Raw genomic sequence first — 72,089 nt, 5'->3', positions numbered from 1 at the left:
ATATGTTGGACTACAATATAATGAGAGAAATTTGTTTGATTTGAGACTATTTAATGTTTGACTGGTCGGTTAAATGTATTAATTTGTTATACCCACATAGCCTATTACACTGCAAAAATTTCTTTCGTACCCTACTAAAAAATACAGTAAATGAAAGGTAAATGAAAGCAGCTCAAACATATTTTAGTCTGGGACTGAGTAAGCCCTGTCCGGGAAACCACCACTAAAACCATTAAACTATAACACAAACTGAATATTATATACTTTTATTATATACTTTTTCAATTTTATGTGGAGTAAACAGTAATGCGCTAACATATTAAAGCTTTTCCTTCTCTTTATATCGGCATCACTCAGTAACTTGAGAAAACTCATGAAACTCTGGGTTGGTTTGTGAAGTAGAAAAGAAAAAAAATGTAAATGCACACTTATTTCTGAGCAATGCTCAGATCCAGCATGTCCTGTTCCTCTAGTGTGTGTAAAATATGTTAGAACAAGCTAGTGACCCCTATCCAGAGATCACGCCAGACGCTCTCTAATCTAAATGAAACAGACGAATTACATTAAATCTTTGAAATAGTGACTTAAGTAAAAAAAACAATAATAAATTTTACCTCTGACTGTGAACACTTTTGTCTGCTATAAGGCAGTTTCTGTCTGATCCACGTGCAGTAAACATCACTCGAGCCAAACCAACATTTTCTCCTCTGTGATCTGCTTGAACTCTATACAATAACTAAGCAATTTCGCTCGAGTAGGAGTGTGATATACGGCCTCGTGCCTCTGGCCTAATCACAGTCATGATGATATAGAGCTATATCACACAACTCCGAGAGCGATATTGCTTTTATACAACAGTTCGACAGCACACGTTTGAAAAAAGAAAACTAGAAAACAACAACGGAGTTATCTTAAAAGTCTCTTTGTTTGGGAACTACTTTCTGATTAATTTTTTTGTATTTGTACTTTTCGGCCAAGGTTTAAACATGATAAACGTCTTCAATCAGTGGATTATAAAATTATGTGATTATAAACAGGGTTGCCAGATCCGCAAAACAAAACCAGACTGATGGACATTCAAAATTAGTCAAAATAGGTTAAAATGAGGATAACATGTTGTTGTTTTTTGAAGTAATTTATATATTTATTGTGTTTCTATTAGGGATGCATAACGATTAAACGCGATTAATCTATAGCAGAATAAAAGTTTTTGTTTAGATCATATATGTGTGTACTGTGTATAATAACTTTGTATAGATAAATGCATACACATGCATGTATATATTTAAGAACTGTTTACATGTGTATATACATTTGTATATTTACTGGTACTGTATGTATAATCTATATTATATATAAATATTTCATATATAAATATATTTTTTCTTAAAATTATACATGCATGTGTGCATTATATATATAATTATACACAGTTCACACATATATATGATGTAAACAAAAACATTTATTCTGCTATAAATTAATCAATATTAATCGTTATGCATCCCTAGTTTCTTCTTTAAAAGCTGGGTGTTGAACTTCATTGGACTTTTTTTAGGCTAAACTATCAAATGTGACCACTTAACTAACCAATAAACTTCAGTCTTACTAAGTCTTTTTTGTGTGTTTGCAGTGATGTTTATTAACATGTATAAAATACTGATAAAACTATAAAACTGCACACTTACCTTTATAATGAGAGTCAAACAGGGCAGCAAAACGGTCCCCGGTTCGAGCCCCGGCTAAGTCAGGTGGCCTTTCTGTGTGGGGTTTGCATGTTCTTCCGGTGTCAGCGTGGGTTTACTCCGGGTATACCGGTCTCCACCTACAGGTTAGATGAATTGGAGATGCCAAATTGCATTTGTCTTCATCACATGACTGTATATAACACATTTTTTTTTACTTATTACAGTTTTTCTAAGTCTCTTTGGAGCATTCAAAACATTTTGTTCAACCTCTATATCATCAAGTCAGTTGTGCACAACATAAAAAGCAATTTCTCATTGTTTTGGACAAATTGCAAATGCTTTAATACAATCATGCAGATTATTAAACAATTGTCCAATATACAATTTCGCCATTAAAAATGGTAAAAAGGTGAATTCATCAGTTTACATCAGAAAATACTGACACTTATAATTGTGTAGGTACACTTGGTATATTGACAACATTTGACTAAACATTTTAACCCTCTTGTTCAAGAACAATGACACGCGTATTTGAATATTTTGATGGCACTAACATGTTCACTGACGTAAAAATTTACTTTTAAGAGATGACCTACAGTAAGGATTTTGAACAAGTTACAGGCTTTTGCAGGACATCCATAATGTTGTGCAGTACAGATTGTTCTGAGAAATGCACGCATACATTTTAAGCTCCAAAGCAACTGAGAAAAACTGTAATTAATGCACCATGAGCTAACATGAATAACTGTATTGACATTAACTAACATTAACAAGAACACATGCTGAAAAACTAAATTGTTGATTGTTTGTTCATGTTAGTTAATGGATTTATTAATGTTAATGTTAAAGTGTTACCAAATATTCCATAAAAACTTTACTTTGACATTAACGCGTGTGAATTTCAATGTTTATTCCTTGAAATGTAATAATTTTTACTAACCTTTTACAATAAAAGAGAAGAGTTGAGAGAGTTCAGAGTTTGGTTCTGCTCTTTGTTGACTGATGATGCGTCACGGTTGCTACGACAACTCAGCTCTCATCTAGAACTTAATGCAGAAACACTTAACATCAATATACAATATAAAAATACAACATAATTCACTATTTCACTGGTTTCATTGTCAAAAGGATAAAGTATATTTTTTTTAAATGGTTTTAAAATTTTTCCTGAAACTTTATAACACAATATTTTGATTATTTAATAGGACTTGAAAGGTGTGTCCCAAATCGCACACTTATGCACTATTCTAGCCTATTATCTAGTATAACAGTGTAAGTAGTGATCACACTAAAAATACTCAAAAATAAAGTGTACTTTAAGTATCTGGATGATGCACTCCAAGGGCTCTATCTTACACCCGGCGCAATGCAGCGCAATGCGCGACGCAAGTGTCTTTCGCTAGTTTCCACCCTAATTTTCACGTTTAGCGCCGCGTGGTTTAAATAGCAAATGCATTTGCGCCCCCTTTGCGCCCATGGGCGTTCTGGTCTGAAAAACGAGGTGTGTTCAGGCGCATTGTTGGCGCGTTGCTATTTTGAGGCAACTAAAATAGACTACGCCATTGACCAACAAAAACCTGGTCTAAAGTCTAAAGTCAATGGCGCAATGTGTTTTATGTTATTTAAAGAGCGCATTAGTAATAATGTGCGCCTATAAACGGGAGGACAACGCGGGTTTGCTTATCACAAAGTACATAAATGCGCAGCAGCACAAAAATGCTTTTAAATATGAAAGATTAAAGGATTGAATTTAAGAGATTATTACTGAGTTTTTTTGGACATATTTATAAATGAGGACTGATTATGAGACGTTAGAAGGCGCAAAGAGCTGCTTTACCTGCAGCCTGATAAGTAAATAAATGCTTTGCTTTAAACAAATGCATCTGTTTTTAAATGATTTTTTTTAATGCTACCTCACGGATTTATTGTATATGATGTACCTGTGGATATGGCGAGATGAGAAACATTTGTAAGTAATGCTTAAAAAAAAACTCTTTGCTAAAAAACCGCTGTCCAAAGTGCTGAAACGTGAGGAGAGCCGTTTGTAATTTCTTTATCTCCTGTTTGTTACAAATAAAGTATTTTTAGAGTACAAACCTTATCTTACATACTTGTAAATTATTTTTTGATGATATTGGATAGCAATACATTTAAAGCAATTACAAGCCTGCTTTTTACTTCCATGACTAAAAGAAAACGGGTTTTAAAGGTTTTAATAAAAAAATAACAATTTCAATACAAGTGAAAAACAACACAATTATTTAACATTAATCTTAAACTGGGGATCTTCTTCCTCCGCTTAGTTTTTCAGTTTACAAAGTCCGTCATCTAAATAGGGATTAGACATAGCGCCAGCGCAACTTGCTTTTAAAGGGAATGAGAGCTGTGACTCTCATTGGTTTACTGCACGTTACGCCCAAAATACTCCCATTACAATAGGACCTACCCTTTTCGACCATGCGCTCGACGCAAAAACGATTTTTCCCGTCGTTAAATTAGCAAAAGTGGATTCGGACACGCCCATTTAGACGTTGCGCTGTGCGCTTTAGACAATGCGCTTAGATCGTTAAAATAGGGCCCCAAGAGTGCAATGCTGAAAATTAATACAATCAACAGTCGTGGCTTCCCATACGGCAAAAAAATAAATTTCTCTGGCTAAAATATGTTTTAAATACATGCTAAATACATTTTGTAAAAAGCAAAGCTTAATTTAATATTGCTTTTATTTGAAAAATATTTAGTTTAAACCTTCATATATTTGCATATTTTTCAAAATGTATTTCAGGGCCAATTTTACAACCTGTACAGCAAAAAAAAAAGATTCCTGCCCAAAATATAAATGTTTTATATAAAATTATAAGTATATTTTTGCAGTTAAAATATAATTAATTTGAACATTTTCAAAACTTTTCTCCCATGCGATGTGAAAATAAATGCTTTAAAAATACATTTATTTTTAAATTACATTTCAAAATATACAAATAAAAATATAAATATATTCCAAAATATATTTCAGCAAATATATTTTTTGGGAATTTTTTTATATATGTTAAAATATTTTTTTGGCCGTATGGCGGGGCTGTCAGATGCAGTAAGAGTGATGTTTACCTGTGGAAGCAGTCTGACACTTACTAAAGTCATGTTGAACAAAATAAATAACAATGATATTACAAGAACAGTGTACAAACTGATCTTCATTGACTTGACTTGCAGTTTATACTACAGTATGAATTTGACGTCATTGCCCTCATAAACAAAACCATCAAGTGTTTCATTTGGGATGATACTACTCTTCAAAAATGTATACACTTGATGTGTGAGTACATAGTGTGTAGTTTAAGTGTATAGTGTGTAGTATGTCATTTGGGACAGAGCTTATGAATAGTTTTCACTACAGGATTTGAAAAGACGACCAAACATCATGGTTGTGGTCATTAGCGAGTCGTTTCCCATTGGGCCCATAGTCAGTGTCATTTTAAAATAGTTTTAGGAAATTTGTCCAAACTTGCCCTAAAGCCAGAATTGAAATGTTTTCATAACCCTATAAAAAGTAATTTATAATAAACGACCATTTTCAATTATCTAGGTACATTAGGTACATCTAGGTACATTATACATTGTATATTCTATTTTGAAACATATTTTAGGTTTAGCTAAGTGCCTTGTTTGCTTGTATAAGGATATTTTGTGTACGCAGCCACCCCTATAAAATCTCTGGCTCCTGCCTTGTTTACATTTCTGCAAGGAATTATTCTCATTATTTTGAAAACTCTTATTTTGTCAAAAATAGCTTCATCAAATGCATAACAATTATGCACTAAAACTATAATGTTAAAAGGACAGTTCACCCAAAAATGAAAATCTGTTATCATTTACTCACTCTTATGTTGTTACAAACCTGTATATATTTCCTTGTTCTTCTGATGAACACAAAGAAAGATATTTTGAGAAATGTTTGTAACCAAACTGATCTGAGGCCCCATTGACTTTCGTAGTATTATGTATTGGTATTTTTAAACCATTGTCTTTTGGGATTGGGGTTAGATTTGGGATTTGGGTTAGTATGTAGTTGTATGTATAGGTTTCCTATTTTTAAGCCATGCTCGCTTGAAGTTTGGGTTAGAATTGGAGTTAGGATGTCTGATATTTAACAGAAAGTTGTTCTAACTGCAATCCCAAGTGACAATAGTAAACAAAATTGGAAAAAAAGAAACCAATACATTAAATGACACAAAAAGATGTGCGGTATTAAATGAACGGGAAGGACTGGCATATCACATGCACGCAAATTTGAACTTGGTATATTGCATGACTTTTTAACAGCGTGCTATTTATTATAGATAATTCATGAAAATAGGTTGATATCAACAGTCACTTAATATTAATTAAGCATAAACGGGCCACAAATGATCGCATTTCATCTACTTTAAGGAGATTGTCTGAGAATTTTAAACTCTCTGGGGCGGTTTCCCCGACAGGGATTAGACTAGTCCTAGACTAAAATAAATGTCAGAGAGTCCAAACTGAAAACAACTTGCAGTGACATATCTTAAAATACATCAGTGCCCTTTGTTTTGACTTAAAATGCACACAAGTGATGTTTTTCGTAAGGCATGTTTGTTAAAACTAGTTATATTTCCTAATTAAACTAAGGCCTAGTCCTGGCTTAAGCTAATCTTTGTCTGGTAAACCACCCCTCTATGTTTTCTACACTGAAGATTCATAATTTTACAAATTATTTTACAGATTCATAATTGTACAGAATACACCCTATATCAAATCACTGTATTATTACTTATATTCATTTATGGGAAAATGCTAGCTTTATTTGTCAGTCCATGTTTATTTTGACCATGAATTGAACGAATGCAGCGTCATTTAATGGCGGGTATGCACAGGGATGAGGAGCATTTGAAATATAATTGCTAACAAAATAAATGACCATGAATTTCACTTCAGCACACTGTACCAGATCATGTTGTGATGAAGTTAGACCAGCTTGCTACACCAGCAAAACCAGCTAAAACCAGCCCACCTGCTTATGTTGGTTTTATGAGCTTTTTTCAGTAGGGATGTATGCTACAATACAAACAATAAACAATAAACCCTAACCATTAGTGTATTTTTCAGTGTTTTATTCATTAAATCTCGCTTCTGAGCTTCACTTATGTTCCTTTTATTGTGTCTGTACTGCCATCTAGTGACTCACGAAAATTGTTAAACAATGATTTTACGTTTAATTACTTAGAGAAAAGCAAATTTAGTATGAAATTTAACTTAATATTAATTTTTAATAGAAGAATTAAAATAATTCACTACAGTGTTGGTGAAAACGCACGGACTGCAGTTAAAATCACTTAATTTCTTCTTTTGCTGAAAATACAGCTCAATAAAAACTTGTTCCCTATCAAAAGCTTTACTCGATGCTGCGCTGCTAAGCGCTATGGGGGAAACGTCTTTATCGTTGACCAGCTGAATATAGTGTGCAAACACGTCAATGAAATTGACCCGGAGGTATATAGCCTCGGTTGATGACGACATCACAGCGTACCCCATGCGAGGCTATAAAATAGATGAGCAACAGCTGTGTCATCAGGTCTTTTTATTTTCAGACCAACTCTGAATGAGTGTGTGCTACACTGAAATGCAAATCTCTCTCTTACCTTTTGAACTTCACTTGAGATCTTTGTTAGGAGTTAGATTCCAACAAGATAGAGTGCAGACTTTCTCTCTTTCCGATTTTAAAGGAGTTTAAGTTAAAGGAAAATATGAGTAAGAAGAGTCACGAGCAGTCTAAGTCGTGTTTGTTTTCGCTTTATGGCGAAGGACGACACACACACTTAACTGTTTTGTGTGTTTGGGGGAGGAGCATGCGGTCATGGTTTTGTACAGTCTGATGAGTGCGAGCATTGTGAATCATTCACAATATAAATGATTCGTGCTCGCCGTGATTATTTCTGACCGCAACCTTAAATTAAGTTATATTTCTTCGCGTGATTCCGAAGCGCACTCCGGTGTTTCTTCGGGTTATGTGGGGGTAATTATAATAATGACGTTGATGATATCTCTCTCGGTTCTGCGGAGTTTCATAAACCAGCCTCCGAGCGTTTCTCGCGCGATGAAAGTCGGTCGAGGAGCTTCTCGAGGTGGTAACACGCGCCAGGTTGCAAATTGATTGGCCTCGCGAGCCAGAGAACCCCAAACAAAGCAAACTAGCGGATAGATTTCTATAGTGACAAAGGGAGAGGACGAAACATGAGCCTCTCTCTTTCTTTGAGGATCTCCATGGTGAATTAAATAAATCATGGGAAAGACCATACTCATTGCGTGCTTCATGCCCACGGCGTCAATTTACGACTATCGTGGGTACGAAGACGCGCGGATATACCGAAATGCCACAGGTGGAAGAGACGCACGCGAGTTATCTCTCGCCTGGCTCGGTATCCTCATTAAAGAAGCCTACCCTGCCCACGAAACCGTGTAAATAACTTCAGCTCTCGTGGGCAAAGCTTATCAAGCCGCAGGTCAGGCTGGTGCTGCGCTGCATACTATGGCAATATTACAGGCATACCAGACTGATCTGTTAAAGGATTTGAGTGCAGGCGAGACGATAGACAAAGAGACATTTGACGAGTTAAGTATGACTACAGATCTGTCTCTTCGTGTCATTAAATAAACGGCTCGCGCTATCGGCCGTACTATGTCTGCTCTGGTTAACACAGAGAGGCATTTATGGCTAAATCTGTCAGGCATAAATGAGAAGGATAAAACTTTTCTTTTAAATGCCCCTGTTTCCCCATTGGGTTTATTTGGTGACACGGTTGACTCCGTTGTCACGAAATTCACTGAAGTTAAAAGCATGAGGGAATATTCCACTCTTTACAGTAGGGCTCGCCGGGGGGCGGGGCATATCATGTTACATCAGATCGCTCCGTCCCGTTGCCTTTACGAAGCCTCTCCACCTCCGCCGCCTCTGGGCTTGCGGGGGGGGGGGGCGGTTTCCAGCATAATGTTAAAGGCCCTCTGTCTTCAATGTTAAAGGCCCCCCGTGCAGGGTTTTTTAGCATTCCCCTAAGAGGAAATAATAAAAATTAATACCATTATCAGAGAGTCTGGCAGCGTGGAAACTACTGCCAGCCGTTTCTGCTTGGGTAATAAGCACAGTACACTTAGGATACAGAATCCAGTTTATTCGTCGTCCTCCGCGCTTCAACGGCGTGATATTCACTTCCGTGAGACCGGAGCGAACACAAATACTGTTGCAAGAGATTCAATCTCTGTTGATGAAAGGGGCCATAGAACACGTTCCCCTCCCAGAGAGAGAGTCAGGTTATTACAGCAGAAACTTCCTGGTTCCCAAAAAGGATGGGGGGTTGCGTCCAATCTTAGATCTTCGAGCTTTAAACAAAGCAGTGAGAGCTCTCAAGTTCAAGATGCTAACGGTCAAGACGGTTGTGGCACAAATTCAACATTACGATTGGTTTGTCACAATCGACTTAAAGGACGCATATTTTCACATAGAAATATTGCCACAACACAGGAAGTTCCTGAAGTTCACTTTTGCAGGCGAAGCATACCAGTTTCGAGTTCTTCCATTCGGCCTAGCCTTATCACCCCGCACATACACAAAATGCATGGATGCAGCACTGGCTCCATTGAGACTCCGGGGCATCCGCATTTTAAATTACATGGATGATTGGCTAATACTAGCAAAATCGCGATAGGTGGCGCTCCAACACAAAAACATTGTGTTAGCACATCTACTTTTTCTAGGGTTGAGACTCAACGCCAAGAAAAGCGTTCTTTTTCATACCCAGAGAATGACTTATTTAGGGATAGTCTGGGATTCGATTACGATGCGGGCACATTTGTCTCCCGCACGAATCGAGGCCATTCAGCATACCCTGAGCAGAGTCAGGCTAGGCCAGGATCTCACTGTGAAATAATATCAGAGGATATTAGGGTTTATGGCATCAGCATCCACGGTGATTCCTTTGGGGCTGTTGCATATGACGCCGTTTCAGAGCCGGAGGGTTTCATCCAAGGGCCAACCCTCAAAGGCTGATTAAAGTGATGCGCCACAGGCTTCATACACTAACTATGTGGATAAGACCCCGGTTTGTTGCCTTGGGTCCCACGCTATGAGCGACTTGTCATCGCAAACTGCTAATGACAGACGCCTCCCTGACGGGCTGGGGTGCGACCTTAGATGGTCGTCCAGCTCAAGGGGAATGGGAGGGTCATCAGCTCGGTTGGCACATCAATTGCCTAGAGCTGACGGCTGTATTTCTGGCCCTGAAATATTTTCTCCGCCAAATGAGAAGCTGTCATGTCCTAGTGCGGATGGACAACACAGCGACAGTCTCATACTTAAGTCACCAGGGAGGTCGGCGCTCGCGCAATCTGAACAAGATAGCGAGGCAGATTTTTCTCTGGGCTCAGGACAAGTTCCTGTCACTCAGAACAGTGTACATCCCAGAAAACCTATATGTAGGAGCAGATTTACTGTCCAGGCAGACATTATCGACTGGGGATTGGAAACCCCACCCAGACATAGTGTCTCAGATATGGACCTGATTTTACAGAGAGAAAGTGGACCTCTTGGCCTCTTTTCAGATAGCGCAATGTCTCCTTTACTTCTCTCTGAGTTCCCCAGCCCCCCTGGGTCTGGACGCAATGGCGCACACATGGCCGGACAAACGCCTTTATGCGTTTCCTCCAGTGGCGCTGCTCCCGCAGGTTCTAGCCAGAGTTCGCCAGCAAGGCTCTTGCCTCTTTCTGATAGCACCGCGTTGGCTGAACAGAGTATGGTTTTTATAGGGATAATATCTCTCCTCAACGGCTCGCCATGGGCAAGTCTGGAGAGGAGGGGCGTTCTGTCTCATGATAATGCATCTCAGGCCCGACCTGTGGAATCTCCATGTTTGGCTCCTAAGGGTACCAACTGAGGGACACAGGTTTGTCGCCTGATGTTACTGACACTATTTTGAGTGCTAGGGTTCCTTCCACTAGAAAGAATTATGCCTTTAAATAGGGTGTCTTTGAAGCATGGTGCATGACACATAATGCAGATCCTGTTAACTGCCAGTTTGCTACAGTTCTGAGTTTTCTGCAGGAAAAGCTGTCAGCAGCTTATGCCCATCCACTCTCAGGTTTTATGTGGCCGCTTTTTCGGCTTGCCACGCTTTGGTGGACGGGGCGCCGCTCGGGAGGCATCCAACGATTTAGGCCTACAGCAAGAACTAAGATTCCTTCGTGGGACCTAGCTATAGTCCTTGAGGGTCTGGTTCAGACCTCCTTTTGAACCTCTAGAGTCAGCGTCTGATAGACTTCTGACACTAAAGATGGTTGTTCTAATGGCGTTAACTTCTTTAAAAAGAATTGGGGATATGCAGGCTCTGGCGATCTCGCCATCCTGTCTAGATTTTGCCCCAGGAATGGTGAAGTTGATTTTACATCCTTATCTTGATTACCTGCGTAAGATTCCCTTTTCGACTGCACATCCGGTCATTCTTAAGACTTTCTGCCCTCCGCCGTTCACCACGCCGGAGCAGGAGTTATACCACAGATTGTGTCCAGTCCGTGCTCTTCAGACTTATGTCCACCGCACTAGCCAGTGGCGTAAGTCAGAGCAGTTGTTTGTCTGTTTTGGGGGCCGCAACAGAGGTGCTGCAGCCACCAGGCAGTCCATATCACATTGGGTTAGGGATGCCATTGCTCTTGCCTTTGAGGCGCGCTGTCAAGTCTCGCCAGCAGGTCTGAGAGCTCACTCCACCAGGGGAGTAGCCTCTTCTACTGCTTTAGTAAAAGGGGCCTCCTTGCAGAGCGTTTGTGATGCGGCAGGCTGGTCCTCTCCGCATACATTCATAAGATTTTATAGCTTGGATGCTCATGTCACTCCAGGATCTTCTGTCCTCGAGTCAACATCTCAAGCTGATGTCTATGCCATTTGTCCATAAGAGGGGTATCCCCCACTGCTACTTTTAGTAAGGGGTGCCTCCTTACAGAGCGTTTGTGATGCGGCGGCCTGGTCCTCTCCGCATACATTCATAAGATTTTATAGCTTGGATGCTCATGTCACTCCAGGGTCTCATGTCCTCGAGTCAACATCTCAAGCTGATGTCTATGCCATTTGTCCATAAGAGGGGTATCCCCCACTGCTACTTTTAGTAAGGGGTGCCTCCTTACAGAGCGTTTGTGATGCGGCGGCCTGGTCCTCTCCGCATACATTCATAAGATTTTATAGCTTGGATGCTCATGTCACTCCAGGGTCTCATGTCCTCGAGTCAACATCTCAAGCTGCTGTCTAAACCATTTTTCCATAAAGGGGTATTCCCCACTGCTATTTATTAGGAAGGGGTGCCTTCTTATAGATGTTTGTGAGGCGGCAGGAGCATCCTTTCCGCACACATCCACTATTTTTTAGCTTGGTTGTTTATGTCTGAGATTTCTTTGCGGTCCTTGTGCACACACTTACACATCCGTAAGGGGTCCAGACATCTCCAAGCACGGCAGCGTGGGTATTGTCGTTCCCCATAGCGCTTAGCAGCGCAGCATCGAGTAAAGCTTTTGATAGGGAACGGAGGGGTTACTTGACTGTAACCTTGTTCCCTGAAAAAGCGGAACGAGATGCTGCGCTGTCTTGCCGTACAGTAGATGTCCCAGGACTGGTCTTCAAACAAAAGATCTGATGACACAGCTGTTGCTCATCTATTTTATAGCCTCGCATGGGGTACGCTGTGATGTCGTCATCAACCGAGGCTATATACCTCCGGGTCAATTTCATTGACGTGTTTGCACACTATATTCAGCTGGTCAACGATAAAGACGTTTCCCCCATAGCGCTTAGCAGCGCAGCATCTCGTTCCGCTTTTTCAGGGAACAAGGTTACAGTCAAGTAACCCCTCCGATTTATATGATTGCTTTGCCCTATTTCGTTACTTCTGTAAGCAATACTGCATTTAAAACGACCGCTATAAGCAAACATCATAAAACTTAAATAAAAGACAAATACCTTTTGGAGGAGAAATCCAGCAGCTGTCAGGAGGCGCGAACTTAAATGGGACGCATGAACAACTCATGCTGTTTTACACGCGATGACTTGAGCGTGCCCTTTATGATGTCACAATTATATCAAAGCGTCAGGGTGACCTTGACAACAGAAATGATTTGGTCAAGAGGTTAGAAACATTAACTCTTTACCAGCCACAGACTAGTTATCTGGTCAAAAAGAGGCAACGCTTCCCCGCCAGTAACATATATGCAGTAGGTGGCGCTGTTACCCATCTTATAAAACAGCAAATTATTTAAAGTCACAGGGTCATTACCTGTGTGAAGAGCCTATTTTAAGAAAATGTCTCACTACAGGATATTTATTTTCTCTTACACTTAAGAGTTTTGTAGCAATAGTATAGTTTATATGTTGGACTACAATATAATGAGAGAAGTTTGTTTGGTTTGAGACTATTTAATGTTTGACTGGTCGGTTAATGTTTTAATTTGTTTTACCTACATAGCCTATTACACTGCAAAAATGACTTTCTCAACAGACATTATGATATGTTTTAGTTACTTTGTGCAACTTTGTCCTTTGCTAGCTTTGTATGCAATTTTGATTGAAGGACTTAATGTTCGTTGTAATGTGCTCAATAAAAAAGATTAAACAGAAGATAATGCTTATTTGATGACGTCTAGTAGTAAAAATAATGAAAAGCACAGTGTCATGGTTCTGGTTAATCTAGTCTTATGGCAGGATCATGACAGGCCCATGTTTTGTGTGGGATCAAGTTGAGTCATGCGGGAAATCACATGGACACAGACAGTAAACAGACACATAGACATGGAAGTCGACACATACACGGATAGCATGTTGACTTAATTTTGGCACAAAAGGATCCCCATAGATTTGAAATAGGGTGTATTCTGTAAAATTATGAATCTGTAAAATAATTTGTAAAATTATGAATCTTTAGTGTAGAAACCATAGAGGGGTGGTTTACCAGACAAAGATTAGCTTAAGCCAGGACTAGGCCTTAGTTTAATTAGGAAATATAACTAACGGAAAAAATCACTTGTGTGCATTTTAAGTCAAAACAAAGAGCACTGATGTATTTTAAGATATGTCACTGCAAGTTGTTTTCAGTTTGGACTCTCTTACATTTATTTTAGTCTAGGACTAGTCTAATCCCTGTCGGGGAAACCGCCCCAGAGAGTTTAAATTCTCAGACAATCTCCTTAAAGAAGAAGAAATGCAATAATTTGTGGCCCGTTTATGCTTCATTTATATTAAGTGACTGTTGATATCAACCTATTTTCATGAATTATCTATAATAAATAGTACGCCGTTAAAAAGTCATGCAATATACCAAGTTCAAATTTGCGTGCATGTGATATGCCAGTCCTTCCCGTTCATTTAATACCGCACATCTTTTTGTGTCATTTCATGTATTGGTTTCTTTTTTTTCCAATTTTGTTTACTATTGTCACTTGGAATTGCAGTTAGAACAACTTTCTGTTAAATATCAGACATCCTAACTCCAATTCTAACCCAAACTTCAAGCGAGCATAGCTTAAAAATAGGAAACCTATACATACAACAACATACTAACCCAAATCCCAAATCTAACCCCAATCCCAAAAGACAATGGTTTAAAAATACCAATACATAATACTACGAAAGTCAATGGGGCCTCAGATCAGTTTGGTTACAAACATTTCTCAAAATATCTTTCTTTGTGTTCATCAGAAGAACAAGGAAATATATACAGGTTTGTAACAACATAAGAGTGAGTAAATGTTAACAGATTTTCATTTTTGGGTGAACTGTCCTTTTAACATTACAGTTTTAGTGCATAGTTGTTATGCATTTGATGAAGCTATTTTTGACAAAATAAGAGTTTTCAAAATAATGAGAATAATTCCTTGCAGAAATGTAAACAAGGCAGGAGCCAGAGATTTTATAGGGGTGGCTGCGTACACAAAATATCCTTATACAAGCAAACAAGGCACTTAGCTAAACCTAAAATATGTTTCAAAATAGAATATACAATGTATAATGTACCTAGATGTACCTAATGTACCTAGATAATTGAAAATGGTCGTTTATTATAAATTACTTTTTATAGGGTTATGAAAACATTTCAATTCTGGCTTTAGGGCAAGTTTGGACAAATTTCCTAAAACTATTTTAAAATGACACAGACTATGGGCCCAATGGGAAACGACTCGCTAATGACGCACAACCATGATGTTTGGTCGTCTTTTCAAATCCTGTAGTGAAAACTATTCATAAGCTCTGTCCCAAATGACATACTACACACTATACAGTTAAACTACACACTATGTACTCACACATCAAGTGTATACATTTTTGAAGAGTAGTATCGTCCCAAATGAAACACTTGATGGTTTTGTTCTAATCAGAAGTGTAAGTGTTTTCTAGATGAGGGCAATGACGTCAAATTCATACTGTAGTATATACTGCAAGTCAAGTCAATGAAGATCAATTTGTACACTGTTCTTATAATATCGTTATTTATTTTGTTCAACATGACTTTAGTAAGTGTCAGACTGCTTCCACAGGTAAACATCCCTCTTACTGCATCTGGCAGCAACGCCATATGGCCCAAAAAAATATTTTAACATATATAAAAAAATTTCCAAAAAATATATTTGCTGAAATATATTTTGGAATATATTTACAAAAATATATTTTCACCATTTTATATATATATATATATATATATATATATATATTTTTTGTATATTTTGAAATGTAATTTAAAAATAAATTTATCGCATGGGAGAAAAGTTTTGAAAATGTTAAAATTAATTATATTTTAACTGCAAAAATATACTTATAATTTTATATAAAACATTTATATTTTGGGCAGGAATCTTTTTTTTTTGCTGTATAGGTTGTAAAATTGGCCCTGAAATACATTTTGAAAAATATGCAAATATATGAAGGTTTAAACTAAATATTTTTCAAATAAATGCAATATTAAATTAAGCTTTGCTTTTTACAAAATGTATTTAGCATGTATTTAAAACATATTTTTAGCCAGAGAAATTAATTTTTTGCCATATGGGAACCCGCGACTGTTGATTGTATCATCCAGATACTTAAAGTACACTTTATTTTTGGGTATTTTTAGTGTGATCACTACTTACACTGTTATACTAGATAATAGGCTAGAATAGTGCATAAGTGTGCGATTTGGGACACACCTTTCAAGTCCTATTAAATAATCAAAATATTGTGTTATAAAGTTTCAGGAAAAATTTTAAAACCATTTAAAAAAATATACTTTATCCTTTTGACAATGAAACCAGTGATATAGTGAATTATGTTGTATTTTTATATTGTATATTGATGTTAAGTGTTTCTGCATTAAGTTCTAGATGAGAGCTGAGTTGCCGTGACAACCGTGACGCATCATCAGTAAACAAAAGAGCAGCACCAAACTCTCAACTCTCTCAACTCTTCTCTTTTATTGTAAAAGGTTAGTAAAAATTATTACATTTCAAGGAATAAACATTGTAATTCACACGCGTTAATGTCAAAGTAAAGTTTTTATGGAATATTTGGTAACACTTTAACATTAACATTAATAAATCCATTAACTAACATGAAGAAACAATCAACAATTTAGTTTTTCAGCATGTATTAATTCTTGTTAATGTTAGTTAATGTTAATACAGTTATTCATGTTAGTTCATGGTGCTTTAATTATAGTTTTTCTCAGTTGCTTTTGAGCTTAAAATGTATGCGTGCATTTCTCAGAACAATCTGTACTGCACAACATTATGGATGTCCTGCAAAAGCCTGTAACTTGTTCAAAATCTTTAGTTCATCTCTTAAAAGTAAATTTTTACATCAGTAAACATGTTAGTGCCTTCAAAATAGCATATCCGCGTGTCATTGTTCATGAACAAGACAGTCAAAATGTTTAGTCAAATGTTGTCAATATACCAAGTGTACCTACACAATTATAAGTGTCAGTATTTTCTGATGTAGTGATGAATTCACCTTTTTACCATTTTTAATGGCAAAATTGTATTAAAGCATTTGCAATTTGTCCAAAACAATGAGAAATTGATTTTATGTTGTGCACAACTGACTTGATGATATAGAGGTTGAACAAAATGTTTTGAAAATTAATTTCTAATCTGAGAAATGGTCCAAAGAGACTTGTAATAAGTAAAAAATGTGTTTTATACAGTCATGTGATGAAGACAAATGCAATTTGGCAACTCCAATTCATCTAACCTGCATGTTTTACCTGTAGGAGGAGACCGGTATACCCGGAGTAAACCCACGCTGACACCGGAAGAACATGCGAACCCCACACAGAAAGGCCACCTGACTTAGCCGCAGCCGGGGCTCGAACCGGGAACCTTCTTGCTGCCCTGTTTGACCTGTTTCTTGCTGCCTCATTATAAAGGTAAGTGTGCAGTTTTATAGTTTCATCAGTACACTGAAAAAAAATTATTCATTGAATTTAATATTTTTTTTTAAGGTAAGTGGTTGCAATCAATTTATTTAAGCTACATTTAAACAAAAGTTTTATATTTTATTTTACTTTACTAATCTTTTTTGTTTAAATGTAGCTTAAATAAATTGATCATTTTTTCAGTGTATTTTATACATGTTAAAAAACATCACTGCAAACACACAAAGAAGACTTAGTAAGACTGAAGTGTATTGGTTAGTTAAGTGGTCACATTTGACAGTTTAGGCAAAAAAAAGTCCAATGAAGTTCAACACTCAGCTCTTAAAGGAGAGAGTTACGACAGCAGGAGTTCAAAATGCTTGAGCGCCTCGTGATTCATGTTGACTTCAGATACTTCCAGAAAGTTGATAGCAGGCCATTCAAAAACACTGAATTAGAGGCAACATACTGATATTTTTGGATAGAAAAATGCATCGATGTACATTATTTATATGATACAGGGTTGGCAAAAATATACTAATAATTTTAGATTTTACAACATACTTGTACGTTTTATAAAACATTTATATTTTGGCCAGGAATTTTTTTTGCTGTATAGGTTGTAAAATTGCCCCTGAAATACATTTTATATATGAAGGTTTAAACTAAATATTTTTTTCAAATGAAAAGAATATTTAAATTAAGCTTTGCTTTTTACAAAATGTATTTAGCATGTATTTAAAACATATTTTTGGCCAGAGTAATGTATTTTTTTGACATATATAAGTTCTAGATGAGAGCTGAGTTGTCGTGACAACCGTGACGCATCATCAGTCAACAAAAGAGCAGCACCAAACTCTGAACTCTTTCAACTCTTCTCTTTTATTGTAAAAGGTTAGTAAAAATTATTACATTTCAAAGAAAAAACATTGTAATTCACACGCTTTAATGTCAAAGTAAAGTTTTTATCGAATATTTGGTAACACTTTAACAGTAACATTAATAAATCCATTAACTAACATGAAGAAACAATCAACAATATAGTTTTTCAGCATGTGTTCTTGTTAATGTTAGTTAATGTCAATACAGTTATTTATGTTAGTTCATGGTGCATTAATTACAGTTTTTCTCAGTTGCTTATATATATATATATATATATACATTTATTTTTAAAGCATTTATATTTATATTGCATGTGAGACAAGTTTTGAATATATTAAAATGAATTATGTTTTCAACTGCAAAATACCTATAAAAGTCAAAGTAAAGTTTTTCTTGAAAATTTGGCAACACTTTGCTGAAATACATTTTGGAATATATTTTCAAAAATATATTTTTCACCATTATATGTATATTTTTTGTACAGACTGTTTCAGCAGTAACAACATAAACAAGCCGCTGCACATAACTTCCGGTAAACTTCGCTAAGAATAAATAACAACAAAGTTCTTTAAACGTAGTTTATTTATATAACAAGCAAAAAAACAACTCATGGATTACTTAGGAAACCAAAACATTTGTTATTTTCGACAAGGCATTTGTTTAAGAGATCAGTTTAGCAACTAGTCAGACCTTAAAAAAAGAAACTGGAAGTAAGGTTCGGATTAGTTTGAAATGTGAATTAAAAACAAATGTATTTTTAAAGCATTTATATTTACATTGCATGGGGGAAAAGTTTTGAACATGTTAAAATTAATTATATTTTAACTGCAAAAATAGAATTATAATTTTATATTTTACACATACTTATACATTTTATAAAACATTTATATTTTGGCCAGGAATTTTTTTACTGTATTGCTTGTAAAATTATTGCCCCTGAAATACATTTTGAAAAATATATAAATATATGAAGGTTTAAACTAAATTAAATTAAGCGTTGCTTTTTACAAAATGTATTTAGCATGTATTAAAACATATTTTTGGCCAGAGAAATTCATTTTTTTTGCCATATGGGAATCTGTTGATTGTATTAATTTCCAACGTTGCACTCTTGGAGTGCATCATCCAGATACTTAAAGTACACTTTATTTTTGGGTATTTTTAGTTTGAATACCACTACTTACACTATTATACTAGAAAATGGCTAATAGTGCATAAGTGTGCGATTTGGGACACACCTTTCAAGTCCTATTGGATAATCAAAATATTGTGTTATAAAGTTTCAGGAAAAATGTTTAAAACCATTTAAAAAGAGAGACATCATCCTATTGAAAATTAAACCAGTGATATAGTGAATTATGTTGTATTTTTATATTGTATATTGATGTTGAGTGTTTCTGCATTAAGTTCTAGATCTAGATTCTAGTTCTAGAGCTGAGTTGTCGTGGCAACCGTGACGCATCATCAGTCAACAAAGAGCAGCACCAAACTCTCAACTCTTCTCTTTTATTGTAAAAGGTTTGTAAAAATTATTACATTTCAAAGAAAAAACATTGTAATTCACACGCTTTAATGTCAAAGTAAAGTTTTTATCGAATATTTTTGTAGCACTTTAACATTAACATTAATAAATCCATTAACTAACATAAACAAACAATCAACAATATAGTTTTTCAGCATGTATTAATTCTTGTTAATGTTAGTTAATGTCAATACAGTTATTCATGTTAGTTCATGGTGCTTTAATTACAGTTTTTCTCAGTTGCTTTGGAGCTTAAAATGTATGCCTGCATTTCTCAGAACAATCTGTACTGCACAACATTATGGATGTCCTGCAAAAGCCTGTAACTTGTTCAAAATCCTTAGTTCATCTCTTAAAAGTAAATGTTTACGTCAGTGAACATGTTAGTGTTATCAAAATAGCAAATCCGCGTGTCATTGTTAATTAACAAGAGAGTCAAAATGTTTAGTCAAATGTTGTCAATAAACCAAGTGTACCTACACAATTATAAGTGTCAGTATTTTCTGATGTAAACTGATGAAATCACATTTTTACCATTTTTAATGAAGAAATGGTATATTGGACAATTGTATAATAATCTGCATGATTGTATTAAAGCATTTGCAATTTGTCCAAAACAATGAGAAATTGCTTTTATGTTGTGCACAACTGACTTGATGATGTAGAGGTTGAACAAAATGTTTTGAAAATTAATTTCTAATCTGAGAAATGCTCCAAAGAGACTGAGAAAAACGAATAAGTAAAAAACGTAAACCCACGCTGACACCGAAAGAACATGCAAACCCCACACAGAAAGGCCACCTGACTTAGCCGGGGCTCGAACCGGGGACCTTTTTGCTGCCCTGTTTGACTCTCATTATAAAGGTAAGTGTGCAGTTTTATAGTTTTATCAGTATTTTATACATGTTAATAAACATCAATGCAAACACACAAAAAAGACTTAGTAAGACTGACGTTTATTCGTTAGTTAAGTGGTCACATTTGACAGTTTAGGCAAAAAAAAGTCCAATGAAGTTCAACACCCAGCTCTTAAAGAAGAAACTAGGGATGCATAACGATTAATCGTGATTAATCTATAGCAGAATAAAAGTTTTTGTTTACATCATATATATGTGTGAACTGTGTATAATTATATATATAATGCACACATGTATGTATAATGTCTGTATTTATATAATATAAATTATACATACGGTACCGGTAAATATACAAATGTATATACACATGTAAACAGTTCTTAACCTGTTAGCTAGCACTTCTATTTTTGAGCATTTTCTGAAAAACGACAACTCCAAACTAAAACATCTGCAGCTCTTAAACCCTATGGTCTATATTCATAATTCTGGTCTTGTTTGAAACTAGACACTTGACATATTGTTGCCTAATAGTCATAACAACTCAGAGTAGTAAAGAAACAGAGTAAAACAAGGTAAAATATACATTAAATGACTTCCGTTTTTCTTTAAATAACATTCACTTAGCAAAAAAGGTATGAAATGGTCATGTAAGATACCTAAGGACACCATATATGTGAACTGAATGTCTGACCATGCTGTGATTCAAATTTGAGAATGATACTCCAAAAAATGTTGTTTCTGTGAGCTTTTATTTCAAAAAAGTCCAGGCGTCCTTTCAGAAAAAGTGCACTTGGAAACTCCAAATATACACATGATAACAAAATGACATGATTATAAAAAGAAAATGAGTCAGGACTACATATTACATGATGTATATCAATTCAGAACTTCTCTGCCCACCAAAGAAGCACATAGAAAAAACTATTTCAGAAAAAAACATTTGCACATTATAACAAAATACTTGTTATTTTGAATGTGGTCGCTCATGAATGCACTCCAGAGTCCAGTCCTCCTCTTTGTCAGCTGAAGACCTGTTACAACACACACACACACACAAAGCAAGAGAGGATTTTAGTTTGAGTCAAAAGTTAGAGGCATACAACTATTTGTATGAGAAACTATGATGTAATATACATGAACATAATACATACATACACACATACACACACACACACACACACACACACACTACATGAATATATTTATTTATAATTACAAATGTCTTATGTTTGCCAAATAACCTATATTTCTCAGCTGGTAATACTTATATTTTCCACCACATATCTTCTTTTCTAGTTTTTAGTTTGTATATTCTGTGCATTGGATTCATATAGCTAAAAATATGATGCATTTATATGACATGTCATAGAAAAATGAAACCATGTAAATCTCGTATCTTAGTCATCTCCAATGTTACTTTATAATCAAAACAGCTAACAAGAAATAAGAAATGTAACGTTAAATAAATAATGAACAAAAGAATCCAAACTTACTTTATCCAAGCGAGCGCAGCTGAGCTCATGGTCCGGTGTTGTGTGAAATTCTGTCCCCGTGAAAAACTGTCCCAATGGGCGGGGCATACATGCATATTCATAGGTTCGCTCCGCTTTGGAACCAGCGATTGGATTGCAAATTCTTGTGTGTGTTTCCAGCTCTTTTTTGATATATTATTTCTATAAGGTAATAAAGCCAAATGATCATATGCCTTGTTTAGATGCACAATTGTTTACATTCTTCACATAATAGGCTAAAATGCTTTGCATGTGCGTTTTGTAAGAACACTTTTTCATGGCTATACAATATCATTTTGCTATTTAGCCTACGTTTATAATGCTAAACAGCAAACTAAAGCACGGAACGAGCACGTATTTCTCCTCATTGTTTTTTGTTGTTGCGATAGTTCATCTCTTGTTTTGTAGTGTATTTTGCTGCATTATTTGCATGCACTGCAATAAATCATATATGTAGCTAACTGCATGTTCAAATAAAGATTTTTATTATTATTATTATATTTATTTATTACATTTTTATATAATGTTTCCTGGTGTGGTTTTGCCTCTTGCCAGTTTTTAACCCAAGTTGGAATTTATAGAGCCTTAACGAAAAAGCCTTGTAATAATTGAAAATGACATTTCTTGTTTATTCAGATTTGCAAAAACATATTTTCTTACTGTTAAAGTAAAGACAAGAAACTCACTCACGAAGGCCGGATTAATCACATATCATGATAAAGTTAGTTATCTTTATTGACAGACTCGAAGTCGCACACACACAATAAACAAACATCCATAAGATATACAAGGCTCACACAACATACAAACATCCACAAACAACCACAATCAAACATAACATAAACTACACATAGCACAATGTGCTCACTGGTTAAAGCATACTCATATTTTCTTATACATTATACACATGTATGTGAACATTACTCTATTTACAGGATTGCTGTAAATAAAAATGGTCTAACATATTTGAAAAGCTATTTACCTAAATACAAGCCTTGCCTAATGCAAAATGTGGTTGTTTCCCTGTGTGCTAAGAGGCTAATTTGGACCAAGACAAAAAGGTAATTTTGATTTGAATCTAGGCCATAAAAAAGCTGTAGTCACTTGAAAACACACACAACACACATGAAGACTCAACTTTTCTTATTGTAATTATTGGACAAATACATTAAGAATTACATTCCATATATGTTCTTTGTTTATGCACAAACACAAGATGGTACAAAATCAACATAAACGATTAAAGTAACACAGATGTACTATCCAACTTTTGTACATAGGCTACTGCCAAAACTGGGTGCTGCAACCACTCCTCCTGTCTGAGCTGTCACCATCGAGTGTCCTCTCTAGACAAATCTGTATGTATTGCAATCTGTATGTATTGTAATATGGGCCAGATAAAAATGTGGCATAATCTGCACGTAAATCGACCCACACAGAGTATTTACATGTGATGTTTAATGCCTTACACTTGGGGAAAGTGTTAAAAGTGAGGTAAGTTAGGTGATGCAACCCATTCATATTTATACATGGTACTGGTAAGTCTGACATTACTTACTGAAAAATCCTTTCAGCCATTGAACCTCTGGAAGGGCAGTGCCATTTTAATGAAAAGGCTTTTTAAGAAATGCTGAATTCTTTAAATGGATATTTTATGTTAGCAATGAATTAGTGAAATAAACTCTTGTTACAATATGCATCTGTACTGCTGCTGGATCCAGGGGAGTATGATGTGCTGATTGGGTCAAATAATGAGAACAACCATTTGACACTCATGGTCAGTTTCTTTTCATTCTCATCTTCTCTTTATCACTCTGTTTAAAAACATGTCATTACCTCATTCGGGAAGAAAATTAAAATGTTGTTTTTATATTTTGGTCTCTCTTCCATTTTTGCCTTTTAGTAACACAGGAAAACACTCATAAACATATTTAAGCTGGTCTGAACAATGTTGGTCTGGCAATTAGGTAAATAACCTTTAAAAATTTTTTAGGCCATTTTTATTTACAGGAATCCTGCTTTAATAGAGTAATCATGCATCATGTCCTTTGAATGATTGCAATGCTCTTTTCGTTAAGGCTCTATAAAGTCCAACTCAAAAAGGAAACAAAATAACACCAGAGAACATTTACATTTTTTTATTTTTTATTTATAGATGCAGTTAGCCATATCCCTGCCGAAAAAAAACAATAGATACCATTACAGAAATTATAAGGGTTTCCATTACAAAACCATTACAAACCATAAAACTTTAAAAACCATTACAGATTGCGTAATGGTCTCTATTGTTTTTTCAGCAGGGATTTGAGTTTTATTGCAGTGCATGCAATAAATGCAGAAAATACACTACAAAACAAAACATTAACTATGGACAAGATACAACAAAAATAGGAGAAATATGTGCTCGATTCGTGCTGTAGTGTTAAGCATTATAAATGTAGCAAAACCGATATTGTTTAGCCATGAAAAAGTGTTCTTACAAAACGCACATACAAAGCATAATGTAAACAATTGTACATATGAACAAGGCATATGATCATTCGGCGTTATTACCTTATATAAATATAAAAATAGCTGGAAAACACACAAGAATTTGCAATCCAATCGCTGGTTCCAAAGCGGAGCGAACCTATGAATATGCATGTATGCCCCGCCCATTGGGACAGTTTTTCACGGGGACAGAATTTCACACAACACCGGTCCATCTCTCCTCGACGACGCGGTTTGTTTATATCCAGTCTTGCATTGTTGCTCCGCGGTTGTGCTCTTTATCAACTTCTCCAAACCACTCTCAACACAAAAAAGTCATCTGCATTCGACGATCCACGATGGAGATGATATTTCTAACATTTGGAGAGGTTCTCAGCGGCTCCGGAGAGCCTAGCCGGCTGCTATGCTACCCAAACAAACAAACGCGCACGGAGGGGGCGTGGGCATTTCTCTCAGTGCGCTTCTGTAGATTTGCGCAGAAGTAGACTTTCATGACGTAAGTTGAATCCTTGTAATCGTTTCATGATTGGTTAGTACCCATGCCAATCAAAGCTTTGCTGGCTATGCATTGGCTGGCTTTGTTTTGGCGTAACCCAGTCAAAAGCCTATGGTGAGCTGAAGGACATCTAGCTAGGCAAATCATTGCTCGCATGACATTTTGAGTTGTCAAACCTTTTCTGATTGGACAAAACAGAAAAATAGGGTGGGATATTTATCGGAACAGTCTAACGAAACAGGAAGAGATGGATTTTCACTGATAAAAATCGATATTTGATAGAAAATAAACATGATCGATCATACTTAGCGGACGCGCGGATGTAAACAAAGTAGGATATTGCTAGATTTTTCACTATTTTTCGTTGTTTTGGATTAAAACGTGGGATGCTTTTTGAAAAGTGGACCCTTACGTTGCGATGTACGTTGAAGTTTTTGGGAATTGTCAGAAATTATCAGAACCATATGGCAAGATATGTGAGTACCCACAACCATTTTTATATGCATTCTGTCTGCATTTCATTTAACCCTTTCCACACCAGTGTATTGATTGCAAAAATAAGCTTAGAACATGAATTTAGAGTGTTTAAACTTTCAAATAATGCAAAGTTTATGATTGTTGATTGAATATTTGATGTTAAACAAAGTACAAAAACACGTAAAAACGCCCCCTAGGGCCCGCCGCCGGGCCGGTGCGTGTTAAGAAGAAATATATACATGCATGTGTATGCATTTATCTAAACAAAGTTATTATACACAGTACACACACACACATATATGATCTAAACAAAAACGTTTTATTCTGCTATAGATTAATTGCGATTAATCGTTATGCATCCCTAATAGAAACACATTAAATATATAAATTACTTCAAAACCCAACATGTAATACTCATTTTAACCTGTTTGGACTAATTTTGAATGTCCATTAGTTTGGTTTGGTTTCGCAAATCTGGCAACCCTGTTTATAATCACATAATATTTATAATCCACTGATTGAAGACTTGTTTATCATGTTTAAACCTTGGCCGAAAAGTACAAATACATAAAAATTAATCAAAGTAATCAATACAACAAATTAAAATCACAAATGCAAATGTCTGGTTAACATGACCTCTGTCTGCAACGTCCATTGACACGAGGTAAAAAAATTTCTGTGGCGCAGAATGATGGCTAAATTTGAACCCACAGTAAGGGCTATACAGGCCATGTTTACATTAGAAAGCATCTGTGTTTTAAAAAGGCATTTTAAAATGATAATGATCCTCGTCTATACTGGCATTTCAAAAAATATCTTCGTCCACACTATACACAACCATAAACACATGAAACATGACCATTAACACACACTGGGCATGCGGATAAAAGGGTAAAATAACTTATTACTCTAATAATAGCTTACTGTACCTTTAGCGCATATTGGCAAACATTCATATCTGGATTATTTTGCCGGTAACAATACCAGACAATATTTTAAAACCTTCAAAAATGTGTTTGTGAAAGTCTTATATTGTTCTAGCACTCCCTACAACATTTGTATTTGTAACACATCAATAAGTTGCACTGGCTTTCTTTTAATGTTTTTATTTGTTTTTATTCACAAAACTTCTCAACAAAACATTGATTAAAATTAAGAGACAAATTATATGAAATGAAATTAAACTTAAATTAAACTTGAAAATTATGTCTGACCCTCTCTAATTCTCCCATCATGCTGACCTTCAATCCATTACAATGTGTTTAAAATTACAGTCTGTCTTTCGTAATAGGCTAATTGAATTAAAATAAAACATAAACAACATTACAACAATATTCAAACCCAACAATACTCAAACATAAATATAAAACAGACATTCTGTATTAGGATACATGTTAAAAACAATCTGATATAGCGTTTATAATAGTTGGGTGCACTAAGTTTATAAAAATCACTTTCACACCACAGACAAAATAAATAAATGAATGTATTTTAATGCATTTATATTCACATCGCATGGGAGAAAAGTTTTAAAAATGTTAAAATTAATTATATTTTAGTGTGATCACTACTTACACTATTATATTACAAAATGGCTTAGAATAGTGCATAAGTGTGCGATTTGGGACACACCTTTCAAGTCCTATTGGATAATCAAAATATTGTGCTGTAAAGTTTCCGGAAAATTTTTTAAAACTAGGGATGCACCGAAATGGAAATTCTTGGCCGAAACCGAAAACCGAAAAACCCAAACCAAAACACTGGAATAAATTATATGCCAATTATTAGTCCAAACGCATTTATGGCTATCACTGTGTACTAACTTTACTAGGGGTGTGTGACGGATCACAAAACTCACGGTTCAGATCACATTTTTGAGGCAGGGATTGGATTATTTTTCAGATCAGCAAAAAGGGGGTGGGGAAAATCTAATAGATAAAGATAAAGATAAAAAATAAATAATAATAATAAATGTAACACCGTAACACTGTACAAAGAATAATAATTGAATTTGTACTTAGAGTTCAAAGGATAAATTAGGTTCGTCTCTAGGAGGACAGAATGACACTGAGCCAAGTTATAAATGAAATTTAACAGCCGGCATTTTAATTGAAAATTCAGAATTTTTTTTAGAAATAACTATTCCCACAATTTAAACAGATACTCTTAATACCACAATTAAGAGTGGGAGAAAGTGCTTGATATTGAGCTCAAGATAGAATAAAGAGGAAATAAAAATAAAATAAAATGTCCCAAAGTCTCTTGTATCCTGTGTATATATACGGTCCTCAGATATCCATGTGTGTTGAAACAGTTCTCAAGTATCCATGTGTGTAAATATAGTTCTCAATGTGAATGTGTGTAAAGGCCTTTTTGTATATTTTTCTACCCGGGTAGTGTGTACAAAGTGTGTGAGATCACAGCTTAGCTGTTATATCCCGTAAATCCACAAGGGGGCGTGGGTTCACTCCACGTGTGTAGATCAAAAAGGGCTCTGGCTCGCCAATCAAAAGTAGGTCACGATGCAGAATCAAAATCCACTCATAAAACCCAATCTGCACAAAATAATGCAGATAACATTAAGCAGATCTTTTCATCTTAACATTTAAACACACATATTTACCTTAAGCAACATGAAATGCTCACCAGTACAAATATAAACGCAATGTATGACAATGTGAACACTTAAAACAGCTAAAAGTATACAAATATGTGACAATATTGTTATATAACAACTTACTTTCTCTCATTTCCATGTATATACTCATAAATGATGAAATCATTTAACCAACACAGACTTATTAGATTCGTTCACAAATTTAACTCTCTTAATATACATAAAAAATGCTTCTCAAACTTCATAGGTAACTCTAATTGGGTTTTAAAACACATATAGAGAAGGATTGATATTAGATTAACTAAAATAGTTAATAAACAACAAACTCACCAGAGTTCTCATAAAGAAACACGGTAAATCAACCGAAAAAATCTAATCTTTTATCAGATCTGGGATGCATTTCCAACCTCATGGATGCATGTCCAGCTGGCTTCTTCATCTGAACTAAACACAGCCCGTTCACTCAATACACTTTAGTCAACTGCCCTCTAGTGGGTGGGAATGGTACTGCACCAATTACATGAGTCTCTTTCAAAATGTACAAATCAAAAATGTTTCACAAATTAAATTACACATGAAAGTAGTGTTCAATTTAAAGGGGTTACATCCTCCCCTCCTGAACCTGCATGCGTCCTCGCATGTAGTCTATCTACATAATAATTGATTTATCAGGAGCAAACAACCTAAGCTCAGGAAAATCATTTGGTTCAAGGGCCTGAGAAAATGCTTTGTCTAACCCACTTAGTAGGGAATCCATGACTAGCACTAAGGGACTTCCTAATGACTTATAGTTTAATCTGTCAGGTGGTTCCCTATGTCTTGCAGAACGTCTAAGTTCTGGCACTTCTGGAACAGGTATATCATTGTTCTCATCCTCAGTGTCCACATTTACAGTTTCACAATTTTCTGGTCTATTTTCTGTTTCATCCTGTTTCTGTTCAACAGGTTCAGTACTATTTAGGATCAACTCTCCAGTAGACGCATCATCAGCATCCACAACTTTGGGATCCAGTTCCTCAACAGGTAAGTTTTCCGTATTTTCTTCATCAGCATCCACAACTTTCTGAACCAGTCTCTCAACAGGTAAGTTTTCCGTATTTGTTTCAAACAAATTGTTTTTTTCCAGGGTTTCCTCAGGTAAGTACACAACATTACTGTTTTCTGAAGGTTCAAAGGGCTTTGCATTAGGGTTCAGTGTGGTCAGACTGGAATCCTCATCTGTGGGGTTTTTGTAAGGTAATTCTCGAATAATAGTAATGGTAGGATATGGTGTGTCTGGTGTGGATTGAGGGAAATAATAATCTACATCTGCTACATCATGGTCTAGAACTGATTCTTGGACAGTTTCATCTGGAAAGTCAGATTCACTCATTTCAAATGTTTCTCCAGAACAAGGGATCCTTTCCTCACTCTTAGGTTTGTCAATTTCATCTGATGAATTTGAGGAAGTCAAAAATCCGCAGGGCAAAAGCAAATCTCGGTGAAGAGTTCTTTCAGGACCATTTGCAGAAAAAGGCTTTACTACATAAACAGGTGAATCATTTATCTGCTTGACCACATGATAGACTGTATTACTCCATTTGTCAGCAAGCTTATGTTTTCCTCTTATGCCCACATTTTTCACAAGGACACGGTCGCCTGCATGCAAGGTAGATTCTCTTACTTTCAGGTCATACCTCTCTTTGTTACGAAGGGCTGTTTTCTTACTGTGCTCAACAGCAACCTTGTAACTTTCCTGTAAACTTTCCTGCAGCTTCTTGATGTACTCATTGAAAGTAACTTTCTTTCCTCCTTCTGGTTGAATACCAAAAGCCACATCAATGGGAAAGCTTGGCTGTCTCCCAAACATTAACTGGTAAGGAGAGAAACCAATTGTGTCATTCTTGGTACAGTTATAGGCGTGTACCAGCGGTTGAACATGATCACGCCATCTCACTTTATCTTCCTCTTGAAGGGTTCCAAGCATTTGAAGCAGTGTGCGGTTGAACCGCTCTACGGGATTTCCACGCGGATGGTAAGGAGTAGTTTGCGTCTTCTTTATCCCTAACAAGAGACAAAGATCTTTTATTACAGCCGATTCAAAATCACGTCCTTGATCGCTGTGCAAACGTTCTGGGATCCCGTAGTGTACAAAGAAGTTATTCCACAGAGTTTTAGCCACGGTTTTGGCTTTTTGGTCAGATGTTGGGACTGCCACTGCATATTTAGTAAAATGGTCCGTGATAACGAGGATGTTCTTTGTACCACGGCCATCCGGTTCGAGAGAGAGATAGTCCATACAGACAAGTTCTAGAGGTCTGCTGGTCTCAATATTAACTAAAGGAAATGCTCTTTGGGCTTTGGCTTTTCTCTTGATGCACCTTTCACATGTATTGACTTTGTGTTCCACATCTAGAAACATCCTTGGCCAGTAAAAGCGGGTGCGGACCAGATCCAAAGTACGCTCTCCTCCCATATGACCTACTGAATCATGCAGGGCTTCCAGTGCAATTTCTCTGAACTTCTGTGGAAGGACAAGTTGATGGAACTGATTTCCTCGGTCAGTACGTTTCCTGTATAGTACTCCATCTATGAAGGTGTATTGGCCCATAACTCTGAGCATCAACTGCACTTCTCTGGGTTCTCTACGTCTGACGCGGTAAGAGAGTCGTTTGCAAGTTTTTAAAAGTTCAATCACTCTGCTTATCATAGGATCCTGTGACTGTTCAGCAATCCACTCTTGCGGTGACATCCTGGGGAGAGTGCTCGACCCAGGAAGTAAATCTGCCTGCACAAACTCAGTTGGAATGGCATCAGCATTCATGGCCAAACATTCCACAGCAGTAAGTATCGGATCTCCTTCTCCTTCCTCTCTTTCAAGCTCATGCAACTGATGTCTCCTGCCAATGGCTTTCACTGCTTCACTTGGAAATGAGGTTCCATTCCCTTCTCTCATAAACTGAGCAAGGAATTGAGAAACACGATCATCTTCAGCTTCACAACTGAAATCTGCATTTGATTGAGGGTGTGGTCGACGGGACAGTCCATCGGCATCCAGGTTTTTCTTTCCTGCTCTATATTGAAGGCTGAAATTGAAATTTGATAAAGAAGCAAGCCAACGGTGTCCAGCAGCATCGAGCTTGGCTGATGTCAGTATATACGTCAGCGGGTTATTATCTGTCATGACAACAAACTCAACTCTATACAGGTAATCATAGAATTTTTCAGTTATGGCCCACTTTAAGGCTAAAAATTCCAGCTTGTGGGTGGGATAACGTTTCTCACAATTTGATAGCCCCCTGCTGGCAAATGCGATAACCCTCAGATGGCCTTCTTGCTCTTGATATAAGGCAGCTCCTAGGCCTTGCAGGCTGGCATCTGTGTGAAGGATGTACGGCAACTTAGGATTTGCAAACCCTAACACTGGAGCGCTGGTGAGCTTCTCAATTAAAGTCTGAAAAGAAACATCACACTCTGGTGTCCACCTGCTACCAAAAGGCTTCTTAAAGTCAATGTTGGAGGGAGATCTGGAATCTTTTTTCTTCCGGTGTGGACAATAACCAGCCGTAAGTGCATTTAGAGGCTTTGCAATCCTTGAGTAGTCCCGGACAAATCTCCGATAACACCCAGTGAATCCTAAGAATGATTTCAGTTCACGGATGTTTGTGGGTTTCGGCCAGGTAGTAAGTGCCGAGATTTTATCTGGGTCAGTCTCCACACCGTTTTCCGAAACAATGTGGCCAAGATACTTCACTGATTTCATGAAGAAATGACACTTATCAGGGGAAAGCTTAAGACCGAACTCTTTTAATCTGTTTAAGACTCTCATGAGGCGTTCTTCATGTTCCTCCAGACTGTTTGAGAAAACAATTAGATCGTCAAGAAAGACAAGAACTTCTTTCAGGTGCAGGCTGCCCACACATTTTTCCATGACACGTTGGAAAGTGCTGGGTGCATTTGTGACCCCTTGTGGCAATCTGTTAAATTCCCAGAAACCCATTGGTGTCACAACTGCTGTCTTATGTTTGTCCTCCTCTTCTACCTCGACTTGATAATACCCAGATTTCAAGTCCATAACTGAAAACCATTTAGATCCTGTTAAGGCGGAGAACGTCTCTTCAATGTTGGGCAGTGCATAGACATCCTTTATTGTTTGATTATTCAACTTCCGATAATCTATCTAGAGGCGGATGGACCCATTTTTCTTTTTCACCACAACTATGGGTGAGGCGAATGGACTTTCAGACTCCCGAATGATATTTGCATCTTTGAGTTCCTGTAAATGTAATCTTACAGCCTCATAATCAGAAGGATGGATAGGTCTCACCCGTTGTTTAAAAGGGGTTGGGTCAAAAAGGCGAATTTTGTGCTTAACTGCTGTGGTATGTCCATAATCAAGATCATTTGTTGCAAAGACGTCAGAAATGGAATGAAGCTTTTCTGTAATCCTGTTTTTCCACTCTTCAGAGAGAGGTGAGTTGGTGAAATCAAAAGAGATCTTATTATCATGGTTAGTGGAACACATGGCATTGCAGCTAACCACTGCAGAGGGAAGAAATTTTGACTCTTTCTCTTCCACAGGAGTCTCCTTCAGTGATGACAGAACAGATGGAACACAAAGCTCAGCTAAGCAGCACTTTCTTGGAAGTGTTATTTCGTGGGCAGTTTCGTTCTGAAGAAGAATAGGCACTTTAAATGACGTTCTTCTAGGACTCGTGAGGACATAACTGCAAAGAAGTAAGCCACTAGGAAGGTTGGAGTGAGCGCATGGCTCCACCACAAGGGATGCATTTGTGGCTGTAGACACGCCCCTCACGTATCCATCCAAAACCATCTTTTGACCAGCAGGTATTTTGATGCTCTGTCTCCCGTTCAGTTTGACTTGGCCCACTTTTCCATTTCGTTGTTCAATGGTGTGTCTGCGCAACAGGGTTTGGACTAAAGCGGAGTATGGAGGTAGTCCTTTAAGAACAGTATGGCCATTTCTGGTTGTGGCACAAGATCTGAACAAAATATCAAGAGTGTTAGTGCCGACAAGTACTGGGATTTCAAGATTGAATTTGTAATCAGGAATGACAAGGGCTAGTGTGGTGACAGTTTCAGCTTTTCCGGTGATATCTTCAGGAAAATGCATGTCAACTTCTATGTAGCCCAAATACGGCACGGTCTGCCCGCCAGCTCCCTCAACCTCAATAAGATTGTCTAAAGAAAGGATTGGACAGGATGATAAGTAAGTATCATAAAAAGACTTGGACACAGTTGTCACCTGTGACCCTGAATCAAGAAGGGAAATACAAGGCTTTCCTTCAATGATGATTTCAGCTGTACATTTGGGACCTATGATACTAGAAGTTAGCTCACTATCATTAGCTAAACCATTGGAAGGGTTTTGATTTTGTATAGCTTCTCTTTTCAATTCATTGGGACACTTTATTTGGCAAAGGGTCCCAGTATGTCCCATTACTGAAACCCGCTCTGGTGTAACGGCATGCCAGTTCTCTTTGTCCAATCATCCTGTTTAGCTTTTAGCTCTTTGTACTTTCTGTCTACAAGGGCTTTGTTTATGGAGCCTTCACAGAGTCTGGCTACATGGCCATCTTCTCCACATCTAAAGCAGAACCACGGCTTTGGCGGTTTACTTGTTACATGTTGCACATTTGTCTCAACTTTGGCTGGCATTTGCTTTGGACTTTTCACTAATTCAGGTTCATGTCTCTCGTTCTTTTTAGATTTTGAAGATTCTAACTGCAATTTTAAATCGGCCACCTGCCTTCTCAAGGCCTCAGTCTCAGACAGACAAGCTTGCAATAATCCAGAATCACCATAAGCAGAGACATTTGTAGCTAACTGGACATGACTGGCAGCTTTATGCTTCGAACTACCTATGTGTCTCTGCATCCTGTCAAGCTTTGCAGCTCTTCTGTCTTCTTCAGTTCTTAAAAGCAACAACAACTCAGCAAAGTCAGGTGGTGTTCTTGCCTTAGACTCAAGCTGAAGAGTAAGTATCAAAGAGTGATCCCAACACCCACGTTGGAACTGTTTTAGTAGGTGCCGATTTGCAGAGGACTCCTTTACTCCGCTCCGCCTGACAGCAGTGCTAAGAATGGTCTGTAATCTCTGTAAGTAGTCGGAAGCTTTTTCACCGGCATCCTGGTGAGTATTTAGGAACCTGGCAAAGATCTCATCGCCATCCTCTACCAGCCCGTAAGCAGAATCAAGGAGCTTTACATAATCTTTTGGAGGAGCAGTGGAACCCAATTGTTTGACTACATCTGAGGCTGGGGGTAAGAGACTTTCAAGGATCTTTCTCCGCTGAACATCTGGAGGCATAGAATCTTGTAGTAGAAGGTCAACATGGAGGCACCATGTATCAAAGTCAGCCTCACCGGGGGGTTTTGGAACCCTACCAGAAAAGGAACGCAGCCATTTTGAATGTGTTTGCACTGCAGAAGTGTCATTTTTAATGACATGTTCGACAACTATGCGTTGCACCTCAGGTGGGTTTAATTCATCTGTGGTAAGTACATTCAATGTACGCTTTTCACATGCGCATATACAGGGACGCAGCGCTGGACTGCGAGAAAAGACATGATTAAACTTTCGATTTAACATATTACAAGTTTTTTGGACATTCATTTGGAATCACTGTACTCATATTATCAATTTATCAGGCCATTAGTTATTCAGAATATAGACTATAAGCGCAGCGCGCTGCTGACCGCTCAGCTGTCAGTCAATCTTCTGTGCTTTAGATCGACCCTCACAAAGTTTCACATTAAATGATAAGATGTTTGTCCAAAAACAAAAGGCTAAACACTGAATACTACTTATATGGGACTGCAAGACATTTATAGTCAAATCTGTTTGGAAGGAAACTTACATTATTCCCGTGGAAGAGACGGACGTTGGTAATAAAAACTTGAGGCAGACGGTGAGACGGTTTCATATGTTTTCAGACAGCAGGATCGGGGTACCCGCGGGTGAACCGCATAGTATTTGATGTAACGGGTGTAATAATATTAACGTGTCATTTGCGTTGTACATGCAGGTTGGGACTCAATAAGCAAGAGTAGGCTAAACTGCAGGTCTAACATCCAAGACCAAAATTCGACTCGATTCCGATAGGTAGCAGTTTTTAAATGGCTTATTTGTGTTTAAGCTCTGTCTGAAGAACGTTAAAGGTTTATATTTAGCTGCGCGATTTGCGGTGTGACCGGGTCAGGCTCTTTATGTCAAACAGGCCGTGTGTGGAATGCTGGAATAAATTGCTGCTGATGTGGGATAACTGGTCAGGTGTTCTGTCAAATCACAGCGGTGCGGATTATCAAACAGGACTGTGCGTGACTTTGCAACAGCTCTGTAACGCTAAACATGAGCACGAACTTGCACACTACATTAAAACTACAATGAAAGATCCGTATGAAGCCATAAAACTTACGTATTTTTTAAGAAAATACAGTTTAGATTAAACATAGAAAAGCAATATGCTATAAATATAAGGAAATGTAAATGACAGCATGAAAATGATAAAAAAATACATGTTAGTTTACTGTAGCCTATATTCTACATTAAAAAAATAATGTACATTTATAATCATCATGGGCGCCCCCTGCCGCCACAGCTGGAAAAAATCCTAGAGGAAACACTGTAAAGTGATGATCAAATATGCTTGGAAGCATGCTGAACTCTTTCCCCGTCAGCGTTTTTTTTTTTTAAGTTGCCACCCAGTTTTAGTTTAATGCCTTACAGAAAAATTATATTCTTTAAATAAACATAAAATATCAAATGAAAGAACAGTCTAAAATCCCCAGAGTTTAATCAACTCTGCTGGTTGTACATATTGTCCCAATCTTACAGAGAGTTAAAAAGTAACCCTGAAGCAGAGTTAAAAGCTGCAATCTGTAACTTTATCCTCTCTATCACCATCTGTGTTTGAAACCTAAATTGCGTTTTACATCTAACTTGTAGAATTTTTTTCTTAACTTAGGTTTAGATGTTGGCTGTCATTTAAAGTCACCATTATTGTGATCAGTGGTTGTTTTAGTAGGACTTGACTCTTGGTTGCTAATTTTTCCAACTGCTATAACTATGTTTGTTTAAAACATGTTTTGTTATAGCAAAGAAAATACAACAGCACAATTCCATAGTGGTGTTAGTACATAAAGTCTAAACATCATCAGCATCTAGAAAACTTATGTGCAGGTGTAGTGTTTGCACACAGAAGTATCAGAGTATAAATCACAATGATGGTGAAAATAAAATGAAAAGCTTCATGCTGCAATTCATGCTGGGTATCAACAAATTACAAATCTTATCCAAAACTCCCAGAATGCACTGTGGCAGGAACAAATAATGAACATTTTAACCATTTTCTTTGTCACCCTTGTTGAGATTCATACTCTGATTCTTGATGTTTGTGTGTCTACATTGTAGTGCGGGTAATTTTGAAGTCCCTCAACATTGTTCAGAATGACAAACTGCCATGAGAGTGCTGGATATATACTACAGTCTCACATAATTAATGGAAAAGGATACTTCTGATAAGTGTGTAAACACTACACCTGCACATAAGTTTCTAGATGCTGACAATGTTAAGAATTTATGTACTAAACATTACTATGGAGTTGCAGTATTGTTTTTTCTTTGCTATAACATAACATGTTTTAAACACACAAAATTATAGCAGTTGGAAAAAACTAACAACTAAGAGTCTAGTCTTACTAAAACAACCACTGAGTACAATAATGGTGAGTTTAAATGAAACAGCAAACATCTAAACCTAAGTTAAGAAAATAACTCTACAAGCAGAGATGGGCATAAATACATGTAAATGTATTTCAAATACAAATACAAAATACTGTGTCAAAAAATGTATTTAAATACAAATACAAAATACTGTGAGGAAAAATGTATTTAAATACAAATACAGTATTTTGTATTTTGAAAATACAGAAAATACATGTGAAATTAGTGATTCAGTGTAAGTATCCCTATTAGGCTGAAATCTATCTGGGTCTATTTCTGAATGCCAAAAAGCATTTAGATGTGTGCAACTGCCGACATAAGGCCGACATGACACCTTCATAATCATAACATGACACGTGTCATGAACATGAAGAAGATTTTATGCACATTTATGACAACTGCCATTAAGTGTCATTTGCTCAACTATGTAATTTTTAATGCAAAGATGACATTGTTTGAGATATCTTTGTTATGACAACTTGACACATAAACCAATACAACACAACTTGTTATAAATCATAAACAATAATTATCAAACTTAACAAACTACCTAGCTTTGTGGGTTAACATTGCATTAAACTGTGATTTAAATGTCATTAAGTGTTAATACTATGTCAAATATTATTAATATTCGGTCAAATAAACATTATGAACTGAAGAATATTCATGACACTGTTATAAAACTATTTAACAGAGTATTAACACTTAATGACATTTTAATGATACATTCAATTTGTATCACTGGTACAAAGTCGTCAGTTATGTTGTCTTGGTTAATGTCAAGTTGTCATGACAAGTTATGATGTATGGGTTAATGTCAAGTTGTCATACAAAGACATCTAAAACAATGTCATCTTTGCAATAAAAATGACAAAATTCACACTTATGACACTTAATGACAGTTGTCATAAACGTCCATAAAATCTCCTTCATATTCATGACACGTGTCATGTCATGGTTATGAATGTGTCATGTCAGCCTTATGAACACCCATTCAAGTAAAAACTTTTTCATGTGTCGTCGACCCACAACCTAAACAGTTTATATGTGAAGAAATCCACGTATTTACTTCTCACAAGACGAGTGTTTGAAAAATTATTCGGCAATCTACTTTCTCTCATCGCTGCTTTTTGATGGTTTTGAGAACAATTACTCACGAGTCGCCCTTTGTCATTTCACAGAATAATACAACGGAGAGCACGTCAAGCATAAAAGTCTTGTAGGTTTACTGAGGAGGCTGCAGGTTCAGCAGGTTCAAGCCTTAGAGTAGAGCCATGTGAATTGCAAAAGTGTAAACAAGGCTTCAACTGCACAAAGCTAAAAAAAAATCAACAACTGTGTGCTGATTCCACCACTTGCCGCGTCACGTGTGAAAGGGCCTTTAAAGGAAACCCCACAGTTTTTCAAAATATTTCTATGTTCTTACCTCAACTTAGATGAATGAATACATGCCTATCTTTTTTCAATATGTGCACTTCATCTTTGCACAGCGTGTCATGAATGTGTTAGCATTTAGCCTAGTCCCATTTATTCCTTCAACATGATCTCACAAAGTTCCGTGGGATAGTCACAGATTTTTTTTGCTCATTTTTCCGTGGCATTCTCATGGATCTCCCCATATTTCCGTGGCCCTGCCACAGACTTTCTTTTCCGTGGCATTCTCATGGATTGGTTACTCAACTGTTTTTTCCTATTTTCAAACCATTGTCGCTTCGGTTTAGATTTGGTGTTTGCGTTAGTATGTCACTTTAAGTATATGTTTATACTATTTTTTCTGATGTATTCTTTTATATTTTCTAGACTTTAATCAATTGTCGCCTGGCATTGGGGTTAGAGTTGGGTTTGGGTAGGGATGTCATTTTATGTAAATCTAACCATATGGTAAGAAAATAGGACCAAACAGTTGAGTAACCAATCCGTGAGAATGCCACGGAAAAGAAAGTCTGTGGCAGGGCCACGGAAATATGCGGAGATCCGTGAGAATGCCACGGAAAAATTAGCAAAAAATTCTGTGACTATGCCACGGAAATTCGTGGGAAGAATTTAGAAGCCACCAAACACTTCCATGTTTTCCCCATTCAAAGACTGTTACATGAGTAGTTACATGAGTAAGTATGGTGGCACAAAATAAAACATGATTTTTAAGTGAATAAAAAATGAGAACTATATTGTATGGCGGAAGACCACTTAGTTTGCACAGCACTTCGACCTCTGACGCAGTAACATCATCACTACTGTGAAGATGTTACTGCGCGCTGAGGTCGAAATGTTGCAAACTAAGTGCTCTTCCTCCATGCATTGAAAATAGATAGTTATGTATTCATTTGTCTAAGTTGAGGTAAGAACATAGTAAACTATTGATGGTGGTTTTCCTTTAAGTCAAAAGTGTAGGCCAATTTGTCAGCGTTCCACATTCTGTCTCAGTCGTGCAACGTGCAAGTGTGAATTTGAATTTCCTTTCGCGACAGTTATAATAACACAAATCACATCACACCCAATAATTCAATCGCCCTTGCTTTTTCCTACTCCAACATTTCAATTATTGCCCACTAAAAGCTGCACAGATATATTTGCTTACCTGAACTCTGGTGTCTGGTCTGAACTTGTTGATGCATGAAAACAGCACCCTGACTGGTTGACTGGCTCAAAGTATTTTGAGTATTTTAAAAATACAAAAATACTCATCTTAAATGTATTTAAATACAAATTACATTTCATTTTTTTCAAAGGCTTTAAAATACAAAATACAAAATACTATTTTGTATTTCAAATACGTATTTTAAATACATGTATTTGAAATACTGCCCATCCCTGTCTACAAGTACTGTAAGACGTAAATGCAATTTTAGGTTTCAAACAGAGATGGTGATAGAGAGGATAAAATGACTGATTGCAGCTTTTAACTCAACTTCAGAGTTACTTTTAACTCTCTGTAAGATTGGGACAATATGTACAACCAGCAGATTTGATTTAACTCTGGGGATTTTGCTGTGTACATGTTTTTACCTGTAGGAAGAGACCGGTATACCTGGAGTAAACCCACGTTGAACATGCAAACCCCACACAGAAAGGCCACCTGACTTAGCCAGGGCTTGAACCGGGGACCTTTTTGCTGCCCTGTTTGACTCTCATTATAAAGGTAAGTGTGCAGTTTTATAGTTTTATCAGTATTTTATACATGTTAAAAAACATCACTGCAAACACACAAAGAAGACTTAGTAAGACTGAAGTTTATTGGTTAGTTAAGTGGTCACATTTGACAGTTTAGGCTAAAAAGTTTAATGAAGTTCAACACTCAGCTCTTAAAGGAGAGAGTTACGACAGCAGGAGTTCAAAATGCTTGAGCGCCTCGTGATTCATGTTGACTTCAGATACTTCCAGAAAGTTGATAGCAGGACATTCAAAAACACTGAATTAGAGGCAACAAACTTTAATTTTGGATAAAAAAAAATGCATGGATGTACATTATTTATATAACACACCGATATGTGTATGTACACAGCAAAACCCCTATTGTTAAATGAACACTCTACAGACAAGGCTAAGCTAAAGCCAGGACTAGGCCTTAGTTAAATTAAATTGTTAAAACATCTTTTATAAACATGCCTTAGAAAAAGATGCTACTGGTGTGTATCTTGAGACAAATTAATGGCACTGGCATATTTTAAGATCTATATGTGCACGTTATTTTCAGTTGAGATAAGTCAAACAAATGTCTTAATTTAGGACTGTCCTTAAAAGTAGGGATGTCCCGATCAGGTTTTTTTTGCCCTCGAGTCCAAGTACAAGTCATTTGATTTTGAGTATCTGCTGATACCGAGTCCCGATCCGATACTTCTATAATACATAAAAAAAGAATAAAGAAGAGCGAAAAAAACAGATCCAGGTTGCTCCTTATGTCATGCCGCACACGTTGCTGTTTCTGTTTGGAGTCAAAAGGGTATAACTCTGTGCCAGCACATAACTATAGATGTGTTAAAAAAATAATGAGAATATAGTATATGTTCAGGGGTTAAATTGGGGTTTGTTTTGTGGGGATGCTCTGTTAGGAGGGAGGAAAGCCACTGGTGTGTTTCAATGACATTTTGGACCTCTGATAGAATTTGATAACTTTCAGCTTTAAAGCTGTGCCACAGGTTGACCCAAACTTTAAAACCTGAACTTTAAATTATGCAAATCTATGAGTCTGACACCCTATATGCATTTGTTGCACATGTCATTATGCACAATTGATCAAACTTTGAAGGAAGTTATAAGAATCAACCTCCTTGACTAATTCTAGGCATAAGATAGACTACCCAAAACGACTCAATTAACAAGAAAAACAACATAGGCCTACTGTTTCAGCAATATATCTTATAAATTAGCCATAGAGATTCCCTAATCTGGTCAGCTGTTAGTTAAACAATCAGTATAGTTAGGTTGTAATTGATTTGTATAATCAAAATACATTATTTTATTAAACTATACAGTAAGTTGTATCCAGTTATCTAGTTAACATATTGTAATAAGATGATTGACACGGCTATACATACTTTAATACTTTGTTTCTAGACTTCTATTAAGTTTTTTCGATGTGTGCACCATTCTTACCTCTCTCTCTCTCTATCTATCATCTCTACAATGTATAATGTAATCCTCCTGCGCGAATGCGCGTTCTTGAGGTTCTGAGTGAGACACGGAGCTGCGTACTGATGTAGATTAACTGAGCACATAGTGACAAAAACTATCGATGCGTCGTTTAAATGAGCGGTAACCCCGGTTCCCTGAAATAACGGGAACAAAGCATTGCGTCAGTTAGCTGACGCTATGGGGGAAACTCCTGTTTACTCCGTGACTGAAGCCTATTGGTTAACGTCTGTACAAAGTACAGACCAATAACGTTTGAACCCGCGCGTGGGATGCAAACGTCCTTATATAAGCGCGGTTCAAGCGTCAGGAGCTCATTATTATTCGACTGAAGCGCGCAGCCGAATAACACTTGCTGCGTAGACGTTTGTAGCACGGCAAGTGACGCAATGCTTTGTTCCCATTATTTCAGGGAACCGGGGTTACGTGAGTAACCCAAGCGTTCCCTTCCAATACGGTTCACTTCGCATTGCGTGACGTAATCCCATCACGCCGTACATACACAACGTACAGAAGTGCCTTACCGGAGAGACACTGCGTGTGGCCCTATACCTGGCATATTCACAGCTTTAAAGCAAATGTGTAAGCACCATATAAAATGTTGATGCGCACACGGTGGGGTTTTAAACGCACCGGGGCACATAACATAGCACAAAACGGCGAGATACCGAGCGTGCCGCGAGTGTGCGAGATAAGTAAATTCAGAGTCACGTTGGTGAGCTCGCTGAGCGCACCGTGGTGTACACATAAAACGCATGAAGTTTCTCGTGCATGATTGAGCCGAGAGAACCTGCGCTCGTAGGGCAGGGACGTCTAAGCTGTACAATCTGACAACGTAGACGGCGAAGACCAGCCGGCCGTGTAGCAGATATCAAATATAGATACCCCTGTAGACCAAGTCCAAGAAGCAGCCAACTCGCACAGAGTGGGCTCTATATAGGACATAGATCATAGAGGGGCGTGAACCAGTGCGATGGTTTCAACGATCCATCTAAATAACCACTGTAAGCAACAGACATACGTAGTGAGTGATCTGCGAAGCTCACGAACGGCCGATCTGACTATAATATGCGGCAGAACGGTTCGTAGCGTGGGATTATACAGATACCACAATAGTGTGAACCCAGGTACGCCCTCGAGCGCATCGGGATGCATATAGGTAGTATTATAGTGCACAGATCGGTGAGCTTTCCAAGCGCGTCGTAAATGTGTATTGACTATAAATTGCACGGGCACAGGTGAACACTTGAATACATCGTGAATGCATATAGATGAATCAGAGTGTTATAATGCACAGGCCGGCAAGATTCTCAAGCGCACCGTCATGTGTTCTGATAATAAGTTGTGCGCACACGGGTGAACCCTTCAGTGCACCGTGAATGCATATAGATAAATCAGTGCACAGAACGCACTGTGAATGTGTACAGATATGATTGATGAACGTAACCGTGGGCACCCAAGGCACCGTGAACGTACACAGATGAACAACAATGTATGTATGTGTCACAGCCGTGTATACGGATGAGCTTTTCAGAGCGCATCTTTAGTGTATACCGAAATGTTATAGCGTGCATATGTGAGCTTCTCTAAGCGCACGGTGGACGCATATAATTAAAACCCATATCGTGCATACAGATGAGCTTACGCGGCGCACCTTTAATGCAACAAACCTCAGTAGTGCGCGAAGCAGGGATGTCGAAGCTGTAAACTGACAACGTGGACGGCGGGGACCAGCCGGCCGTGTCACAAATGTCAAATGAGAAACTTCTTCTAATACCATGCCCGAGGATCTAATCCATACATGGAGTAGACTTCATTGTCATGATCCATAAATAACCATAAATAACCTGTATTGACAGGTGCGCTAGTGAGTGATCTGTGACGCTGATGAACAGCTGATCGTCTGATGTACGTCAGACGTATCTGTCATACAGGACCTTGGACAGTTCCAGAGCGCTGCGTCTCGGGCACCGTCCGCATCTGAGAAATGACAGGCTTATGAATAAAGTGAATGGTCATTCATAAAAGCGTGGTTCGCTGTTATCACCGCCACATATATATACGTAGGGGGAGAAAACCGCCGTGCACGAGCCTCTGTAGTGAGGAGAAAAGTGTTCCACCCACAATTCGCGAGGGGTATATACTTTTCGCTGTCACTAGACAGAGTAGATCACACTTTGCATAAGGACGCCTCGCGAAAGGGGTCCTAGCAGCTCGTGTCAACGTGTCATAAGGCACATAATGTATGTCGTGTCCCACGGATGCAATCTCCGCACGCCCATCGTAACGGGTTAATACTGCATCTTGGTAGTTTAAGCACGAGATGCGTATCACTCCGAGTGAACATAGCTTATAAAGCGATGCAATGAGTTTATAAAAGGAGATGACTCGCCAGCTTGTACAGGGGGCGAGATCTCAGTCTGGTTCAATAAATAATGAAACCACCGTAGTTTGCCCGACTGCATTATCACAATAACACGGTCGAGAGTGCTGCAGTGCTAAAATCATCCCCTTAATGGACCGTATGTACAGTACAAGGTGATTGATATGAGACAAACGGGCGTTCCACGCGCCGAAGGCTGATTGCCGTCGTAAAGCGTGTTCAACCCACAGCAGATGCTGGCGATCTCGTAATGGTAGCACTTCATGCAGCCGTGTGTAACTTAAGCATAAGCTTCCCGGCCGTCAGCTCGGGGCGGGACCTTTGCTTAGTCAAACTTAAGTGGACTTATAAACAGAATGTCACGATATTCAGCTTTCTGAGGCTCGTTAGAGGGGTGTGTGAGCCCATCTAAAACGAGATGCCGCGAGTCTGACTGTGCGCGCGCTTTGAGCTTTGAAACTTATTGTGGCGGGTAGCAAGCTCACTTGAGGTTGATATTACCCTTAATATCTCCGAGTATTGGAGCGGAGCGGAGGTGTGAGCGTCTTCAGATCCGCTGATATAAATCAGCTATATGGCCGAAAAAGGTCATAAACCGCTTGGCTGCAAGCCTTTGAGTGGCCGTCCGGAGAGGGCGCGATTCAAACGCTTGGAGCCATGCAAAAGTCTGAGGCTGCCGTCTCTCTAGGAAGAGAGAATGACAGGCGTAAGACCGTGCTCGTTTGCGCTGTCAGCATCGTAGCGGAAAAACTGAGGTGGGCTGCGAGCGAATTTGGCAGAAAGGTGTTAGAGACACCGTACAGCCGTGGGGTGTCAATACACAGTATATGGCCAAACCGGGGTTTTTTCGGCAAGCGTCGATAGAATTATGGACAGCGGGCCGTGTGTGCGTATTACTGATTGCTTGTCAGTAAGGCGAAAATGTGTTTAGAGACACCGTACAGCCGTGGGGTGTCAATACACAGTATAGTAAGCACGGAAATTACTCTTTTTAGAGGAATTCAATACCGTTCGCCACTATAGTGAGGTCGCATAACCGACAGTATTACACAGTATGTTTTGGATAAACAGCACACAGAAAACATTTCAGGGCAGTCCAGCTGAGGCGTGACTTAGGCCCTCCTCCCCCAGACAGTTCGTTCTCTGTCGACGCAGCTGTGCTGCGAAGACCAGAGCTCAGCCGTTCAGGTGCACGAGCCTCAGTAGTGACGGTGACCCGAACGGCTCACGGAGCAGAGCAGTATGTCTAGGTGTTTTAATGTCAGACTGAACCCATCGCAGAGAGGAAGTCTGCCGTGAGGCCCGCGGTTTTGCCGTTTATTAAAAGGGCAGTTCACGAGTTCGCATTAACATGTAATCGATAGGGAATGAGATAAAGCATATTTGGCGTGCTGTCCGAGGAGAGGGCTCCGAGCTCGGAATTTTAGCCCGAACCCAGAGTACTCCCCTCTCTTTAACTGTGATGAATGAATCTAGATGAGAGTGAGGTGATGGGGTGGAGGAGGGATGCTGCAAAAAATCTGTCACGGGACAGAGGTGAGGGACTGCCATTTATAGGCACCTCTTTGCACTGATTGGTTGGATCACATGACCATGCTCCTCCCAAACTTAGTTAAATAAACTTCATTTCACGAGTTCGCATTAACATGTAATCGATAGGGAATGAGATAAAGCATATTTGGCGTGCTGTCCGAGGAGAGGGCTCCGAGCTCGGAATTTTAGCCCGAACCCAGAGTACTCCCCAAAAATGCCACAAATGACAGACAGCAGCCAGAAAAAACATCCCCAAAAAGTGTAAGCGTAAAGACCTATAGAAAGCGGTGGGAAAAACTAGTGGTTTGACCGGGAGGGCTCTCGCAGCATCCGACGGGGGCATTGTCTGAGATGCTCGCAGCATCGGACGGGAAAGCCCCTCCAGCAGTCAAACGGGGAGCGCATTTGCGAACTAGAACAAGATGCGGAATTAAACGAGTTAAGGCCAATTCACTGGAAGGCCGCTGCAGTGTCCAACGAGAGCTTTGGTTGAGATGCTAGCAGCATCGAACGAGACGTCTCCACATGCAGAGGGGAAATGCTGGTGAGGACGGTGAGAAATTTAATAAGCAAGACAAGCAAAATTCAAATTAGGCGTTTGACCGGGAAGACCCTCGCAGCATCTGACGGGGGCTTTGGCTGAGGTGCTCACGGCATCAGACGGGAAGTTCCTGCCAGCAGTCAAACGGGGATGCTTTACGATAATTTTTTGTTTTTTAAATAAGCAAAATTAAGCGTCCAACCGGGAGGACCCTCGCTGCATCCGAAGGGAGCTTGAGCGAAGATGCTCGCTGCATCGGATGGGTAGGTCCCGCCTGTATTAAAAAGGAAATGCTTGATATAAGGTTTAAAAAGCAAAAATTTTGGTGTTCGACCGGGAGAACCCTCGCAGCGTCCGAAGGGAGCTTTAACGGAGATACTCACAGCATCGAACGGGTAGGTCCCGCCTGCAGTCAAACAGGAAGGCTCTAGAATAGGGTTAAAAAGGCAAAAATTTGGTGTCCGACCAGGAGGACCCTCGCAGCATCCAGAGGGAGCTTTTGCGGAGATGCTCACAGCATTGGATGGGTAGGTCCTGTTGCAAATTCAACATGAAAATATAAAGGTAAGAAAATTATGAGTGATGGGGCTCGACCAGCGATTTGAAGGGGCGAAACTTAAATTGGTGAAAGAAAATCCCGCACTGCCTACAAACGGGGAGCCCATACAACGACGTGCACGGTAGAGTGCAACTGTGTGTGAAAAAAAAAATGCTGGGAAAAAATATATACGAATACTGTACATATATATACGCACGCAGATAAATATACATATAATTATTTATTCATTTTAATGAATGTGCAGGTGAAACAAATAAAACAAACTAGGCGTACACAAGATTTTCTGATATGCAAGTGGTTGAACCTAATGTAGAATTTGAATGATTCTGACATCCGGCAACTGAGGGCCTAAGTTTGTTGATTAGAGAGGCCGTTTGGAGCGGGAGTGGTTGGGGCACTGATGCTGAATGAATTATCTGAATGAAAATTTAATTGCTTGGATATCAGACTGGATTAAAACAAATCTTACCAAAATCTTGTAGCCAATTAAATTCGGTTGTCGATGAAAAGAGGATCAAAACAAGTTTCGACCAGGATCGTCTGTACTGCAGGTAATTTAGTAGCGAATTATATAATTGGATGGGGTTCGGTAAACTGAAAATAGAAAGTGCCCCTTCTTAAATTTGAAAGTCTTACTTTGTTTGAAGAAAAACGAGATTGTATCAAGGTTTTAGAACTTTTTAATCAGAAGTTGTAGGGTAGATGACTGGACTGAAATTTTAGATGACTGCAAATCCTGAACAGTGAAAAAAGCAAAAAACACAAAATGAACACTGCGTCCAGCGTGCGGGCAGTATGGATGGAGTGGTAGAGGGAGTGGTGACCGAGCCGAAAGGCGGAAAGGCACCTAGACATTAAGTCAATTGTAATGGGCGGCATGGAGTTTGGGCGAATGGGCTTATTTCTAAATATAGTTTTGATGACGGGTGAGAGTTTTAGAGTTGTTTATAGCTGATGAAGGTTTGCCGAAGATTAGATTATAAAAATTAATGCCACTTAATTAGCCTGAATGACTTAACTGTTGAATAAATGAGATGCCCAACAAAGAAAAATCCGGAAACGGAGCTGAAATGCCCATGGCATCGGAGAGGTAGACCCCATATGCAGTCGAAACAAGAGTGCATATATTAAAAGGCGTGAATTTTTTGGAGCAAAACTGGGCATCGAATTTAAGTGTTTGACAGGGAGGACCCTCGCAGCGTCTGCGGGAGCTTTAGCTGGAATGCTCACAGCACCAGACGGGTAGGTCCCACCTGCGGTCGAATGGGGCTCACCCAGCACTTTGAAGGGGCAAGACTAATAAACAGAAGAAAGAAACTTTGCATAGTTTCTGATTGGGGGAAATGTGCAGTAATGCAAATAGCAGAGCTTAAAAAGAAAACTATTGTTATTTAATGACAATATAATGAGGTTTAGACAAGCAGCAAATGCTGATAGAAATTTACGTGAAATAAGAGCTGATATGCAAGCGCTGAGCAATTAGAAAAAACACGATTGAATTGGCATGTGAACATGCGAATGTGATTGGTAACAGCGGGAATGCTCAGGTGTTGGAAACGAGCAAATTAATTAGTTCCAGGTGTGGATTTCCTTACACTTTAAAAAATCCAATTAATGAAATGTTGGACGGGCAAAATATATATATATAATAAGTTAAACCAATTTTCTTAGTTACTAAAAAATAATTAATTGGGCCAACAATTTGATTTTTACAGTGTAGAGAAAAAAAAAAGAGTTCATGGTTAAATGATTTACCGTTGAATAATACCTTTGGAGGATAGGGTAAATGTCTCTGAATATAAATCGAGGTATCAAGATTTTACCTGGTGACTTTGTAAAAACGGTTTTGTATGATGACTTACTAGGGATGGACTTGCATCCAGTTCTGATGCCGGCAGGCTAACTACCGGTGATGGAAAAAAATAAAAAAATACGATTTTGCTCCCTGGCACATGCGTGGCAGTTAAAGTTGATTCCGAAGACCATCGTAAAAGCATAGCGAGGGGGCGCAGTGTTTCGTTGACAAATTTAGAAAATTTGAGCGTTTTCAATTTTATTTAGAATGCTACCAGAGCAGCATGTAGGACAGAACAAAATTTAGGTGAGATTAGTTTACATTTAAAACAAAACTGGCTAAAGAGATTAAATACGACAACGCTATATGACCGAAATATAGCTTAAAACCCAGAAACCCGAAGGAGGTGGATGGGTCCCATGATTTGCACGCAGCGATGCCAAAATGCCAGGATCTTTAAAACTTTTTGAACTGTGAGGGAGATCTGCTGGAAAAGCATCGGGTGGTTAGATTGAGATTTTTCAGCGAATATGGGAATTGCATAGTTACATTAAATTAAACCGGAAACCCAACTTTTTTTGCGACTGATTTCCCCACAAGTTAAATAAACCGTGATGCGGAATTGAATGCGGTAGCCTATATTACGCCAGCGGGCGTTAAATGAATGCTGCGAATCAGGGTATATGACTAACGTCAACTTTCCCATGGTCTATACTTGCAGGTTTTTATTTTACGGGCTTGTTAAAAATAGGAAAAAACGCTTAAAGGAAGATTAAGAGATTACCTTGTGCGGCATGTGATTTAAACAGCTCGGGATCTGCAGAGGCAGATTGGAATAATATATTTCGAGTATGCAGGGATCCTGGGACAGAATTAAGCAATGATTAATGTCAGACATCATTTAAAAGGTAAAATCAGCGTCATAGCTCCACCATCAACTACAAAAGAACGAATCGACTGGCAGGTGACAAATATAGAGATAGATTTTGAAATAAATAACCCCCTAACGTGAAGGAAACATGCGGAGCGCGCTGCTGCGGGTGCTGAAAAACCCTGGTAAGCTGTATATCCATCAGGGTATGACGCGAATAAGGAACAGCTTTTAACGTCGGCGGCAAGGATGGAGCTAGTTAGTGCACTTCTTAGGGAACAAAACACCGTCCTGTAGAAGGACATACGAGCCGACACTTTAACGCTGGGCACGATAGAGGCACGGTGTCGGCAGTAAATGATCGTCTTAATAGCGGGAAAAACCATTAAAGTAAGTTCGTATTGGGGGTCTGTGACGAGAAAACGCAATATATTCTAAAATAGTGTGTAATAAGCGAGTTAGGTCCGTATGGTAGCGTATCACCAGCAGCTGGAGACGCTGCCTCTAGATAACTTACATAATGGCAAATGTGAGATCGCACGACTCGAAAAACTACGGAACTGACTGACAGATTTGATTTAAAAGTATGATTCGGGCCGGTGGTGATAGCGCAAAAGTCTGCCGTTGTGATGAAAGCGTGAGCGGTTGCTTATTAGGTTTGCAACTAGAGGAAAAAGCAGAGCAAATTATTTCTGTACAGTAGCTAAATCAATACAAAACGAAGGATGTAAGTACAATACTTTAAGAGTAACGTGGAAAGAAAAATCAACACGGTCTACATTGAGATCGAGAAGTCCGAGTTGCGGAGGAAAATATCGATAAAAAGGGGAAGCATATATTATATCGATTAAAAACCAATGACTTTTTTGGGTCCCTGTGTTAATAATCCGTGCGTTTCAAAACGATTGCATGGGGAGGTACTAAATGAATAAGGATCGGTGGTCTGCGGAGGCAATCTCCTGTTATATTTGGTGATATTTAGAACAGGTTGAACTAAAAACAGAGGAATGAGAGATGATAGGGTCAGGGCTTGAGCCGCTAGCGGAGGCAGCCTCACGCTAGGAAGCACCTGAAGATAACATCCTATGGACAAAAATACAGATGAGGAAAACGGATTGCGACGCTGGCGGATATAACAAATATTTGGTGAAATGGAAGCGGGAGCCACTGTATGCGGGCGAGGGAACTGATTGAAACCGGCGCTCTAGGACGCGGCCCGGACCTGCCGAGCGCCTGCCACCGGTGGTGAGAGGCATTAGAAAAAAAACCCGGTACTCGGCGGAGTAGGGTGGAAGGTGGAGGGCGCGAAATTTGGGCCCGGTTGCCTTGCTTGCTAGATGAGTACGAGAGGCTCAATGGGAAATGGTTAGTAGTCTGAAAGGAGACATTTAGTCATAGCGTTAAACCTGCGCGAAAGATATAGTTCAATAGTGATCGTTTCGAGGCTTTTATCAGTCCCTGTTTAATGATTCGGCTCGATTGGGCCGGATAGGAACCGAGGCGAAAAAATGGCGGACGTCTCGCTGGCAGGGGCGAGAGTAGGATTCGGCGTCCTGGTGTGAAGTGGAAAGTGTCGATTAATATCCCCAAATTTTCAGGTAGAAAGAAATTAATCCTTGCTGGATAAGTAGTGGCGGGCCGAGAAGCATGTCGTCGCACAACAACGCTCAAAACCGGATGTGACGACAAATGGGCGGGGCCAAATGCTGCAAAAAATCTGTCACGGGACAGAGGTGAGGGACTGCCATTTATAGGCACCTCTTTGCACTGATTGGTTGGATCACATGACCATGCTCCTCCCGAACTTAGTTAAATAAACTTCATAAAAAACGGGTATATAAGCATGTACCAATATTCAGCGCACTGATATAGGACGGGACTGAATAAAGGGAGGTATTCGGGCCTCAGTATATTAAACAAATTCGTTCTGCATCTGATTCCGTATAAACCAGAGAGAAATGACCGGGCAGACGAATAGTGGACTCTCCGAAGTGAGATAGACTCAGGCCGGTTAAGCTCTATAATAAGTGTTTTAGTGCTCCAATAGAGGCGTGTCCGCCTTATCGGGCAGACGAATGAGATCGCGCCGCTCCAGGGGGGAGGGGCATGAAGCTCCGTATAGACGAATAGTGAGCCGGTTAGCTCTTATAATGAGTGTTCTTTGTGCTCCAATAGCGGAGAATCCGCCCTATCGAGCAGACGAATGAGATCGCGCCGCTCCAGGAGGGGAGGGGCATGAAGCTCTGTAATCGTTGAACACTAGACAGCTGCATTTAGAGGCAGCGAGCCGTAAGACCGCGTGCTAACTACGCCTTTAAGAGACCTCACCACTGCGGGGAAAGGAGCGAGGGACTCTATGACAGGGAACAGGGCAGACCCGCCCGTGTTTGCTTGTCGTATGCATCTATCTGTTTCTACGGTTCCCCCGCTTGTTCATCTCAACAAGAGAGGAACGGCAGAGGGGAACAGCAACACAGACAGAACAGCCATGCGTAGTATGAACGGTATCACCCGATGCACTCGGGGGATTCATATATGTGCCAGAGATCTCGCCACTGAATGTGAGAGGAGGGAAGGGACTCTGTAAGCATGAACTCTGTAAGCATGAACGGTTGCGACGGGGGGGTCCGTGTGTGCTTGTCTATGCATCCATCTAGTCTCATGGCTCGCCGTGTGTTCATCCCGGCGAGAGAGGAACAGCAGGGGGAGCACGAAACATGGATAAGACAACCGAAGCATATAAGCGCGGTCCCGGCGTGGGATGTGCCAGACCGGTGACGCGCTCAGGGGAAATTCATAGCAGAGAGGCTCACTCAAGCCGCTGTGCTGGACGCTATTACAAGAGCGCCTGCTCTTTTAGCTTATAGCTTTATATTAAAAATATTGATCTTACCGGGCGTCCGCAGGGGAGACCTCGTCAGGCATGTGTCCGCTGCACAGGGCTTGTACCACGGCAAGCGAAGGCTATCTTCGGTTCTTGGCCGGAAAGCGGCAGGGGAAGGCGCTAGACCTGGATTCTGCTGTCTTCGGTTCTCAGCCGGAAAACGGCAGGGGAAGACGCTAGGCCTGGACTCCGCTGCAGGGCTTTTGTCGACGGCAAGGTAAGGCTTCTTCTTCTTCGGAGCAGCGAGAGGTTCGCGCTGAAGGAGAAATTAATGAGCTCCTGACGCTTGAACCGCGCTTATATAAGGACGTGTGCGTCCCGCGCGCGGGTTCAAACGTCATTGGTCTGTACTTTGTACAGACGTTAACCAATAGGCTTCAGTCACGGAGTAAACAGGAGTTTCCCCCATAGCGTCAGCTAACTGACGCAATGTGAAGTGAACCGTTTTGAAAGGGAACCCAGTTTTGTAGTATTTGAAGCCTATGAATGAAAACATGTCATTATTCTCGCGTCAGTTCACACGCACCAGCGGAGCGCGTACACTGGCACGAAGCAGAGCGAGACCTTCTGAATGTTAGCCCCGGACGGCCCTGGCCCAATTTAAACCCTGCATATGTATCCGAGTCCTGATCGGAAGTTAACGTGCAATTCCGATCGAGTCTGAAACCACGTGATCGGATCGGGACATTCCTACTTAAAAGGTACCCCGACCATGAAGACTTGTATGCTTTAATACTTTATATTTGCCTTCAACTACTAAAATTAATTGATAGAAACATCCAACATGTAATACTCATTTTAACCTATTTGTACTAATTTTGAATGTCCATCAGGCTGGTTTTGTTTCGCGGATCTGGCAACCCTGTTTATAATCACATAATTTTATAATCCACTGATTGAAGACTTGTTTATCATGTTTAAACCTTGGCCGTAAAGTGCAAATAAAAAAATAATCAAAGTAATCAATACAACAAATTAAAATCACAAATGCAAATGTCTGGTTAACACGACCTCTGCCTGCAACGTCCATTGACACGAGGTAAATTATCTTCTGTGGAGCAGAATGATGGCTAAATTTGAACCCACAGTAAGGGCTATACAGGCCATGTTTACATTAGAAAGCATCTGCTTTTTAAAAAGGCATTTTAAAATGATAATGATCCTCGTCTATACTGGCATTTCAAAAAATATCTTCGTCCACACTATACACGACCATAAACACATGAAACATGAGCATTAACACACACTGGGCATGCGCATAAAAGGGGAAAATAACTTATTACTCTAATAATAGCTTACTGTACCTTTAGCGCATATTGGCAAACATTCATATCTGGATTATTTTGCCGGTAACAATACCAGACAATATTTTGAAACCTTTAAAAATGTGTTTGTGAAAGTCTTATATTGTTCTAGCACCCCCCTACAACATTTGTATTTGTAACACATCAATAAGTAGCACGGGGTTTCTTTTAATGTTCTTATTTATTTATATTCACAAAACTTATCAACAAAAAATTTATTAAAATTAAGAGACAAATTATATGAAATGAAATTAGCAAACTAAACTTAAATTAAACTTGAAAATTATATGACCCTCTCTATTTCTCCCATCATGGTGACCTTCAATCCATTACAACGCGTTTAAAATTACAGTCTGTCTTTCGTAATAGGCTAATTGAATTGAAACAAAACATAAACAACATTACAACAATATTCAAATCCAACAATACTCAAACATAAATATAAAATAGACATTCTGTATTAGGATACATGTAAAAAAAACAATCTGATATAGCGTTTATAATTGTTGGGTGCACTAAGTTTATAAAAATCACTTTTACACCGCAGACAAAAAAAATAAATAAATGTATTTTTAAAGCATTTATATTCACATTGCATGGGAGAAAAGTTTTAAAAATGTTAAAATTAATTCTATTTTAACTGCAAAAATATACTTACATACACCTTTCAACACACCTTTCAAGTCCTATTGGATAATCAAAATATTGTGCTATAAAGTTTCAGGAAAAAACTAGGGATGCACTGTCCGAAATGAAAATTCTTGGCTGAAACCGAAAAAGAGGAAACCAAGGCCGAAAAACCGAAAGCGAAACACCGAAATAAATTATTAGTTATTAGTATAATTAGTATATTATTAGTATAATTATTATTCCAAATTTGTGGCTATCACTGTGTACTAACTTTACTAGGGGTGTGTGACGGATCACAAAACTCACGGTTCAGATCACAGTACAGTTTTTGAGGCACGGATTGGATTATTTTTCAGATCAGCAAAAAGGGGGTGGGGAAAATCTAATAAAAAATAAAGATATTGCAAACATTTAAAAAAAAAAGATCAAAGTTGCACATTAATAAGGGCTAACATTAGCATTAGGTACAGAAATCAAATTAAATGAGTCATAACACTGTCTTTGTATAAATTAAATATATTATTTTTAGAGCTACAGAAGTGATTTTCTCTTTGTCTTGGGTTGTTTGATTAACATTAATCTAGGGCTGGGTAATTTCTTCCATTGCGGTTATTGATGCTAATATTGCGATTGCGATTATACTAAATGGTATCATGAGTCAACTTTATGGGTTTTAAGGAAAATCCACACACAGTTTAGCTAAAATGTGTATTTGTAAAACTAGAAATGTTTTCGTATTGCCACGTGATGTAGCAACTGCTCAGTGTCAGTAATCCTAAATCCAAAATACCGCCATACAACAGACATCGTTTTTTTTAGCTACCAGATCACTGTCAACCTCCTCTGCATCCATCTTCGCTCTGGTATAAGTGACGACGCACACCACACACGTGCATGCCACACGTGCACTGCCTTTATTGTTCGTTTTTCTTTCTTTTTTTAAACAGCAAGGAAAATCATCAAACTGTTATCAGAAAGTTTGTGTTAACAAGTCCACACATTTATTTATTTAATATAATTGCAACATTTTGCTGTCATATAATTGCACAGGCTGACATCATGATTGCGATGCGATTAATTGTGCAGCACTACATTAATGACACAGACTTATTGAGGTACTGTCTCTTTAAGACCAAATAAGCAGAGACTGGTTTCTGACTGTAATCTATACTTACACTTAAGACATAAACAAATGTTTTTATTATAAAAAGAATACTGTGGAGATAATTTTGTTTGTGTGTCCTGTCAATAGAAAGATTTTATGTTCACTTGTTTGCGTCTCACTCGTGTGTGCACTATTGAGGGCACTTAAACGCGCGCGCACACAGAGATCGAGGGCGAATCCCAAACAGCGCAGCATAAAAACGTTACGTTGTTTATCATTGCTTTATTCGGCAAATGTATGTTAGTGGATTACAGTATGAGACACATTTGCGCGGCTCTCTCTTAAGTTTACACATCAAGAGTTCAGGTCCCGGTTCCCCGCTCACTCTTAGCGCGCTAAGAAGACTCAAAAAGATATATCTTACCAAAGTTGTTTATGTTCTTAAGTGTGTTCCCCGAAGTGTCTCTTAGGAAGCTTCTTAACATGTTGCCTCTAAGTTCGACATAACAATGGCGCTGTCCCAAGTGAAGGTGCTGAATTATTTGCGATCGATTGCTCAGGGATTTATTTTCCACTTTACGCGAAGGTGCATTACGGTGTTAAGAAAGACAACACGTTCTATACAAATGGACCATTACTCAAACTATTCCAGTAACATTTATTTTAACATAGTTTAAGTTATCCGTAAAATATAGACTATTAATTAAATTATCAAATTGTCAGTAATATAGACGAACCGGGTATCCCTATAATCATCCACTCTCCTTATCCCGTTGTGCCACTTGTGCCGCTTCTTGGTTTAACGACTTTTAAAAATTATTTCATACACTTTTATACTAATGGTAAGGTACTTTACAAAAAGAATTGATTGGCAAGCAGCTGCAGTTACTTCTGTTTAATGCGGTATTGCTTGTCATTAATGTTTTCAATAAAAAGCAACCTATCTACAATAAATAGAGAGAGTAAGATAGAAGATCCAGCAGCTCCATAATGAATTGTTTTGGGAGGCAATTTTTTTTTTAATTTAGCCATGTCAGGCAAAATGTCAAAAGGGTTTAAGTGTTGCCGAAAAAAAATTGTCATGGACTAAACGGTTACGAGGCCGGTGTTGTGTGGAAGTCTGTTCCCCCTATGTTTCCCTTTAGTGCAGTGTTTTTATAGGATTTTTATCACATTATATGTTTATTCTTTATATACATTGAAAGTTTTAATGGCTACTGAGATGTGTGTGTGTGTGTGTGTGTGTGTGTGTGTGTGTGTTTATGTAATGTATCTTGATTATTGTTGATTGTAAGTCAATTATTTTTACAGTATGAATCATATTATGTGTATAATATATATTTTTATGTATGCAAACATAACAGTTTTAAAACAAACAGTAGAGAAAAAAAGAACAAGACAGGCTATATGTTTAAAGACATAAAACTGTCAAATGTATGAAATACTTAATAAATTGTATAATAGAATACATGATATTATTTGTAGTATAACCAATTCAAATCTTTAATCTTTCTAAATAAATTATAAATGTAACGTGATGAAAACACTATAAGAAACACAGAGGGAACAAACTTCATTGGGGAACAAACACCGGCGCTGTCTTTGATTCATTAGTTCTGATACCAAATAAAGTCAACTGCATAAATATCCCTGTATCCATTGTAAACATATTTTATTATAAGTCTTAAAATGTCCATAACATAAAATCATTGTCAGCATACCATAGTTTGACTTGTACTGCGCTGCGCTGATTTCTAAAGACTGCGGCGATAGCGTTTTGCCCTCAAACAACGCTAAGAGAGAGAGCTTACGAACACTCTATAAACAAACGGTGCTATATAGCACCAAAAGTGGTTCTTTGCTCGTAATCATAGAAGAACCATTTTTAGTGCCATATAGCACCGGTGAAGCACCTGTATAGCACCTGTGTAGAACCATATAGGGGCCATATAGCACCACATATGGTTCTACATAGCACTATATGGTTCTACACGGGTGCTTCACCGGTGCTATATGGCACTAAAAACGGTTCTTCTATGATTATGGCAAAGAACCACTTTTGGTGCTATATAGCACCGTTTGTTTTTAGAGTGAATGGTCCAGACCAACCTTACGAAAGTGTGACTTACAGAAGATATACTTAGCGTACGAACGTTTTGGGAATTGTGCCATATAGTTAAGAGAGAGGTTAAGGAATAGGATAAGAACTGCTTAGCGATAAGAACGTTTCGGGGAACCAGGGGCCGGATTCACGAAACATTCTTAAGAAGAAAAATCTTCTGAACTGCCATTTTTATCTTAAATTCAAGCTTAAGAAAAAAGTTAAGAATATTTTATATTCTCAAAAAAGCTTCTTAAGAAAGTTCTTATTTTTTTCCATAAGTATGTTCTTAAGAATAAACTTAAGAAGAATTCCAATTCTCGAAAAATAAACTGTCTTAAATAACATCTTAAAGTTAGGATAACCTTACAGTAGTCTTAAATCTCAAAATGTAAGATGTTTTATGAGTTAATGTGATTGTTTTAAATGTGACAAGTTGTATTTTGTAGTCTGAAATGGCAATTTAATCAGTTTAATTCACATAGATTAGTTTAAAGAGGAATTCCACACTCATATAATGAAGTTTAATGGCTTAATATGTCATGAAACACAAATAAGTATTAGTGATAATATTAGCAAACATTTAACTTCCTCCGTAGTAGCCTAAATTTATTGTGAAATTACTTAACAGCTAAAACTCGCTCTAAGCGGGAGGCGAACCGGTAATCGCTCCATCATGTGAGTCGAGGGCTCCGAAACCGCGGGCACGCTTCACCCTCCGCGTCCGTCTCTTGACGCGTGAGCGCGGGAGACGAAGCCGTGGGCACGGAGAGTGAAGCACGCACACCCAGAGCGCTCGACCCGCATGACGAACCGATTGAGACATTATTAAATTATATTTACGCACCGCACCGCCTTAATGCAAGCTGACCTCTGTTAAAACAGCGAATAACATCCTGTTGATGCATCACTCGTTTGTATCGTGTTAATGATCGCAAGGTAGTCAAAAGATTAATGGATACGTGTATTGTTACCTCATTAGCAAGGTATCTTAATTCATTTAAAAGTGTGTCATTTTATTCTTAAGACACAAATTTAAGATATTCTTAAGAAAAAAATTGAGAACTTCTTAAGAAATGTTTGAGAATTGCACTTAGGAACATTCTTACGCACTTCTTATAATTTATCTTAAGAACTTTCTTATTTTTTGTCTTAAGAATGTTTTCGTGAATCCGGCCCCAGGCCCTGGTCTTTGAAGGGCATACTGTGATGATCACGTCTGGACCGGACACGTTCAATTTTATACATTGTATTTTTATATTGTATATTGATGTTGAGTGTTTCTGCATTAAGTTCTAGATGAGAGCTGAGTTGCCGTGACAACCGTGACGCATCATCAGTCAACAAAGAGCAGCACCAAACTCTCAACTCTCTCAACTCTTCTCTTTTATTGTAAAAGGTTAGTAAAAATTATTACATTTCAAAGAAAAAACATTGTAATTCACACGCTTTAATGTCAAAGTAAAGATTTTATCTAATATTTGGTAACACTTTAACATTAACATTAATAAATCCATTAACTAACATGAACAAACAATCAACAATATAGTTTTTCAGCATGTATTCATTCTTGTTAATGTTAGTTAATGTCAATACAGTTTTTCATGTTAGTTCATGGTGCATTAATTATATATATATAGTATATTTTGACATTTAATTTAAAAATAAATTTATTTTTAAAGCATTTATATTTATATTGCATGTGAGACAAGTTTTGAATATCTTAAAATTTACTATGTTTTCAACTGCAAAATACTTATAAAAGTAAAGTTTTTCTATATATTGTATATTTTGAAATGTAATTTAAAAATAAATGTATTTTAAAGCATTTATATTTACATCGCATGGGAGAAAAGTTTTAAAATGGTAAAATTTATTATATTTAAACTGCAAAAATATACTTATAATGTTATATTTTAAACATACTTATACATTTTATAAAACATTTATATTTTGGCCAGGAATCTTTATTTTTTTGCTGTATAGGTTGTAAAATTGGCCCTGAAATACATTTTGAAAAATATGTAAATATATGAAGGTTTAAACTAAATATTTTTCAAATAGATAAAATATTAAATGAAGCTTTGCTTTTTACAAAATGTATTTAGCATGTATTTAAAACATATTTTTGGCCAGAGAAATTTATTTTTAACAGCCGTGACTGTTGATTGTATTAATTTCCAGGGTTGCACTGTTGGGGCCCTATTTTAACGATCTGAAACGCAAGTGCGAAGCGCAAAGTGCAAGTGACTTTGTGGGCGGATCTTGGGCGATGTTGCTATTTTCCCGGCGGGAGAAATAACTCTTGCGCCAGGCACATATCAGTAAGGGGTTGGTCTGAAGTAGGTTCATTATTCATAGGTGTGGTTTGGGCGTAACGTCGAATAAACCAATCAGAACGTCATTCGACATTCCCTTTAAACGCAAGTGCGCAAGTTCCATGGCGGGTTGCTATTATTATGACGGATTTACCAGGCGCACGCCAGGAGCGGTTCACAGCTGAGGAGACCAACGTTCTTGTAAGAGCAGTCAAAGACAGAGAAGTTGCTTTGTATGGGGATGGGAGAAACCCGCCCAAATCAGCGTCAGTTAAACAGGCGTGGGAGGAAATATCCACAATTGTCTCATTAGCTGGCATCCCCAGGACGTTGGAGACGGGGGAATCCCAAGCTTGCCAGCATAAATCTGGCACACCGTGTAACGGGAGGTGGATCTGCCTCTACACAGGACCTGACGCCAGCAGAGGACATCGCTGCGTCCACCCTCACCGCTAAAAGCCAAGAAACGCAAGCAGTCCAACCCCAAAGTACACTTACAAATCAAGTTCACATACATTAAGGTTTCTTATGAAAACATTTTAAATATTATTTACATAAAATAAACGTAATACAGCCACACAACAAACTTATGAAAATATTTTAATCGTTATTTGCATGATAATTTTTTAACGTAGCCACACAAAATAAATTAAAACTATCACCACAATGCTCACCACAATGATTTCCCCTGTCTCATGTGTTAATATTTTTTTATTGTAACAATTTATGATTTGCAAAAATAACTGTTGCATCTGTGTAGATTAGATAAGCAAAGTGTGTGCGCGTTGTGCACGCTATACATTATGGTCAAGCATGCGCCCTTAAAATAGCATAATGAACAACGCGGCACTGACTTTAGACTATTTTTTTCTGGTCAGTAGCGCAATTGTTTTTTGAAACTGCAAAATAGCATTAGGGATGATTTGCGCCAGAACACGCCTCCTTTTTTGCACTGAACCGCCCAGGGAGCGCAAGTTCATTCCCTAGTTTGCCGACGTGCGTCTGTGGAGGGAAAAACCCGCTGTGCACCGGTGCAAAATACGAATGATACATGCAACACTGACAAAGTCAATTGCACTGGGTGCAAGATAGGGCCCTTGGAGTGCATCATCCAGATACTTAAAGTACACTTTATTTTTGGATATTTTTAGTGTGATCACTACTTACACTATTATACTAGAAAATGGCTTAGAATAGTGCATAAGTGTGTGATTTGGGACACACCTTTCAAGTCCTATTGGATAATCAAAATATTGTGTTATAAAGTTTCAGGAAAAATGTTTAAAACCATTTAAAAAGAGACTTCATCCTATTGACAATGAAACCAGTGATATAGTAAATTATGTTGTATTTTTATATTGTATATTGATGTTGAGTGTTTCTGCATTAAGTTCTAGATGAGAGCTGAGTTGCCGTGACAACCGTGACGCATCATCAGTCAACAAAGAGCAGCACCAAACTCTCAACTCTTTCAACTCTTCTCTTTTATTGTAAAAGGTTAGTAAAAATTATTACATTTCAAAGAAAAAACATTGTAATTCACACGCTTTAATGTCAAAGTAAAGTTTTTATCAAATATTTGGTAACACTTTAACATTAAAATTAATAAATCCATTAACTAACATGAAGAAACAATCAACAATCTAGTTTTTCAGCATGTATTAATTCTTGTTAATGTTAGTTAATGTCAATACAGTTATTCATGTTAGTTCATGGTGCATTTATTACAGTTTTTCTCAGTTGCTTTGGAGCTTAAAATGTATGCGTGCATTTCTCAGAACAATCTGTACTGCACAACATTATGGATGTCCTGCAAAAGCCTGTAACTTGTTCAAAATCCTTCATCTCTCAAAAGTAAATGTTAGTGCCATCAAAATATCAAATCCGCGTGTCATTGTTCATGAACAAGACAGTCAAAATGTTTAGTCAAATGTTGTCAATATACCAAGTGTACCTACACAATTATAAGTGTCAGTATTTTCTGATGTGCACTGTGATGAATTCACCTTTTTCCCATTTTTAATGGCTAAATTGTATATTGGACAATTGTATAATAATCTGCATGATTGTATTAAAGCATTTGCAATTTGTCCAAAACAATGAGAAATTGCTTTTATGTTGTGCACAACTGACTTGATGATGTAGAGGTTGAACAAAATGTTTTTAAAATTTATTTCTAATCTGAGAAATGCTCCAAAGAGACTGAGAAAAACTGTAATAAGTAAAAAATGTGTTATATACAGTCATGTGATAAAGACAAATGCTATTTGGCATCTCCAATTCATCTAACCTGCATGTTTTACCTGTAGGAGGAGACCAGTATACCCGGAGTAAACCCACGCTGACACCGGAAGAACATGCAAAACCCTCGAACCGGGGACTTTTTTGCTGCCCTGTTTGACTCTCATTATAAAGGTAAGTGTGCAGTTTTAAAGTTTTATCAGTATTTTATACATGTTAAAAAACATCACTGCAAACACACAAAGAAGACTTAGTAAGACTGAAGTTTATTGGTTAGTTAAGTGGTCACATTTGACAGTTTAGGCCAGGGGTCTTCAACTGCTTTTCTTCGGGGGCCAGATTTTAAAATTGTAAATATGACGCGGGCCAAACTTTTACCCCTATTTTTACTTTCGATATATTTTTTACTTTTACCATATATGTGCGTGTTGTCATTTTTGTTACTTTTGTTGTAGTACATTTGAAAAAAAAAAACATATTAAAAACATGCATTTTCAAAAAAAATTAAATTAAAAGCCTTTTAATTACTGAAAACTAATATTTTCTATATAAATATTTAAAAACAATTGCAGTTTAACATGTAAGAGCCAAATGTTAATAGTAAAACTGTAAAAGATCAACACTCCTAAACATATTTTGTTTATAACTGTTTAACTTTCATTAATTGTTACATGTCAAGTATTCACAACATATAGCCAGCCTTCTCCTAATGACTAAAATTGCACTACATGTTTTCTTTTTTAATATTTTATAGATATATAGGCTAAACAGCCTTTCCATTGTACATCATACAGATATAACTGTCGGGTGTTCGCCCTCTAGTGGCAGTCGTAATGAAAATGTAGTTTAATCGTAAATCTGTCATGGGAGAGAACCTTTAATATACTAATATATGTATAGTTAATAATTTACTTACCAGTAATTAAAGTATTCAAGTGTTACTGCTAAAGTAAAAAAAAAAAATTAATAATTTTAACTTTGCACACAGGTGCCACATGCGGTGTAGTCGCATAAGTTTATTTTCTTGAATGCATCCAAAGCTCGAATTGGATCAGATAATTACGCACCCACAGATGGTTGGCACCCCACACAGCCCCTTTCTGTGTTGTCTTGTACAGTGGTAAGGTAAAAGTAACCACGCTGAATTTAAATCAGACTATGGTCGTTTCTCAATAAGGCTGCAGCCTCCGGAGGTCGCATTTCCAGGCTGCATACGTCATTAAGTCTAATTTCAGAATTTTAACAATTATAAAGTTGACTATTATTCTTAGTTAATCGTAAATTGTTGTAATATGCTTATGATTTGTGAATGTAATGCTCAGTTAACTTAAACATGATGACGAATGCAGTCTGCATATGCGACATCCGGAGGCTGCAGCCTTCCAATTGAGAAACGGCCAAAAGTGACCGGCGGGCCGGATAAAGTTGATTGGCAGGCCGCACTTGGCCCGCGGGCCGCCAGTTGACTAGCCCTGGTTTAGGCTAAAAAAGGTCCAATGAAGTTCAACACCCAGCTTTTAAAGGAGAGAGTTACGACAGCAGGAGTTCAAAATTCTTGAGCGCCTCGTGATTCATGTTGACTTCAGATACTTCTAGAAAGTTGATAGCAGGACATTCAAAAACACTGAATTAGAGGCAACAAACTTTAATTTTTGGATCAAAAAAATGTATTGATGTACATTATTTATATAACACACCGATATGTGTATGTATGCAGCAAAACCCCCATTGTTAAATGAACACTCTACAGACAATAAGCTAAAGCCAGGACTAGGCCTTCAACATCCATTGACACAAGGTAAATTATTTTCTGTGGTGCAGAATGATGGCTAAATTTGAACCTACAGTAAGGGCTATACAGGCCATGTTTACATTAGAAAGCATCAGCGTTTTAAAAAGGCATTTTAAAATGATAATGATCCTCGTCTATACTGGCATTTCAAAAAATATCTTCGTCCACACTATACACGACCATAAACACATGAAACATGACCATTAACACACACTGGGCATGCGCATAAAAGGGTAAAATAACTTATTACTCTAATAATAGCTTACTGTACCTTTAGCGCATATTGGCAAAGATTCATACCTGGATTATTTTGCCGGTAACAATACCAAATAATATTTTGAAACCTTCAAAAATGTGTTTGTGAAAGTCTTATATTGTTCTAGCACCCCCCTACAACATTTGTATTTGTAACACATCAATAAGTTGCACAGGATTTCTTTTAATGTTTTTATTTATTTATTTTCACAAAACTTATCAACAAAACATTGATTAAAATTAAGAGACAAATTATATGAAACGAAATTTGCAAATAAACTTAAATTAAACTCAAATTATGTCTGACCCTCTCTATTTCTCCCATCATGCTGACCTTCAATCCATTACAACGCGTTTAAAATTACAGTCTGTCTTTCGTAATAGGCTAATTGAATTGAAACAAAACATAAACAACTTTACAACAATATTCAAACCCAACAATACTCAAACATAAATATAAAATAGACATTCTGTATTAGGATACATGTTAAAAACAATCTGATATAGCGTTTATAATAGTTGGGTGCACTAAGTTTATAAAAATCACTTTCACACCGCAGACAAAATAAATAAATAAATGTATTTTTAAAGCATTTATATTCACATCGCATGGGAGAAAAGTTTTGAAAATGTTCAAATTAATTATATTTTAACTGCAAAAATATACTTATAATGTTAAAATTTAAAAAACATTTCCATATGGGAAGCCGCGACTGTTGATTGTATTAATTTCCAGCGTTGCACTCTTGGAGTGCATCATCCAGATACTTAAAGTACACTTTATTTTTGGGTATTTTTTTTGTGTGATCACTACTTACACTATTATACTAGAAAATGGCTTAGAATATGCATAAGTGTGCGATTTGGGACACACCTTTCAAGTCCTGTTGAATAATCAAAATATTGTGTTATAAAGTTTCAGAAAAAATGTTTAAATCCAATAGGATTTAACAAAACCAGCCTGATGGACATTCAAAATTAGTCCAAATAGGTTAAAATGAGTATTACATGTTGGATTTTATGAAGTAATTTATATATTTAAAGCGTAACTAAACCCCTGGTCAGAGCCTGACTCCACCCACTGGCAATATTTGAAAAATGCAAGAAAAGTGGGCAGATCCCAACGGAGATAGAGGGGACGAACTAAGTGTGTGGTGAGATCGTAACAAGGGCGTGGTGAGCTTGAACCTGCTTTCGTCACGAGGCATTTTTTGGACCCAACATCCAATAGGAAAATTCAACTGCAGTAGCCATCGTTTAACCTGAAGAGGGCAGCACTCAGACGTTTTTACACCATATATTGTAGTAGGGCTGGGCGATATGGAGCGAAAATTGTATCTCGGTATATTTTGCTATATCTAGATAGCCGATATATATCTTGATGGCTTTGCATGGAAAATACCCTCCCAAAAAAACTACTGCAAAACAAATATGTCAAAATCCACAAGGTCTTTTTTTATTGAAGTGCAAGGAGGTAGTTCACGTAGGAACAAAGTGCTTCTGCAACATTTAAAAAAATATATACAAAAATTATACTTTAACTATAAAATAAGAAAATACATATTGTCTTCTTTTTATTAAAAAATAAAACAACTCAACTTAAGATATTATGTTTTGGTACCCTGCTGAAAAAAACCAGCAAGACCACCATATGTTGTGTTTTGGTGCTGGTTTGCTAGTGAACACCAGCTAAACCAGCATTAGCACCAGCATCCCATGCTGTTCATACCAGCATATGTTGTGTTTTGGTGCTGTCTGCTGACCACCAGCTAAACCAGCATAGACCAGCATAATTCCCATGCTGGTTTGATGCTGTTTTTTTCAGCAGGGTAGATGTTGACAATAGTATTTTTCAGTATTTTCAGTATCTGAAAACCCTCAGGAGATAAGGGTATTTATCCTGGAATAACAGGTTTTAGGCGTTTTAGGAGTAAATGGGTTAAATATGAGAGAAAACACTGTTGTTGTTACACAGAAAACTACAGAACATGTGCGCTTGCACACCGCATCATAGGGAGAGAGAAAGCTCTCACATCAAGAAAACGTGTGTGTGTGTCTGTGTGAAGCACTACTGCTTACCTTTGTTTAGTCATGATAAACTAGATCAGTCGTCTTCTCTGTCAGTAACATCCGTGACTGATGACATTTACGCGAAAAAGAAAGTATACGGAGAAACGGACATTAAAGCACTGCCAGCTTTTTACTGTCACCAGAGAGAGACGTGCGCTGTCGAAGCGCTTCACGCAACGAGAGAGAGAGAGAGAGAGAGAGGGGCGCGCTGAGCGCTCCCAACAATGAATTTAAGCCGTTTGTAAAATATACATGTAAACGGGAATCATGGAAGATCTACTCGTGGTGGCCAGTGTTGATTCCGCGACGGGCGCCGTCATGTTAAATGAGACAACACGCGAGGGGAAGGGGAACAAAAGCGAGGAGGCGGGGGCGAGCACAGCACACAGAGAAGGCAAAGAAGCAAAGTGTCGAAATCAGAATTTAAAGCAACACTATGTCGTTTTTTTACCTTTAAATAATGTCTCTAAAATTATTTCAGTGATAGAACAACTTTTAACTGGACACATTGTACTGTTGCTGCAACCTGAGCAGCCTCCTAGCTGCTACAAGCACACTCTGAAAGTGGTGGTGGAGGGTAGGAAACACAGCCCCGCCCCGCCCCTCCCCCTGCCTGCAGAAGAGTCTGATACCAGGCACTGTTGCGCTTTTCAACCCCATGGGGGAGCTGTAAGTCATTCTTACATGGAAACTACATAGTGTTGCTTTAATATAAACATTATATCGATATATACGATATGTGAAAATCCATTTCGAGTTTTAAAAATATATCGATATGCTTTGAATATCGATATATCACCCACCCCTATGTTGTAGTATTGAAACACTTTATATCCAAATGTCAAAAAACTTACTAAAATCAATGAACAGCACTAATAAAGCATCATTCTTACAGATCATTAACTAAAAAAGTTTAGGGTTTAGTTACTCTTTAATGTGTTTCTATCAATTAAGTTTAGTAGTTGAAGGCAAATATAAAGTATTAAAGCATACAAGTCTTCATAGTCGGGGTAACTTTTAAGGATAGTCCTAGATTAAGACATTTGTTTGAGTTATCTTAACTGAAAATAACGTGCACATATAGATCTTAAAAATATGCCAGTGCCATTGATTTGTCTCAAGATAAACACCAGTAGCATCTTTTTCTGAGGCATGTTTATAAAAGATGTTTTAACAACTTAATTTAACTAAGGCCTAAACTGTAAAAAAATTCAGTAGAAATTGCAGCTGGGTTGCCGGTAACTTACCGTAGATTTAAATTTATGATTTTTTCTGGCAACATTTTGTTCAAAGTTAAATGAACATTAAACATTTTGTTTTAAGTCTTTGTCTTTACAGAGTAAAACTAAAAAAACAGCATCAAGCAAAACATTCTGGGAAGCAAAATCTGAAACAAAAAACAGAAAAAGGTTGATGATGATTTCTGGTTCCCAGAATGCTTTGCATGAGGCTGTTATTGTATAGTTTTATGCTGTAAAGATAAAGACTTGTTAATATTTAAAATTTATTTAACTTTGAACAAACTCTTGCCAGTAAATAACATAAATGTAAATCTACGGTAAATTACCGGCAACCCAGCTGCAATAACATTGTAATTTCTGTGGATTTTTTTACAGTGTAGTCCTGGCTTTAGCTTAGCCTTGTCTGTAGCGTGTTAATTTAACAATGGGGGTTTTGCTGTGTACATACACATATCGATTAGTTATATAAATAATGTACATCGATGCATTTTTTTGATCCAAAAATTAAAGTTTGTTGCTTCTAATTCAGTGTTTTTGATTGTCCTGCTATCAACTTTCTGGAAGTATCTGAAGTCAACATGAATCACGAGGAGCTCAAGCATTTTAAACTCCTGCTGTCGTAACTCTCTCCTTTAAGAGCTGGGTGTTGAACTTCATTGGACTTGTTTTTAGCTTAAACTGTCAAATATGACCACTTAACTAACCAATAAACTTCAGTCTTACTAAGTCTTCTTTGTGTGTTTGCAGTGATGTTTATTAACATGTATAAAATACTGATAAAACTATAACTGCACACTTACCTTTATAATGAGAGTCAAACAGGGCAGCAAAAAGGTCCCCGGTTCGAGCTTCGGCTAAGTCAGGCGGCCTTTCTGTGTGGGGTTTGCATGTTCTTCCGGTGTCAGCGTGGGTTTACTCCGGGTATACCGGTCTGCTCCTACAGGTAAAAACATCCAGGTTAGATGAATTGGAGATGCCAAATTGCATTTGTCTTCATCACATGACTAGAACTGTAGCGGGTACAGAACCTCTGCATCAGCAAGCAGTTAAATGTGCAGCAACTTAAAGCCATCTGTACACTGTTCAATGATGAAAGAAAGACAAACACAAAAGAGTGCGTGTGATCAGCTCCGGTTTTATGGCGCAGCGTGCAACACTATTCTGGCTCTCCCTCCTACGTATGGGGTTCCTTTTGTGCCAAAATTAAGTCAACATGCTATCTGTGTATGCTATGTGGCGTCTTCCATGTCTATGTGTCTGTTTACTGTCTATGTCTATGTGATTGCCCACATGACTCAACTTTTGTCTGTGTCAACTCAACTTACTCCGGTTGTCTTTCCTTGTTGTTTGACTGTGTCGTCTTGCTGTGTCAATGCAGCATGCGTTATGACTATGTGTCGTTTCCCTCTGTCGTTACCATGTGTTGTTTCTATGCGTCGTTTCCCTCTGTCATTACTATGCGTTGTTTCACTTTGTCGTTATTATGCGTCGTTTCACTTTGTCATTAGGAAGAGCTAACCCACCCAGCAAAATCTCGTTAAAAAGCGGCCATAGTACTGACACATGGTAACGACAGAGAAAAACAACGCATGGTAACAACAGAGAGAAACAACACATGGTAATGACAGAGGGAAACAACACATAGTCATGACGCATGCAGCATTGACACAGCAAGACGACACAGTCAAACAACAAGGAAAGACAACCGGAGTAAGTTGAGTTGACACAGACAAAAGTTGAGTCATGTGGGGGCAATCACATAGACACAGGCAGTAAACAGACACATAGACATGGAAGACGCCACATAGCATACACAGATAGCATGTCGACTTAATTTTGGCACAAAAGGAACCCCATATAAGTCCTTCAATCAAAATTCTATACAAAGCTAGCAAAGGACAAAGTTGCACAAAGTAACTAAAACATATCATCATGTCTGCTGAGAAAGATGTGTAACAAGTATGCTTTTTGTGGTTGGCTCCACTGACTGAACAATTTCCAGGTTAGCTTTGCACAATTCATTATTCTTATAATGAGTTTTATAAACACTGATTGTAATGTTATGACTGTTACCTGTTAGTAATTAAATATCACCTCCATCTGTGATGTGCTTAATGTTGTATGAGATGTACCTTGACAAATGCTGTTTGTTTGCTGAAATGTGTTATAAAGCTTGTAATAAAGTGAAATAAGTGTGCATTTATATTTTTCTCTTTTTAACATCACAAACCAACCCAGATTTTCATGAGTTTTCTCAAGTTACTGAGTGATGCCGATATAAAGAGAAGGAAAAGCTTTAATATGTTAGCGCATTACTGTTTACTCCACATAAAATAGACAAAGTATATAATAAAAGTATATAATATTCAGTTTGTGGTGGTTTCCCAGACAGGGCTTACTCTAGTCCCAGACTAAAATATGTTTGAGTTGCTTTCATTTAAAAACACCTTGTACTGACATATTTTAACATATCAGTGCTATTGTTTTGTCTCACGATGCACACCAGTATTTTTTTGTAAGGTTTGTTTGTTAAAACTTATTAAACACTGCAAAAAATGACTTTCTTACTTAGTATTTTTGTCTTGTTTTCAGTAAAAATATCTAAAAATTCTTAAATTAAGATGTATTTTCTTGATAAGCAAAATGACCTAGGAAAATAAGTCTAATTTTTAGACAAAAAATATCAAATTTAAGTGAATTACAATTAAAGTGAAGTACAATTTTGAAAAAAGAAATTTTTTCCAAGAATTTTTTTTTTTTTTTGCTTTTATTTAAGCACTAATTTACTTAAATTTTATATTTTTTGTCTAAAAACTAGACTAAAGGGCACGCTCAAGTCATCGCGTGTGGAACAGCACGAGTCGTTCATGCGTCCCATTTGAAGTTCGCGCCTCCTGAAAGCTGCTGGATTTCTCCTCCAAAAGGTATTTGTCTTTTATTTAAGTTTTATGATGTTTGCTTATAGCGGTCATTTTAAATGCAGTATTGCTTACAGAAGTAACGAAATAGGGCAAAGCAATCATATAAATCAAGTTTTTTATTGAGCTGTATTTTCAGCAAAAGAAGAAATTAAGTGATTTTAACTGCAGTTTGCTTTTCGCTAAGTAATTAAACGTAAAATCATTGTTTAACAATTTTCGTGAGTCACTAGATGGCAGCACAGACACAATAAAACGAACATAAGTGAAACTCAGAAGCTAGATTTAATGAATAAAACACTGAAAAATACACTAATGGTTAGGGTTTATTGTTTATTGTTTGTATTGTAGCATACATCCCTACTGAAAAAAGCTCATAAAACCAGCATAAGCAGGTGGGCTGGTTTTAGCTGGTTGTGCTGGTGTAGCAAGCTGGTCTAACTTCATCACAACATGATCTGATACAGTGTGCTGAAGTGAAACTCATGGTCATTTATTTTGTTAGCAATTATATTTCAAATGCTGCTCATCCCTGTGCATACCCGCCATTAAATGACACTGCATTCGTTCAATTCATGGTCAAAATAAACATGGACTGACAAATAAAGCTAGCATTTTCCCATAAATGAATATAAGTAATAATACAGTGATTTGATATAGGGTGTATTCTGTACAATTATGAATCTGTAAAATAATTTGTAAAATTATGAATCTTCAGTGTAGAAAACATAGAGGGGTGGTTTACCAGACAAAGATTAGCTTAAGCCAGGACTAGGCCTTAGTTTGAATAGGAAATATAACTAACGGAAAACCTCACTTGTGTGCATTTTAAGTAAAAACAAAGAGCACTGATGTATTTTAAGATATGTCACTGCAAATTGTTTTCAGTTTGGACTCTCTTACATTTATTTTAGTCTAGGACTAGTCTAGTCCCTGTCGGGGAAACCGCCCCAGAGAGTTTAAATTCTCAGACAATCTCCTTAAAGTAGATGAAATGTGATAATTTGTGGCCCGTTTATGCTTCATTTATATTAAGTGACTGTTAATATCAACCTATTTTCATGAATTATCTATTATAAATAGCACGCCGTTAAAAAGTCATGCAATATACAGTGGGGCAAAAAAGTATTTAGTCAACCACCAATTGTGCAAGTTCTCCCACTTAAAAAGATGAGAGAGGCCTGTAATTTTCATCATAGGTACACTTCAACTATGAGAGACAAAATGAGGAAAAAAATCCAGAAAATCACATTGTCTGATTTTTTAAGAATTTATTTGCAATTTATGATGGAAAATAAGTATTTGGTCAATAACAAAAAAGCAAGATTTCTTTCTCTCACAGACCTGTAACTTCTTCTTTAAGAGGATCCTCTGTCCTCCACTTGTTACCTGTATTAATGGCACCTGTTTGAACTTGTTAGCAGTATAAAAGACACCTGTCCACAACCTAAAACAGTCAGAATGCAAACTCAACTATGGCCAAGACCAAAGAGCTGTCAAAGGACACCAGAAACAAAATTGTAGACCTGCACCAGGCTGGGAAGACTGAATCTGCAATAGGTAAGCAGCTTGGTGTGAAGAAATCAACTGTGAGAGCAATTATTAGAAAATGAAAGACATACAAGAACACTGATAATGTCCCTCGATCTGAGGCTCCACGCAAGATCTCATCCCGTAGGGTAAAAATTATCACCAGAATGGTGAGCAAAAATCCCAGAACCACATGGGGGAACCTAGTGAATGACCTGCAGAGAGCTGGGACCAAAGTAACAAAGGCTACCATCAGTAACACACTATGCAGCCAGGGACTCAATTCCTGCAGTGCCAGATGTGTCCACCTGCTTAAGCCAGTACATGTCCGGACCCGTCTGAAGTTTGCTAGAGAGCATTTGGATGATCCAGAAGAAGAGTGGGAGAATGTCATATGGTCAGATGAAACCAAAACATAACTTTTAGGTAGAAACTCAACTTCTTGTGTTTGGAGGAGAAAGATGCTGAGTTGCATCCAAAGAACACCATACCTACTGTGAAGCATGGGGGTGGAAACCTCATGCTTTGGGTCTGTTTTTCTGCAAAGGGACCAGGACAACTGATCCGAGTTAAGGAAAGAATGAATGGGGCCATGTATCGTGAGATTTTGACTCAAAACCTCCTTTCGTCAGCAAGGGCATTGAAGATGAAACGTGGCTGGATCTTTCAGTATGGCAGTGATCCCAAACAT

General features: G+C 37.9%; 2 long non-coding RNA genes across 3 annotated transcripts; one reads left to right on the top strand and one right to left on the bottom strand.

Annotated features, from left to right (window-relative positions):
- Positions 1-19,057: 19,057 nt before the first annotated feature.
- On the top strand, positions 19,058-60,973 carry LOC129437013 (uncharacterized). 2 transcript variants are annotated; one of them, XR_012368910.1, is made up of 3 exons: positions 19,058-19,522; positions 58,327-58,432; positions 60,743-60,973. It is a non-coding gene; the product is annotated as an uncharacterized lncRNA (long non-coding RNA). The 2 variants fall into 2 exon arrangements; XR_012368909.1 differs by lacking the exon at positions 19,058-19,522 and adding an exon at positions 39,693-39,837.
- Positions 21,114-21,912, bottom strand: LOC141363384 (uncharacterized). The gene is made up of 2 exons (XR_012368887.1): positions 21,877-21,912; positions 21,114-21,414 (listed from the first exon to the last, which is right to left on the bottom strand). It is a non-coding gene; the product is annotated as an uncharacterized lncRNA (long non-coding RNA).
- Positions 60,974-72,089: the final 11,116 nt, after the last annotated feature.

Source organism: Misgurnus anguillicaudatus, unplaced genomic scaffold (genome assembly GCF_027580225.2).
Source record: "Misgurnus anguillicaudatus unplaced genomic scaffold, ASM2758022v2 HiC_scaffold_34, whole genome shotgun sequence".
Taxonomy (NCBI): domain Eukaryota; kingdom Metazoa; phylum Chordata; class Actinopteri; order Cypriniformes; family Cobitidae; genus Misgurnus; species Misgurnus anguillicaudatus.
This window is presented reverse-complemented; position numbering and strand designations above follow the sequence as displayed.